Genomic DNA, 72,089 nt, shown 5'->3' with positions numbered 1-72,089 from the left:
GGGACAAAGAGCTAATCCCCAAACACACACATGAACATAAAATGTAATTAAATCAGCATGAAGACCCACATAAGGAGGAGGTTTGGGTGGTGGAAGAATCTGCGGCAGCAAACAGTAATGCTGTGAGCAAGATCAGAGTAGTGAAAGTGGAAGGCAAAAATGAACACCTGCATGAATATGACTGGAAATTACTGGTTAAACACAAACACCAGAGACTAATATACCAGTATGACTTATGCTTATCATCATTTCTTGCAAAAGTATGAGGAAGTTCAGGATTATGTCCATTTTGGGAGGAAAACTCCTTTATAGACTGATACGATCGGCCCCCAAAACATAGCCACAGCAATCTGCCACCTGAAATACAGAAAATGAGTATTTTTCCTCAAAGATCTCAGCAGTGATTCTAAATGAACAAAAATAAAGACACTAATAAGGTTATATACATCATGAAACTAATAATACAGTCAGACTATGAAATTATTAGTCACCTCAAAGTAAGAATACCTTAGTGCCTGCTATTATCAATAATCCACATGAGCAAAAAATTGATTCACTGAATTACATTAAAGTCCAAAATGGGCCCCAGCTGGCCAGCTCAAAGGTATGCAAAAAAGTCCACATAGGGGTATTCAGATAGGATCACAGTTACTTCTAGTATTAGTGTAGCCCACCTATACCCAGTGTATTAAGGTAAGGCCCCTGAGTTCCTAATTAACTCCTTAAATACTTAAATATATAGAAATCTAATTACTTACTGTTCTTACGTCATATGTGTCTCCACATACAGTATTCACCCTTTAAGCAAGAATCACATCACAGTCACTCACACTTAACACTCTATAAGTAAATGACCAAACATAAGTCAATGTAATGCACTTTCAATTTACTGAATTAGGAAATTTATGTTAACAGATAACAACTAGAAAAGCACTCGGAGAGCGCAGACCTCCGCCAAGGCAGATCAGTGTGTGTGTGTGTGTGTGTCCCATCACCACCAAAATTTAATCATTTGTTACTTGTGCCAGTATCAACATTTCCTATAGTTTTCATCCAAATCCATCCATAACTTTTTGAGTTATCTTGCACATGGACAGACAAACAGACAGGCAGAATAACCAACAGCGGCAAAAACATAACCTCCTTGACAGAGGTTACAATAATAATAATAATAATAATAATAATAATAACAATAATGGATTAGATTTATATAGCGCTTTTCTATGAATGCATACTCAAAGCGCACAATGGATCCATTATTCATTCACTCACACATTCACACTCTGGTGGTGGTAAACTACATTTATATCCACAGCTGCCCTGGGGCAGACTGATGGAAGCGTGGCTGCCAATCTGTGCCTACAGCCCCTCTGACCACCACCAAACATTCATACGCATTCATACACCAGTGTGAGTAGCAGCACTGGAGGCAAGGAGGGCGAAGTGTCTTGCTCAAGGACACAACAGAAAAAACCACACAACCGCCAATCCTTCTTTTATTGGAGGACCTGCTCTACCATCTGAGCCATGTCCGCCCCCAGGCCAACAGTGATCAAACAATTAGAATACTGCTTATGCTCACAGTACAAAAATGTCCTTTTACCTTAATATAGTGGTGGGCCCACACACCACTCACTCTCACACTCACACAAGCCAGTTTATTACTTTAAACTTTAAAGATGCAGGCCTGAATGATGCTTGTGAGTGGTGAGGCCCAAAACTGAATGACCCTTTCACTCTTACGAGCCAAAAAGAAAATAGTTTAGCGGTACCTGGTTTAGTGTGTCAAAGTGTAGATGTGTACTCCAAGTTCACGTGTTGAAGGAAGGCCGTGTCCCAAGATGGCGGACACATCCTCTGGTCCTGCTCAACTCCACACATGCAGTGTCCAGAAAAATAGTAATCCAAAGGTTAACTTCTCACAGTCTCTAAATTCTCCAAACACGACCAAAGTTCATATTCTAATCCGGAATTATGAAAAACAGTCTTTATAAAAAAGATGGGTTAGCTATTCTTGTCCACAGAAGCACATTCCCTTAGCCAGTGAATGCTAATGCACGTTGAGCTAAAAAGTTAGCCTACACTTGAGTCGAAAACAAGTACTTAGCTGCAGGACTATCTTCGGCCTGAAAACGTCTATAGCACTCCAAAGAAAAGTAGGACAAGTATCTGTCTCCGACTGCTGATTTAACAATATCAAACTTCTCTATATACTAAAAGAAACAACAGCGACACGGTCCAACTTTTCCTCTCCTGGTTTTTCTCTCGATGTTAAGCTAACACTTACCAGTATGCTTACTTCCGGTTTCACAAGCGTAAAGTTAATACAAATATTGGTCAGAAACAGTTGTATAAAGACACTGGACTTTCTTTTACCTTTCAAAATAAAACAAAATGAACTCTATAAACTCCATTGTGCTTTACAAATGTTTTTTAAACTCATGTCCAGGAACTTTTAAATGTTTTAAACATATTGCACTACAAAAATGAATGAGTATTGAAATAGTATTTTAACCTATTTAAGCAGCATTTAACATATCTATGCTTCTTAACCCTATTAACTGTGAATAACACCATGAACTTCTATTGATTTATTTGTAATATATTCACATTTTTTGTCCGGGTTACATTAGGTTAGTAGCCAATCAATCACTGAGCTGCCGACGCTAGTCAATAAATGTCAGGACACAGTTATGCTTTGGCTATGAGAAATCTCCAAAAACGTCTAAACACTGAACTGCAAAAAGTTTAATTTCACTATCGACTAATCTGCCTCTATTAATAGTTTTCTCTCTAAAACACAAGCCAATGCAACAAATTGATAAAAAATAATAATAATAAATTAAAATAATAGCAACAGTGAGAACAGCAGGATTTTTTTTTTACATCCAGCAGTCCCAAATGTAAAGATTTCAATTTCCATTAAACTGAACAAATCTCATGAACAAGTGGTGCCAGGCACAACAAACCCCACCCCTCGTACATACTGTAGCTTGTTTTGGCATCAATCCGGCTGATGTCATCATCTCATGTCATGTCTGTATATCTATATATGTGCCAAGTTTGAAGTAAATTGAAATAAAATTGATGTTTTGTCCACATTTGAAATTTCGCCCATTATAAGTAAATGGAAAAAAAAAAAAAGATTTGAAAAATTAATTTAAAAAGTTTAACTTTGACCTACTTTTCCCAAAATGTAATGACATCTATTCTGGGTCACTGGCAATCAATAAACTCAATGTGGTATAAATTCAACCAATAGCTTTGCCGCTATAGTGTTAACAAACAAACAAAGAAACGAACCGAACGGGGTAATATAAACTGAAATGTCACAAAAACACAACATGTGAAGTATGTGCATTTTTGTGAATAAATTAGGCTGTCTTGTGGTCAGAAGGTGGCGCTGCAGGTTTTGTTACACATGGTTCTAATAAACAGTGTAGAAGAAGCAGAACCTTCTGTTGTTGTTTTCCATCTAAAATGGCTGAGATGTCTTGTGTCACATATGAGACAAAAGAATTTGGTCTGTCCATCAGTCCACATTACAAAACTACAAATGTATTTATCCTCTATTGGAATATCAGCTGCACAAGGTTTTAAATGTTCACTACTTACAGAATTTCATTTTTACTTGTTAACTTTTCCCCTTCTTTGCATTTACTCTGTAAATAAAAATGTAAAAGCCACCTTATGCAACAACCTTTTTTTTTCTCTTTTTTTTTTTTTTTAACTCTTATGTAAACCTTACAAATGTGCATTAAGTGCATTCATGGAAATGTACCTACCGACTCTTTTTATGGGGGTCATATTTTGCTAAACCCACTTTTATTACTCTTTGGTTCATTTATTTGTGTATTTGGACCCTAATAGTTCATAAAGTTGGAATTTGAGCCCTCCAGGTGCTACAAAGCTATCTTTATATCAAGTGGATTTCTACAACCCATTTCCATTTCTTCTTAATTTGTTACGTTTTATAACTAGTTATGTCACAACATTTGCACATATAAGGTCAAGACTTCCGACAAACATTTCTCCAAGTACGACATAATTGTTTGTCAGCAGCAGGTTGTAGTAAAAACTGAAAATATGTCCAAACTTTGAGCAAGTTACCTGAAATGTTCAGTCATTGGTTGAATGGGACAGAGCAGCACAGCCAACAACCTGGAGGGAGTGGCTCATGTGCATTTAAAGGGCCAGCGCTCAAAACCACCTTTCTGGTGTCATTACTCAGAAATATTGTTGGAGATGGACCTGTGGAGTTTAATTATTGAAGAATTCAGACCCAAGTTTAGCATTTACAGTTTATGTAGACCACAGGGAAATGTTTTAAAATGCATAATTCCATTTAAAAAAGCTAAATATCACTCCTTTAAGAAAAATAAAAAGAAAAGGGCAGAAATGGTCAAATAAAAAGAAAAGGAGGTAAAACATAGTTGCATATCATTATTCCATCTTCCATTAATTCACTGATTCATGTATTTAGCTCTAAAAACACATTCAGTGGGAGAGCTCTTTTTTTGGTACATGTAGTGCTGATATCTTTAAGTTACACATTAAAAAGGTTGTTTTGTTAACTTTAACAGATCAATTCAAACGAGCACTTCCTGAGAACTGAGAACAAGAATCCAACAAATGGCTGATATTTTGACATATAAATTCAACAGCAAATCAGTTTTCACAGTAGTCGTTGGTTCATTTTCTGTCACTACTCCATTTAACGTACTTTTGCTATTGCACATGCCCTCCTCACACTCCAAAATCAACCCTCTGTGGGGGTTTCAGTATCCGGGTCACCTGCCCGGTCAGTCACACTATCCGTTCGATCTCTGAGGGCCCGGCTGCAAACGGACCTCTCTCATTTAGACAAGGAGGCTTCCCAGTGGGGCGTCTTTGTACTCCGCAGGCACGGCACCATGGGACAGCCTGGGCCAGGTTTGTCTCCATCTGGGCCAGGGGCTTTATCAGAACCACCTGCCTGGGGGGGTCGACCATATCTCAAACATCTCTTTTCCCTCCTAAGGAAGAAGAAAAATCATTTAGACTGTTTCCTGTTGACCTGCATGCCATCACTGAGGCCTTTCTCTGAGAGTGTGAGAACATGTGTGTGTTTTATTTCTCCTCAGTGTGTGTGATGAAGTATTCATTTCTTTAAGAACTGGAAATGGTCCCTCATGGAGTCAACGTAGCCCCTCCATTCTTGGATGCATTTCAGGTTGAAGTTTTTGGTTTAAACAGATAAAAATGTTTAGAATTAGTTTTGGGTGTAATTGTTTAGTGGATGATTTAGGTTGAGATTTGGTGGTATGAACATAAGCGTACATACAGATGCAGATAGACAATAGTCTTTATTTTCCCACAAGAAGATGTGTGAATGTAGAATGAAATGTTGCCACTATGCATCTCAGCAAACCACAAATATGTATAACCTGCATTTGGATCCCAAACCCTGTGCGTCTAGTGCAATAAAACTGCTTTTGTTAAGGAAAAGGCTGTGGTTTACTTAAAAGATCCAGTGAGTAACATTTGTAGGAATACACTGGCATGTAAGTACAGAAAGGGAATTTAATTTTCATTATCATGTTTTTATTACTGCTTCCTGAAAATAAGAATCATTCTATTTTTTACTGACATAGAATGATGCATTTATGGAACAGTTTCACAGAATCTGCCAAGTTTTTACAGATGTTGTGAACAGACTTCCTCTTCTTCTTCTTTTCACTTCATTTATGTCAGGTTACATTCAGCACAAAGCCTGGAGCAGACAAAAACAAACACTCCCTCTTACAAAAGCCACCATACATTAGCATCAAGTGGGGACAGCCAGCCAATACAATATCAGTAATATTTCACTGGATCTTTGTAGATTTTTTTCTGTATTTTATTAAGTTTTATTATCATTCTCTAACACTAACCAAACACCTGTACTAAACCAAAATTGTTGAACAGAATGTAATTTCTAAGACATGTTAGAAAAGTGCCATGAGTGCTTAAATCATTATCAACATTGATGCTGATATAAACATGCCAAGAAATGCTCATATGAAATGTATGTTTGTTTCTCCAGTACACACCTGTGGTTTACAGAAATTCACAACACAGACTTTTCAGTCAGGCAAAAGGGTTTAGATTTGTTTACACAAATCCACAAAAAAACATACAAATAACTGCACCACAATGTACTTAATTTCCCCTTTCAATGCTTTTGAGTTCATTTGTTCAGAGCTGTAATGACAGATTTACACTTTATAACAAAACTGCTGCCATAGCGAGTTATTCTACATGTTAAAGTCCTGTTTCTGGAAACTGTGTGAAAAGTGGAATGAAGGGGTGATCAGTGACTGTATGTTACATTGGTTCTGGGCTGTTGACCTTTGTAACCTCTTCCTGGATGAGGACTCTTTTTGTGTTTCACGTGTGCTAAGTCCCTCCCACTGACTGCCTGACCACACCCCTCTGCACCTGAATAGTGTCCAGTCATCAGTGAAGTCTATATAGACCAGGGGTGTCAAGCTCATTTTATTTCAGGGGCCATATTTACCCCAATTTGATCTCAAGTGGGCCAGAACCAGTACAATAATGACTTAATAACCTATAAATACTGACAAATCCAAGTTTTTGTTTTTGTTTTAGTACAAAAAACCCCCAATTAAATTATGAAAATATTTACATTTTTACAAAAAAGATGTGAATAACCTGAAAAACTGAAATTTTGAAAAATTAGTGCAATTTTAACAATATTATGCCTCGACTTATTATTTATACATGTACGTTACACACAATGTTACATAAACATTTTGTAAAACGCAGAATATTGTTAGAATTTTGGAGTTTGGAACTAAAATTTGAACAGTTTCTACAATATTACATCTCTTATTATTAACACAACTATAGATCACAGCGGATCCATAAATGCACAAAACATTTGGTAACAGGCAGAATATTGTTCAAATTGCACATTTCGGGTTGTTGATTTTTGTTTTTATTTATGTATTTATTTATATTTTATTGTGAAAGAATAGTTTTGTAAATGGAAATATTTTCATAGTGTAATGTTAGTTTTTCACTTCAATTTTTTCCACATAATTTTTCACAAAGAAAATTTGTCGTTGTCATTATTTATGGGTTATTGTGTTCTTATTTTTACTGTAGATCACATTGGTCTGTATGTGGAAACGGAACCAAAATGATTTTGACAACCTTGACTGTTCAGGTTAATTTTTGTACTTTCATCCTGTGGGCCAGAATGGAACCTTTGGCAGGCCAGATTTGGCCCACAGGCCGCATGTTTGACACCTGTGATATAGACCCTTCACAGCCACTTCATTCCCTCTCTTTGGCCACAGAGCTGCCTTTCTGCATGATGCTCTTATCCTGTTTGTTTTTGTCCAAGAGCTTAATTTCTTTTCTTTTTTGAGCAGCTATGGTTATCCCTTAGCTTATCATCAGTGTCATTTTGATCCAAATTCTTTGTCTTGACTTAATGTTCTAAGTGAAGCTTCAGTAGGGATCCTCCGACATTTATTTTTTTTAACTTTCATCTTCTCTAGGTAGGTGTGGGTGTGGTTTGATGTTTTGGCCCAGGAGACCCTGATGTCGTATTGTGCTTTATTGTATCATATCTTCCCCCAGTGGGTGAGTCAATTTAACTTGTTATATTCTTGTTTTTGAGTAAATATAATGTGACCACTTTAAGGGATTTCAGCTGCTCAGTTTAGCTTTGTAAGAATGTACTTGCATTGAGTCTTAGTTACTCCCTGTGTCCCCATAGACAGATTATACTATACTATAACAGCCCAATCAGATTAGAAATGGAACGACTTCAATCAGACTGGCCTGATCAGAATGAATTTTCAGTCAGGATAGGAGTTGTGCAAATCATTGCTAATCTGATCAGGAAAATATTTGTTCTGTAAACATCACATCTGATCGTTTCGGACCCACATGGATAAATAAGGTCACATAATGAGTATATAGGGGCGAAACAAAGGTATAAAAACAAAACTTCTCTATGGGAGATACAACTTCTTTAACCCATAAAGACCCAAACATCCATCACTGACCCAAACCATCTACTGATCTAAAATGTTTAATACCTGTTGATCCACTAATTCTATCAATCCATGTAAATAATTGGTGTAAAATACAGTTTGTCATCTTTTCATGGTCATCAGATAGGACCCATTTGAACGTTCAGAGGCTCCGTAGTGAACATGGAAACACCGTCATCTTCTACAACATTGATTCACCAGTAAAACCCATGGAGTTTGATCAGTGACAGTAGATGGAGACACTGGGTTTATGTTCACTTAATGAGAGATTTGACTGAAAAAGTCACTTTTTCTTCAGTTTTCTCTGTTTCTGATAAAATAACCTTTGAATTTACTCTGAGCTTTAATGAACATCTACATGGTCAGTCAATTAAATATAGAAAAATACCTGATTTTTTGTTGAAGAAATGCAAAATAAAGAGGATAATATTACAATAAATGGTGACAAATCACTTGAGAAAGGAGGAATACAGAGAAAAATTCATTTGTGAGCTGGCACAAAAGTAGCACTGGGTCTTTATGGGTTAAAAGAGACATTGGCAGCTTTAAGAATACCTCAAACTGCCTCTAATAAGGATAAGGAAATGTTCAAAACATGTTATGGGTCCATTTTGGTCAGCTTATTAAAAAAAGCTGGAAAAACAATTGTATCTTTTGTTCTATTTCTGGCAGAATGAGTAAAGTTACTTTGCACATGTCAAAGCTACATTCTTATCAAATTGTTTGAGCAGGTTGGACAAATATGTAACACACGTCACATCAGCGTCCATGTGAGCACTTAGGTTGGAATCTAAGATCAGAATGATTTCAATTAGACTGAAGAAATATTGTCTAATTGCAGCCAGTGTCATTTGTTATTACTTTTTGTGAGACGTGCGGTGGCTCTGTCAGTCACATGTAACGGGCTGGGAGTGGGGAGGATGATGATTTTATAGGCAGCATGTGTGATCTGGGTAAGTTTGTTTTTGTTGGAGGTGGTTAACTTTGGGAGAACGGCAAAGCAGGATGGATTATGATTGAATTATCCTATTATTATAAAGTGACAGCAGTAGGAGGGAGGCTGCATATTATGTGGACTATCTTTGCTGTGAACAGTTTGGAAGGCAGTGATGTGTTCACTTCAGTGCATTGTCTTGAATAATTAGAAGGTATGTGCAGCTGCAGGCCTGTTCAACTGAGCTGCTATGGATGGAAAAAGTACTATTAAAAAAAAAAAAGTTAAAGTAGTGATATTTTGCTTTTTTTTTTTTTTTTTTTTTTTTAAATTGAATTATGCGTTTTAAAATATATCCCTGTGGTCTACATACACTGTAAATGCTATGTTTGGGTCTGAATTCTTCATTAATTAATCTAAACAGGCCCATCTATAACCCTATTTTTGAGTAATGACACGAAAAAAGGTTGTTTTGAGCCAAGGTTATAATAGTTTTGGATTTTTCATTATAGTTTAGTTTTATTTAGTTTTGACTTTTCTTTCTCTAATTCAGTTAGTTTTAACTCATTTTTAGAGGAGGTTTACTAGTCTTGATCAGTTTAAATTTTTTGTAATTGCTTGGTTTTAGTTTAGTTTTAGTATTAATTTTAGTTTTGTTGTATCTTTTATCTTCTTCACTGTAGTATTCAAATAAATCCCAGACAGGGCTCTGCTGATTTCTCACAACTTTAGTCTCCATGTTTCCAGGTAGAGTGGGGATAAGAAGACGACTCTAAACCACAAGTGACGACAAGTGACGGACCGTGAAGTGCTGTATGGTGCCACTAGCTAAAATTGCTGGAGCGAAATAAATCGATTTCGTGTCAATCCAACATTGACAAAGACGAAAACGAAGGGAATTTTATCCATAATTTTTATACATTTTAATTAGTTTTGTAAGCACACAATACAATTTAAGTTAGCTATCGTTTTTTTCTTTTAATTGTAGTTTTTATTTATTTCAGTTGACGAAAATGTTTTTTTCAATTCTAGTTTTTGTCATTTCGTTAGTTTTCGTTAGAGATAATAACCTTGTTTTGAGCGCCGGACCTTTAAATGCAAATGACCCCACCCCCTCCAGGGTGTTGACTGTGCTGCTCTGTCCTGTTCAGCCACTTGTGTTTGTTAATACAACCAACAACTGAACATTTTAGATAATCGGCTCCAAGTTTGGACATATTTTCAGTATGGACTACAACCACTGCTGCTGACAAACAATTATGTCGTACTTGGAGAAATGTTCATCGGAAGTCTTGACCTTACATGTGCAAATGTCATGATGTAACTAGTCATAGATGTCACAAATTAAGAAGGAATTAAAACAGGTTGTAGAAATCCACTCGATTTTTGCCAAAATGAATATAAAGATAGCTTTGCAGCACCTGGAGGGTTCAAATTCAAACTTTTGGAACTATTAGGGTCCAAATACACAAAGAAATGAACCAAAGACTAATAAAAGTGGGTTTAGCAAAATATGAGCCCTTTAAAATGGAGCTTAGTCACACATTAATTCTTTGAACAGAATTATCATGTCAAAGTGAGTACCAATGCTTCTAAATCAACCAAATATCCATCCACGTAATCAGAAGTTACTAAAGTCATATATTCTGAACACGTATCCTTCTTATCTGTCTTGGATTTCCTGCTTAGAAAAACCTGAGTCTGTCCAGATCTTCCACTCTTTTGTCCATTTCAAGTCTGTTTTAAATCTAGTTTCCTTTTTTGTCAGTCTTCCTGCCACCCAATGAGAAAAAAGTCACTGGCTCTGAGATGAGAACAGATTTATTACAGCTGGCTTCAGTCTATTTCTTCTTTTAGTTTCTTTTTTTTTTTGGCTGCACCAGGAATATGTATGACTACTGTAGGCTATGGGACACTTTCTTGTTTTTATGTGAATAAAACATGTTTGGGAGATTTTAGCGGTTTGCTTGTTGTGTTTAAGTGATACTCAAATGGTATCATCACTTAAAGTGCAAAATGTAAAACCCAAATTGGCAACTGCAGATTTATTCACACTTAACATTTTTCTGACAGATGCGAACTGGCTCTGGAGAAAACTTTACAGGAAATCATCTAGACCTGTCAGATATATATTTTTCCTGATCATAAATTTGCATCAGTTTTAGCATTTCCCACAATAAAATATATCCACACCACAGATTACCTGACATTATCAGTGATTAATATTGAGACAACAAGAAAGTGAAAGTTGATATTTTTATAACCATTATATATATACAAACAAACTTTCATCTCCTAAACTTGGATAAATATAGAATAACTTAAGTCAAACTATGAAGTCATGTAGAGCTCAGAAGGTACATATACTATTTTTTAGTCATGATGATTCAACAGTACGTTTCAATCGAGATTGTCCGTGACTGTAAAAACACTGACCGTATCACCAGAGTGTGGGTGTTACTCTTTTTTTCTTTTCTTTTTTTTTTTTTTAAGTCTGACATCTGTATCATGACTTTATCATTCATAAAATAGCTTCAAGATGTTCCTTGAAGGAGAGAAACACCGTCAGGCAGCTGAAGGTATGTGTAAGGCCTTTATGAAAAAGCGTTGATTTAGGGCTTTAATACATATGTCAGGCGCATTGTAACACCTCACAAAAGTGGGTCTGCGTCTCCTGTCAGCAGTAATTTACAGTGAGGATGAGAGAAGTCGAGGAATCTCAAACATAAGAGACAAAGAAACACAAGAGGGCAATAGTTTACCAGGAATTTTTGATTGCAGTATCTGATACGGACTCACACTGTGTCTCATCAAAACCAGACCCTCAGATTTTTATTTTTGTGTGTGTGTGTGTCTTTTTTTTGCATATGGTCACTGACCCCCTCGGCCAGACTCGCATCCAGTAGGGATCCCCAGAGAGTGATTCAGAGTCCGTTAAAACGTCTGAAATGTGTTTGGTGGGAAAGATCAATGGCTGAGACGGGGGGGATTATGGGATACCCTCCAGTCACTGCGCTGTCACTCAAAAATTGACTCAAAGCAGCAGATTAGGCACCAGATCCCCATTTTTTCAGTGGATCAGTGGATCTTGTTAAAATACCCAGTCCTGCATTTCCAATTGTTCCAGTTTCATGTTTTAAAGTGCACTCTGCCATTAATCAATCAATGGGATTGTTTGAATATTTAGTTTCTAACGAAAGACGCCACGATAAAAGGCTGAAAGTGGCTGTTACTCAAGCCCAGCCATTCTTTTCCACTTAAGAGCTGATGGATAGTTTACGGTATAAAAACAGACCTGCTGCAAATTATGTCATGCTGCTGCTCTGTCGGTCCACGTGCACTGTTCCTCTTTACAAATCTCCTAATTTAACAGGACCTGAGGTGAATTTGCAGTGAAGATGGATAGAAGCAGTGGAGGGGGGGTATGGGGGAGGGGAGGTTTAAATGCTGCTGGAACAAGAGAGGGGGGTGTATATCAGACAAATAACACGAATAATTATTGGAAATAATGTCCAGATAGATGGAGAGGAGCCAAATTATGAAATCATGCTCCTCTCTCCGGTGTATCACCCTGCTCATTATTTGAAGTCATGCTTGGAAAAACAGGTGTTTCCAATACTGGGTTGCTGTCTCCACGGTCCTGCACCCCCTTCATTTTCTGATGATGGTTCAGATATGATATTTCATGGCTGGAGCCGTACACATGATAGGAAGTGATTGGGGAGAGCCGTTCAGAAGACATCCGTGTAATGGATGCTGATTGGGCCCGGCTAAATCCCTGCAGTCTGGGCCTGTGTAACAACCAGAAAGCCAGAGTAGGAATGATCATAAATGCTGCGTGTTTTGCCTTTCTTGGAGGTTTGAATGATTACAAGGGGATTTCTCTGTCTCTTTAAACAGGTGCCATATTTATGTGCGCACACACACACACACACACACACACACACACACACACTCACACACACACACACACACACACACACAGCTGAGTGCAGCTGGCACAAGAGTTTTCTCCTTCGTTCTCATAATAAACAGAACCAGCAGCAGAGAAAAAAATGAGTTTTTTGGGTCTTTTTCTTCCAGTTTGGTTTATGATCTATGCATTGCGTCAGCGTTTGAAGCCTGTGTCTGTGATGTGGAGGAGAGCAGATGTGTGTGTTTTATAAGCAGAGATCGCTCTCTCGGGTGATTAATAATCATGTCATTTGTAGTCATTGTAGCCTCGAGACTTTGGACTGACTGGCGTTTCCTCCCACAGATGCAACCTCATGTCCAAACTGTGTGTTTTTCCGATAATTATTATGTATAAAACATTACTGAATGTTAATAAGCTGTAAACTGTTGAACATCCAGCATGAAAAAATTATTTGTCAATTGCCTACAATTAACACCATCAGTTGCTTTTCTTATTGTATAAACAACAGGTGGTAATTTTTCCATGGCTGATCTCCCAAAAAAAATATTGTTGGAGTTAGAAAACAAAATATATCCTTACTCTTAACATAAAAGTCAGTCCAGTAATTAATTCTAAACCTCTGTTCCTAACATAAAAAAGAAAATCAAAACCATGTACATGAATTAAAATGTTTATTGAGCTTTTTACGTGCTTGGCACCGGTATTTACATTTTTTTAAAATGCCTCAAAAAATGTTTCCCTTTTTTCACACATTTTTGTAACAGATTGGCCTGTAAAATTGTTATACTGCTCAGCACTTAAATACATCTCTACAACACACCAAAACATACTTTAATTACTCTGTTTTGCTATTGCTTATTTAATAACTTTTCACACAACAACCTTTAAGCTTATGTTATTGATTGCATTCGCCTTCTTTATATATATGCTTAGAAACATAATCCACTCAAAAATAGTGAAGCCATTCCAGTCTGTGAGGAAAAAGGTTCGATGGTGGTGAAAGTTGTGTGGTGGTTTCCTGAACTCTCGTGTCCACAGCTGCAGGGAGTTTTCAGGGTAAAGAGTTCCTCAGTTAACCAGAGTCCTTTGCTTACTGCATTGTGTGTGTGTTTACACTGTATGGCAGATCAAAAAGCCGCCGCAGCATCCAGATACTTCACCTCCTGCATGAATGTGGAGCAGTGAGTCATTCAATGATCTTGTCCAGTTGTCCCTTTCATTCAAGCCAAAACTATGACGGCAAACCGCTGACCCATCGACATTTTCATAACAATACGGCACAAGTGCTGTATGAAGTTAAAACTTCTGGATCACAGTGAAGATTCTTTGGTTACATGACCGGATGTCCTTTTGAGTCCCCCAAAATCAAGAATGAGTCACTCGAACAGGCTGTTGCTACTATTGCACCATTACAGATTTCACAACTGATAATCTCTTCTGAACCAGAGCACGGAGGCCCTTCTTTCACCTTTTTTCACTGATCAGACCTTCTTTCTGGGGTGTTCTCTCAGGGTCAGAATGAGCATTAGTCTGCTGTCCCATTTTTCTTGTTGACAAAGAAAATTAAATAATAGGTTTGACTCCGGTACTGCATTTTAAGTGTCTTCAAAAAAACATGAGATGATATCCTTTGGTTTTGTACCATCATAATAGAACCGCCAGTTCAACAGCAACACCAAACCGGGTTCATCGATTATAGATTTGCTTCTCAGCTAAAAGACCTCAAAAACATGGTGGAGGGTAAAGTTCTTCTTTCTACACCATGTGCATGGACATCTGAGAGGAGGAACCATACTGACGCCCATCACAGGAGCCACCGCCCTGCTGGCCACTGCCGGGGTTGCCGATCATATGCATCGTGTCCATGCTTCCGTTGGACAGGTACTGACGCTCAGCAAATGCCCCGGCTGGTGAGGAGGAGCAGAGTAACCCTCCCTGAGGCTTCTCGGGACTGGCGGCGAGGCGAGGAGAGGTGGGAAAGTTGTATCCGTACAAGTTGTAGGGGTTATGCAGGGAAAAAGCGTTATAGGACCCCTGCTGCACATGGTGGTGGCTCCCACTGAACATGTGGGCAGAGGAAGAGGAGGATCCAGATGAGGAGGATGAGGCTGAGCTAGAGCTACCTCCAGCCTGCATCACATACTGAAGCTGTGAGGCTGGGAAGGAGCTGAGCTGACCGCTGTAGGCATCCATCTTGCCTCCAGTGCCGCCACCGCCGCCGCCACCGGTCAGGGAGGCGTGCGTGCTGCCCTGCATCCCAGCAGCAATCAGGGAGGAAGTCCTCTGTGGCAGGAAGGATTCAGAGGGCTGAGCAGAGGCCACAGCGCCTCCTGCAGCCTGGAGGCGTCCGTAAGAGCTGTCGGCCAAACCGCCGTAGCCCTGCAGGGCCGCCATGTTGCTACGAGCGCAGGCTGGGTACTCGGACAGGCCCAGGTTGCAGAGCTGACTCTCCCTGCAGCCCACATTAAAGGTGTTGGGGGCCAGATGGAAGGTGGGGGGAGAGCAGGATGGGGACAGGAGGTGAGCTGCACCAGAAGGGGAAGGGGTTCCTGTGCTGGAGGTGGTGGGAGAGGTGCCAGTACTTCCACCTGGACAACAAACAGATGATAGGATAGGAGGTTATCTATGTCCACTTTATACAGCATCAGTAGTGGAATACGGACTTATTTTAACATCAAAAAGTACTAATAGCACCATGTGAAAACACATTAAAAGTCTGTATTACCAATGAAATGTATGAATTCATTTGACTGTTGCATTTTCCTGCATAGACAAAGTATAAGGCTGAGCTCATTTGAACGACTTGTTGCATAGTTTTAGTCTATAGCAAAGCACTGCACCCTATAACATGTGTTTGTTGCATTGTTGTCCAGTGAGGACCTTGTAGCTCTAGAAAGTCAAGTTTGTGACAGTGTATATTCCAGTCGATCCAAAATTCTGTTTAAACAGTTTATTTAGCTCAAGAAGAAATAGAATTTATAACTCAACCCATAGATGACCAATTTAATCTTCAGTTTATCAATATTGTTTTCACTGAACAGGACAGAGATGAAGAACGGTAAAATGAAGAATTCTTAAAGCTGTCAAACAGAAGACAAAACGAAATGTAGTGGAGTATGAAGTACAAAGCTACATAAAATAGACAGTATATGTACCTCAATGTTGTACTTCAACTTGTATACTTAGTGTGTGGTTTTCTTTCTGCAGTAGAGATACTTTGTTTTAAACAGGTAACGATAGTTCAACTACGATAGCTTTTCTCGTAAAACTTGATATGATGGGAGACTGACATAAATCCCTGAATGCCTATATGTCTGACCTCTGACCTTCCTGTGGAGGAAAGTGAGAAACAAACAGGATTTCCCAGTGGGGAAGTATTAGTATTATGTTCTCCATTCCTCCCCCACAGTCTCTCTACCAGGAGAGACGGTATTTGACTGGTTTGAAAATATCTGTGTAAAAACTGGACTTGCATTCATCCTCGGCTCAGTATTGGATCGTGCTGGGTCTGTCTATCTGCAGCAGTTAATGCCAATGGGGGGGGATTTCCCAGAAGTCCACATGCACTGTGTGACTAATAAAGCAAGTAGTAAGCTTCATTATAAATCCACCTGTCACCAATTTATATCAAACTACCGAGACCCTCATGGACGTCTTCAAACGCTCTGATACTTTGCTGCATATACTTACAGGAACTATATCATAAAACAGATTGTTCATATATGGTGATATAATGTCTGGCCAGCAAAGACGCTCTATATTCCCTTTTATTTTCTCAAGTAAGGCTTTTAACTTTTTAGTTTTTGTTGAGAAATGTATTATATTTACAGATTGAGCTGAATGCTATAACCGTATCTCACAAAACACTTGTTGCCACAAACTGTATTCACTAAGTCAACGATTCAGAGTCAAATGATAGCTGTGGGATGTCAAGCACATACTTTTCTATTAATGAGAATCTGGCCATGGTTCATCTGAGCGGCTAGAGAAATTCAGTTTGAAACCAGAATGAGAAGGAGGAGGCATAACTAAATAATCCAGGACTTGCTTGGCTGGGGTTCTGATTTTGCACCATATGCCTTCGATAATATTGCATCTGAGATGGGAGAATGGGGGAGGGAGAGAAATAAAAAAAAGAGTGGGAGCAAGAGATAGAGAAAGCAAAGTAGTCAAATATGAGGGAAAAGAAAAAGAGAGAGAGAGAGAGAGAGAGAGGGGGCAAGAAAGGACGATAGTTGAGTGATGTCATGTTTTCCTGTGGTTGGAAGGTCCTGAGGTGCTTTGGTGCCGAGGGGGAATAGTTGATTATATGAAGGGAAAAGGGTGTCTGGTGCCATAAGGGCAGAGCTACACACACATAAAATCACAACACACTGCTTCACGTACGCCTCTGCGTCCTTTCAGCTTGACCTGGGGTTCACTGGCGGCACAAGGACTTTAATTAAATCCTAATCACTTTGGAGGGATTTAATGATAACAAACACATGTCGTTCTGCTCACACAAAATGCGCAGCCTCACGTCATGCGCTGACCTCCGGCGCTAACCGAGATACGGTCTAAAGCGGCGGCGAGGCCCTTGATACAAGCCATGACTGTAACCTTGTGCTTCATGCTGGAGCTCAGACAAAGGGAGGTGGCCCGGAGCGACGCTCACTGACCGAACGACTGACTGACTCGTGTCGCGGAGCCATCCAAAAGCCACAGGCCTAGTTTAACGATTTTATTTTCAAGGGCTGCGCGTGATGTGAAAAGTTCAGCAGACGCAAGCCGACCTGCCAGAGGAGTTGCGTATGGCCAAGCTCAAATGAAGGACACCCATAGCTGATGCCGTGTGTGGTGATATATGTAGGGAAAATATGCAGGGGGAGAGTTCAGGCTGGGACAAATAATGCAGCAAGGTCATGTATTTAACAGAACTCAATGAAAAAAGGCACTCTTGTGTTTACTTTGTCACTAACCTTCAATGGATACCAAATTCACACATTTAAAATTTCACTGAAAACTATGTTTCTGTTTATTGTTGCTTTATGTGAGTCTTCGTTGATGCTTCTAAAATTTCAGAAGGGATAGGTCTGTGTTTACCTGCAGGCTAACTTTAACCCATAAAGACCCACCATCGACCAAAACCATCTACTGATCTAAAATGTTTAATACCTGTTGATCCACTAAACCTATCAATCCATGTAAATAATTGGTGTAAAATTCAGTTTCTCGTCTTTTCATGGTCATCAGATAATGATTTGGACGTTCAGAGGCTCCATAGTGAACATGGAAACACTGTTATCTTCTACAACATTGATTCACCAGTTAAACCCATGGAGTTTGATCAATGACAGTGGATGGAGACACTTATTTTTATGTTTAGTTAATGATATTTTCGCTGAAAAAGTATTTTTTTTCCTGTTTTGATGTAATAACCATTGAATTTACTCTGAGTTTTTATGAGCATCTACATGATCAACGAATTAAATATAGGACAACACATGATTTACGCTGAAAAAACTTAAAATAAAGACGAGAATGTTACAATAAATCATGATAAATCACTTAAGAAAGGTGAAATATAGAGAAAAATTAATTTGGTGCTGGGTCTTTAAGGGTTAAAACATGATCATATAGTGGAATATGTAAATTAACCACAAGTAATGGGACAACTTAACGCCTCCAATAGAGAGAAAATTGGACTTTTCAGTATCTACAGGAGTAACTACTGAAATAAAGTGTAATACATATTCATAGATTGTGAATATTTCACTGCAGAACAAGTGGATGTGATTAAAAAATAAACAAACAAACAAAAAACCTAACCAACAAAAGTCCATAAGACACATTTTGGCTTACCTTGCTGTTTCTGCATGTTGGTGAAGTCCTCAAACGTGAGGGTCCTCACAGGAGGTCTCCAGAAAGCATAGGTCTCCATAATCGCCTCCAAGCCAGTCCTGACAGCAGGAAAGAACATACATATATATATATGTTATATATCATACATACATTATATTAACTAACAACCAACATCAGCCAAGTAAGAAAAAGAAGAATCAATTTTCGATTCCCTTAAAATTCATGTGAATTTCAAGGCCAACCGTTTATCATTTGTGGGGTTTGTTTTACTCTCATGTCATTTTTACCCATTTAATCCTTATTTATTCATTAACCTTCTGTTATTATTGATTTACAGTAAAGCACTGGTTTTCCAATGGGCTCCTGGCAACCTCCGCAGCCACAACAAGACTCAAGGAAGTGTCGACAGATGGTGAAGAAATAATCTGGAAAAAAACTCCCTATTGCACCGAGCTATTTTGCCTTCACAGTTGATTTTAATCATAAATTAAGTTGAGGTTTAATGAGGGAATGAGAAAACATCTTTGACTTGGTGGTGGGAGTATTCTGCTTGTTTTGTTGTTTAGTGCTGAGCTAACTGGAAGTAGACGTGATACATTCAAGTAATAGAATGGAAAATACTGATATTGTACCCTTTTTTGTTTTTGTTTTACTTTACTTGAGAGTTTATTTTTACACATTTTTACTGTTACTCCCTACACTTTAACACTAACATTTAAAAAAACACACTTGTAGCTTGTTAGTACGAGGATTATCTTTTTCTTTCGTTTTTGGATAACAGATCATCTTCCAAATATCAGGTCAGATTTCTACCTACATGTAAAAATGTCATCCCCAGATGTACAGAGCTGCACATGTGACATATGTCAGATAAAAAAATAAAAAATTAAAAAAAGACAAAACAAACACGAATGGGAGATTTGACTATGGAGAAAAGGTGTTGTCTATTTGATGAGATGTCCAAGACCATAAGAACTACTACAGGTATTAATGATGTGCGGTTTATTTAACTTTGCACAGAAACAACCAATAAAAATACATACTTTTAACAGGAACTGGATCAGTACTTGAAGTATTTTTAAAACACGTATCAGTACTTCTACTTGAGTAATGAACGTATGGATGATCTTCTCCTGCTGTATAACTCTGAAGCATAAAGTGAAGTAGTGTTTTTCCTAAAATATCCCAAATGTAAATCCTAGAATATTAACTCTGTAGGTGTGTGAGTGTTTGTTTGTGTGAAAAGGAGTTGGGAGAAGTGTACGGTGAATGAGCCAGACTGAAAGAGAAGGAGAGGGAGGGAGGGAGAGAGAAACTGTAATCCTGCTCAGAGGAAACTGGAGCCATTAAAAAGGAGCAGGTTTTTATTGTGGACATAAATCTGGGTGACGTTTCATCTTGAATCTGTACACGGTTCTCCTTCCTTCTTGATTTACTTCCCTGTGCACCAGTCGGCCCTGTCCCAAGGAAACAAGCGGCCGTCACTGCTCGCCGTGTTATTTTAGGGCCACTAACTCCCTGGCCGTGGCAGCTCGTTAGTGCGCCGCACTAATCGGCGGCCCTTGCCTTCACTGCACTCATTCATATGCTCACAGTGCTGCGGGACCAAAACCCAACAAATGAGCTGTATCCCTTCACATGGCCATAAACCCCGTCACCAGACACAACTGACGACACCGCCATAACTCGGGAAAGGTCTATATTAGGAGGCCGTTAAGCAATTCAGAAAAGGGAAACAAGTTGGTGCTTAATTTGAGAATTAGCAGCCCTGTTTGGCCTTTTTTATTAATTCTGAATTTCCCCTTAATGTGGAATTAGTTGGTCACGTCCCACAACAAACAGGCTGTGTTCACACTGTAGTCACTTTACTGTTTTTGAGCAGGTCTGTTAATTTCCCTCATATCCGATAGTAATATAACAATGTTTAAAAGACAAATATGACAAAATAACAATAACAAAAGTAGTCATGCTTATTTTTGCACCAGAGGGTTCCTGTTTCCAACACATTTAGTTTGAACACATTGCTTTAATTTCTGTCTTTCTGGCTGAATCCACTATAATTAAAAAGTGATGAAAACAGATTTATTTTAGCATGAAAATAAAGTAAATAAACATCTGTGTTAGGGTCATTTTAGGTAAAGTAACGACATTTTCCAGCAGAAGTTATTGGATAATAATAGAGCTTTTTTCTCATAAATTTACCACTTGCCACTCTCACAAGCCAAATGCATGGCTATATAATCCCAGAGAATATTACAGTAAGTGAGTTATTTCTTATAAATTTACCACCTAATTTTCCTATACATTTTTTAAACCTTTACTCTATTTTAAATATATATTCATCTACACATATTGTATATTTAATTCTGCATAAATTGTGATTATTATATGAGTATTTATTTATTTATTTTGCGCTCTGATGTGGGACAATACTCCAATTTCATTGTTCTATGATACAAAGTATGTCCAATAACATTAAATATTTATCTTATCTTATCTTATCTTATCTTATCTTATCTTATCTTATCTTATCTTATCTTATCTTATCTTATCTTATCTTATCTTATCTTATTATACATCCTGTCATACAATTTCATCATGGTTTATTGTCATGAATTTTGGATATTTAATTTATTCTTTTGATAAATGTGGAAAAAAAACGTGAACTGAATCGTAAATCCCCAGAAATCACTGGTTGGTTTTGTATAATTCATGATTTACACCAAACCGTGTAAATCGTGATTTTCCGTGGCATTCATTTAGATTCAAGTCAGGAAGGCCTGGTACTTGGTCTTTTGCTCCTTTCTGTTATTTCTTTCAGCTCCAGACTTTGGCTCTTTCCTCCATGCTTTTATCCAATGCATTTCTAATTAGCAGAGTTGTGATGTTTACTGGTGTGCAGCAAATTTCAGCAGCTGAAGTCACTGCAGGACATCAAAACAACTAATACATATGCACCCTGGCAGCCAAAACTGAGCAGACTCTAAAACCAAGCAGGGGCAGAGCAGTGAAGGGTCAGAGCAAACACTGTTACCCAGACAGAGATGTACCATTTCTCATGTCGAATGTCTTCACATATCCCTTGAATGAGCTCCTAAAACCAGAGGCCAGACCAGGCTTAATTTTCCTGAGACATGGAGTTAATCATTTTATCGCAATATAACATACTTTGTTTTCTCGTGATGATAAGCTAATTATTTAGAGAAAATGTACTTTTTTAATAACAGAATAAGAGATAATCAATGCTTTGTAATTGAAATTAATGGGTTAATTTGTTTAATCGTACTAGTTACCAGAGAGAGATTAAAAATGCAGCATCCAGAGACGGCATTTTGACAATTGATTTACCCTGAAAGTGTCAGATCAAGGAGATGCTATTATTGACCAGCACATCAAACTATGCATCAATAAAGACAGAAATTGGATCGCAAATTTTTGTGATGAATTATCTTGTTTTTATGAGAAATATGCTTTATGTTTTTTTTTTTGATAACAAGATAAATAAACCCATTATTACAGGAAAATGAGCTTTATTGTCTTAACCTTCTGTGACCAATGAAAGTAAAAACTTTGGCTGTTTTTTTTTTTTTTTTTTTACATTAGATAATTGTCTCGATTGGAAATAGCATAATGCAGCAGTTTTTAAGATACTTTTTTTTATGGAATGTCCTTTGCAGTGAACAGTGTTATGTATTTGCTTGTTTGTTTGTTTGTTTGTTTGTTTGTTTGTTTTGTTTAAGACAAAATGTGACTCCCTTGTCCCCTACGGAAGGCAAAAATGCATTACTGTGTCTCAAGAAGTTAAGTCAATTAAATAATAACAGGTAAGCTATGGAAAATTTGCTTCCTTCTTCTGCTCAACAATAAAAGGAGAACTTGGCCATCAATTGGCTTTATATTGTTTGTTTTTTTTGTGTAGAACACAATCACTGGCTACATTGTAAGGAATGCATCAGGAGGACATGTTTTTCCTCCTGCATGTGTCCGATGTACAGGTCTGTAACAGGAATCTGTGTGTGCTTTGCCCAGAGTTGTGTCTCTCAGACAGAACTGCACAACCATATGAACAGTGCACAGAGTCACAAGAGCAGAATGAGTCACTACTGTTCTGCACAATCGCTGATAGAACCCCAAAGGCCAACACCAGGAAATGTCCTGAATGTTGCAAAACTAAAGGGGCGTAGAAAACAGAGGCAGAGGGAGGCGTCTACACCATACATTAAGGAGGACTATTAGAGTAAGTGTATAAGAGGGGAAAATGTTATAAAGGGTGCTTTTAATTTATGATCTCAAGTGAATTTAGCTTAACAGCAGGTGGATAGCATCAGTTTTTTGCAGGGTTTTGGATGGATAAGTGCAGTTGGTGATACATAAACAAGCAAACTTCTGTCTGTCTGCTGCCTCAGTTAACATTAGTATTAGGGCTGTGTATTGGCAAGAATCTGGCGATACGATACAAATCACAATACTAGGATCATTATACGATATATCACGATATATCACGATACTGTTAAAAAGGCAATTTTTTGTTGGTTTCTTTATTTTAAATGATTATTTCCTTGAAGAATTGAATTACACCAGAAATATGCACAAATACTAAACACATTTTTATTTGATCACTACAGGATCTAATGTTATATCACAAAATTTTCCTGTGTTAAAACTTAAATTATGTTTTACAGACATTACAGTTTAAGATCCTGCTCAAATGTTCATATTCTATTAGTTCATAACTAACATCACAACCTTATTTTTGTGCAATCCCCACAAAGGAACTAGCATTATTGAATAAAAGAGTGTTAAATAGTAATAAATAAAATATAAACAAAAAGAAAAAAAAAAAAAAAAAAAAAATGAACCTCCACAATATCTGCATTTGAATAAATATCTAAAAATGTCGATACAGTACTTTTTAATATCGATACAGTATTGTGAAACAAAATATTGCAATATATTGCAGAACCGATATTTTCTTACACTCCTAATTAGTATGGAGGCAATTTTGCTTTAAAAATGGAACTAATCACAACCCACTCCTGTTTATCAACCAGACAAGCTGCACCTGTGGTAAAGGACCCGAAGCTCCTGAAACTGATCCATCCAACACCATTAACATATAATCTGAACCTCTGTCCAAATCAGTGGTAATCAGGAAGGAGATACTGGGTTTGTTTTATAATAATCTGGGTCCATCCATTCTTATCTTTAAAGTGACCTCTATCAAACATACATTACAGCCTATAAAAAAGTCTCTCTATGTCTTTGGTTTTTACAGCTCAAAAACTCAAAGAGGTTTTCTAAGGTGAAAAAAAATGCTGCATGCCGATTTATCCGAGGCCCCTTTTTCATTCTGAACAAAATATATCCTCAAACGGTCGAGCAGACGGCCGTACGTGAGGATAAACTCATTTTCTCTCACCCAGGACATACATCTCATTCTTCGTTATCTTTTCATCTGTAGCTTTTCGGCAATGAAATTCTAATGCCAGTTCATAAATCAAACTGCCTATTGTTTGAAAAACGAAAAAAGATGTCTCAAATATCTGTGTGCCAATAATGCAGACCAGATGAGGGGGCTGCTTTCATGTGCGGTGGGGTCTGGTGGTTCAGTACAGCCCTGCCTTAGCCCTCCTCGCCTCCACAATCACTATATATGATAATTCAGAGAGAAGGAGAGACAAATTGAGAGGAAAAGAAGAGTCTGAGAAGGAATTCTGTGGTTATCGATAGCATTATATATGATTCTACATCAACAGTGACACAATTTAAAAGGCTACACCTCATTCATTTGTAAATTTTACATCCAAAAAATGGAATTCGCACTCTAAAAGCCTCAATAATTTGTGCATATAAAGCTGATATAATGTAATGTGATGATTTGTTCTTCAGTAAATATGTGTATTTATTGCCATGGTCTCATGTTATACATCGTTTTTTCTGTTTTGTTTCCTCAAAGTTAAGTTAGTTTTAAAGGAAAAACTTCCGTGCTACTCATTTTCACATCATTTTACTGAATGTGGAGTAGGAGTAAAGAGGCTTGACTTCATTCAGACTGATGCATAAAACCCTGTTCTAAACATGAATGTGGTTGCTTTTTTTTAGGTTAAAATATGTCTACATTGCTAAGACAAAGAGGTCTGATTGGTTTACATGCAACCATTGTTCCAGCAGTATTTTAATGAATATATATGAATGTGAAGGAGGCACTAAATATATGCTTTTATTTCAACTTGACATAAATCTCATCTAAATTTAACTAAGCTTTAACCTAGAAGAAGGGTAACATAACACAATGCAGATGCACTCAGTAACCTTCAAGAAACCGGGACGAGAGTGTAGGTGCCTTTCCATCCAGCTTTTTTTTTTTTTGCATTTTTAGAATGTGCACAAAAAAAAAAAAAAAACAAGCAGTGACGCTGAAAATTGGAAACAAAATTAAATTCTGTAAAAATATTTTTATGCTTGGAGTAGAAAAGTTGTTGTATAAATAAAAGATGAAAGCAAATGGGTATAACTGAAGCAGATTTAGAAAACTGTTAAATGCTATTCTATTTATGTACATAAGGTAGCGTATATAAGGCGACTGTAATGTTTTACTGAATTAAAATAAGAAACAAAGAGACATTATATTTTTTGTCAACACAGCAACAAAATACCAGTATGTATGAAGAGTTAAGCAAAACTGTGGTAAGGGTTGAAACATCATTACCCGATCCAGACCTGTGGTCCAGTTCAGGGGCAGAAGATGTCAGACTGACTCTTAATAGTGAATAGTAATGAAGAGAAACTTTTTTCTGACTTTTGGTGAACTTAGAGTACAATTTGTGAAACAATGTTCTCTACAGACTCTATGCTATATGGACCACTCACAATGTTATCAATGTATAATATTCAATGGCAACATATGACTATCAATCATCAACGTGCACCAACAGCAGCAGCGTCACTAAACTGGAGTTTGTCTAACGTTTGTAATGTGATAGGCTGTGACACAGGTTGTGATACCAAACCTACATACATTTAGATACCTTTCATAATAGTTTTAAACATTCTGTCATCCTTTCACATTTGAGATATTGTGCATCCTCTTAGTCCCAAGAAGCATCTACAACAGCCAGGGTTCTTATGGTGATGCACAGTCAAACTACTCACTAAGGAAGAAAAGGTGACAGGAAGTCAGTATCATGCAATGTCCTTAAGAAATTAAATACGATACGAGATTTGATCATTTCATTAAGTATGTTCAAAAAGCTAAATAATGAGTCTCAAGAGGAAAATATAAGACATCCTTATGTCAATCTTTATTTTGCACAAACTGCTTTTTCTGTGCAGAATAGTGAAGGATGAATTCCTTGATCCTGTCATTTTAAACCTGACGCTCAAATAATTTTCAAGTGTTTTCAGTTTTTAGTCATGAATGACCTGCTGCTGCTTGTTTTATAGTACCATTACTGCATTACAGTTTGTGTCTGTTGCATTCTGAGTAATGCATGTTTTTATTGCTGAGTATTTATTGCAGTCCTTATGTACGTGTTGTGTATTTCATGTATTTTACTCAATATGCAAATAATCTTGGGCTATGAACAAAAAAATGAAGACAAAGGTAGCTGTAGATGCCAGATGGACACTACTGAAACAAAGATTGGAGTTTTCTGTTATTACCAGTGACTTTTAAGGTTAAATACAGTAACTGTGACTTCAAACCTACTGCTTGTCAAGATCATGATTAGTTACAACAGTAGAGGAAAATATAATATGTATAGTATAGTATAGTATAGTATAGTATAGTATAGTATAGCATAGTGTAGTATAGTACAGCATAGCATAGCAAAGTATAGTATAGCATAGCATAGCATAGTATAGTATAGTATAGTATAGTATAGTATAGTATAGTATAGCATAGTATGGTATAGATGGTATAGCATAGCATAGCATAGTATAGTATAGTATAGTATAGCATAGCATAGTAGAGTAGAGTAGAGTAGAGTAGAGTAGAGTAGAGCAGAGTAGAGTAGAGTAGAGCAGAGCATAGCATAGTATAGCATAGCATACTACAGAATAGTATACAACTAAGCACAATACAAGCTAAAGTGTGGAGTGATGTGGTTTTATTGTATTGAGCAACAACCATAAGGTAAAGTTTGACACTGATTCAACACTTAATAAATATGATAGAGGCCTTTTTTAACAGGACCAACATTCACATTAAGCAGCTGAATCCACAGGACAAAAGGTTTTACTGTTTCTCTCCACTGTATTCAGTGTCGAACTACTTCATGTTTGTATTTTACAGAGATTTAATGTGCATTTGATGAGATGAATCAGACTGCGATAAAGAAAATATGAAGTGTAGAAATGATCCTGCACACCCATGTCTGTCTTTCTGTCTCTTTCTGTGCTGCAGATCTCAACTTAACCCTCTTGGCAGCAGACAGAGCAGCTGTTTTAATATGGAGCCGCATATGGAGCTCCAGAGCGTTATTTCCATATTAAAGGCTAAACAAAAGGAATGGTGCAGAACAGACACCACATCCAGGCTGTTCAGCATGACTACACAGTCAGCGGGTAAGAGGCTTTGATAACATACCTGTTCCTGCCAGAGTCCCTGAATCCTTTGGCAAAAGGGTTGCGGTCAATCTTTAATCTGGTGATCTGCCATGCAAATGAAAACATACAAATAAAAACAATGGCAGAGCTATAAAGTAACATGGGAAGTCAATTAAACAGTGCCTTTGGTTGCTCGCAGGAACATCCTTTAAAAAAACAACACAATTAACTAATCATAATGGGTAATATGTTCCAGTAAAAGTGAAATGATTTTAGGAATGGGATCTGAGCAACACTTTGTTTTTGTTGTTTTTCCCTTGCTCTGAATGTTCTTGGTACCATACTGGGCAGTTCCAACAAAGCAAGACCAAGTGGTTAGTTTTTCAGCTTTGAAGTAGAAATGGTTCCAGCTTTAAAGTCTTAAACCTACAAAGTGCCTGAGAAGTCAAATTCTGGAAAAAGTGTAGAATATTTGAGATTGTAGATTGGTTTTGTATTGTCTCATGAATTGGATGTATTTGAGTCAGTCACATGAATATAAGGCCCTGGCTGGAGGGAGTCATGCATTTGGGACAGAGCAGGAGACACGCAGGTACCTGCTGGTTCTGGTAGGCGGTGACGGTAGTGAAGACTGTTTCTGGGAAGCTGAAGGTTTTGACTCCCTCTCCGCTTGGCACTGGCTTGTTGGGAGACAGTTCACTGCTGAAGTCCTTCCTGATGACGTGTACACGTGGCTGGTACTTATGCATGGAGTGAAGAATGATCTGAAAATGGAGAAAGACCAGATGAAGTGTAGGTCCTCCAGTGGTGGATCAAGAGCTTTTTGCATGGGGTAGCAAGAGGTTACATGGGAGGATGGATAGAAATATATGTGTAAACAACGTGGGTGTGTGTATGAAGGAATAACCATGCACCGTGGTCGTCATCATGTATGTGTTTTATGTTGTTTGGACTTTGTATGGCTGCTACCTTGGCCAGGTCTCCCTTGCAAAAGAGATTCCTAATCTCAATGGGACTTCCTGGTTAAATAAAGGTAAAAGAAAAAATAAATAAAAATAAAAAATCAGTCAGAATAAGGAAGCGATGAGTTACCATAATCTAAATTAAAATGCATTTGCAGAAATGCTTTTTCATTTTAAGAATATGGCTGCATTATTTGGTTTCATAAATAAAATAAAATTATTAATAAATTATCCAACCTGCATTTTCATTTTCTTATTCAAGACTGCTCATTCTTTAACTTAATTAAAAAGAAAAACACATTTGAGATTTAATTTTCAAAACATGCCCCAGCACATAGTTACCAAAATTCAATTTGAAATCTAAAATTCGAAAATGCAAATGCATTAGCAAAAATGCTTTTTCAGTTTTAGAATGTGGCTGGATTTTTTGACTCATAAATGAAATGAGTAATCAGTCATCCAGTCTGCATTTTCATTTTCTCATTCAAGACTGCTCTTTCTTTAACTTAAAGAATTTATTGTTAATTGTGTATCATGTATGTGTTTTATGTTGTTTGGACTTTGTATGGCTGCTACCTTGGCCAGGTCTCCCTTGCAAAGAGATTCCTAATCTCAGTGGGACTTCCTGGTTGAATACAAGTAAAAGTAAAAAAAGTAAAAATATAAAATCAGTCAGAATAAGGAAGCGATGAGTTACCATAATCTAAACCAAACTGCATTTGCAGAAATGCTTTTTCATTTTAAGAATATGGCTGCATTATTTGGTTTCATAAATAAAATTATTAATAAATTATCCAACCTGCATTTTCATTTTCTTATTCAAGACTGCTCATTCTTTAACTTAAAGAAAAAGACATTTGAGATTTAATTTTAAAAATCTGCCCCAGCAAATAGTTATCAAAATTCAGGGTCTTTCTCAAAACTGTTTACTGAGCTCCAATGCCCAGTACAGTCCACTCACTCTCCGTCTCCCACAATAATCCCGTCTCCCAGCACAGCACCCCCTAGGAGGAATTCCTCTAACTGAAGATCAATTTAACATTACAATAAACTTATATATGTAAATAATCCTACAGTAATTAAGTAAGAACACACTAATACCATGTCTGTATAACATCGTCATAAACATGTCTTGACTATTACTCTGCTTATGTTTACCCAAGAATATTTGCTTATTATTAGCATTTCCCATTTTCACTCTTACATATGTACAGCACTCTGCAGAAGTTTTAGACCACCCACAGCATGTTGTTTGTACACAGTTGTAATGATCATAATATCTATTTCTCAGTCTAGAAACAATAGAGGATAATATCATGCACAGCATTTCAAAATACATATAAATTGCATGGGTTCTGTATTTTACAGTCAGTATTTATTTTGATGTCTGTTCCCATGACATACAGTGCCAAACAATGGGAAACACTGAACATGTGTGGAATGAAACCTGCTGTAAAACACTAGAAGATTAGTTCAGTAAATCACATCTGTGCAGAAAAGTTCAAGACACGTTAATTACAAAGGAAAATCACACTAAATACTGGAGTCTTCTGTTTTTCTTTGAAATTCTCATTTTTTATTGCTGTTTTATTTAACTTGTATGTTGTTACAAAGATGGAAAAATGCATTCAAACATTACAATATATTATTATACTAACAACAAACCTACTTGTGGCCTAAATCCTTTGCACAGTTCTGTATGTAAATGAATACAAACAGCAAAAGAGCCACAGCAATACTTTATAACTATGTAATGTTCTGTATCAAACACTACCTAAGTGTTGTTAATGCAAAACAAGAATAGTGTGCAAACAAAACAAAACTGTGCACATCATAACAAAATCAAAATATTCTAATGAGAGTCCAATGTAAAAAAAGAAAAAAAATTAAATGAAGAAGAATTAAACATTTTAAGTCACTTTTGGTCAATTTATTGTTTGTTTCAGTGCTGTGAGAAGCCCCTTAGACATGGAGCTGGTATGTTTTTGGAATGACAAGTTTTGTTTTTGCAATTTATTTATTTCCAATTCCACATGTTTCTGAGGTACACTGAGGAACAATTAAAAGACTTATGTAGCTTTCAAAGAAATTTAATAGCAAATAAATCACATTTAAGAATCCATTTGTGTCATTCCCAAAACTTTTGACCTTCAGTGCCAAGGACCTATCCTTTCCACACTTGCCATGTGCCTCCCTGTAGACCCGCCCCTGAGCTGGGGGTGTCAGTGCCGTAGAACTTTGATTAAAAAACCCTTGAGTCCTGTGCATGCAGACCAATGGTAGGAACTTACTACAGAAATGAAGCAGGTATGACCAAATGTCTGAATATTTCTTCTTCAATAACTTGTTTTGGTAGTGATAAATGTGCAGAAACAACAAGGAAAAGCATAAAGCGTGCATGTCCTCGTGTTTCTTACATAGTGACGTCTGTGGTTCAGATGGAAATCCCACAGCTGCATCAGGTTTCAGTCAGGATTTTGCATGTACTTGTAAAGGATTAGGGATTAGGAAGTGACTTTGGTGAAGGAGGTAGAAAAATATAATGTCAGGTGAAATGTAAAACTCACACTCTTGCCCTTTTAATTTTCCTCTTTGCAAATCCTTCACAGTCCTTCTGAACATTAATTATCTCCACTGATTCTCTATCAAAGCTATATGCGACATTAAGCGGAAACCGAGTTCAAACTATGATGACGCTCGCAGGAGAGCAGAGGATTATTTCACAGCGGAGCAGAGGCGTCAGACGGTGTCGGCCCCAGCTTTGCCTCAGGGCCCTGGTCTGCTCTTGATTATTATGAGGGTGAGAAAACCTCCCCAGAGCCAAACACCCCCACTACCACCCCCCCGATTCTGCTACAACAGAGGGGGTCATTTCAACCGAGGCCGTGGGGGGAAAACAGCTCCAAGTATCAAAAACATTACATTTCATATTCCAGGCTCCAAATGTCACTCACACATCTGCTCACAAACATTTATGCTCAGAAACACTTAAATCGAAAGACACAATTGTTTTTTGCAATCCGTCATTAGTGTTTTGGCATACTTTAACCCATAAAGACCCACTGCTTCTTTTCTAATCGTTCCCAAATGAATTTTTGTTTCTATTTAACCTTTCCTAAGGGATTTATCACCATTTATTATTGTATTACCCTCTGTATTTTGCATTTTTCACTGTAAATCATGTATTTTCCTATATTTCATTTTCTATATTTAATTATGTTCACAAAAACTCACAGCAAACTCAAAGGTTATTATATCAAAACAGAGAAAACTGAATAAAAAGTGACTTTTTCAGTAAAATACATCATTAATTAAACATAAACCAGGTGTGTCCATTCACTGTCATTGTTCCAGCTTCATGGGTTTTACTGGTGAATCAATGTTGTAGAAGATGACTGTGTTTCCATGGTAACTACGGAGCCTCTGAATGTCAAAATGGGTCATATCTGATAACCATGAAAAGATGACAAACTGTATTTTACACCAATTATTCACATGTATTGATAGGATTAGTCAATCAATACATATTAGACATTTTAGATCAGTAGATGGTTTTGGTTGCCAGTGGATGTTTGGTTCTTTATGGGTTAATTAGATAGATTCCCTTTCAATTAAATAATTGAGGCAGCTAATCAGAATAAAAACCACCTCAGTCAGATGAAACACACCTGATCTGAAAGAATCTTCTATAAAGTGGAGGTTGGTGTAAATCTTTGATAATCCATTTAGTACGAAAATATTACTGCCTTTCTTTCTTACTGGAATAAATATGGTCTTTCTTCATATGTTTACTTCACATGGGTGACATAAGTTTCCAGGGAAACAGAATCAGCAGCAGCAAATCAAAACCGATCTGTGCTGATGCAACTTTTCTGTTGGAGATCTTAAAAGATGTGAGGATCACAACACTAAACGCCTTGATGGTCAGAAAGCTCCAAACAACAATTATTCAAGCCAATGTCTGCAAAGCCAGAAGCCAGAATGCAACTAACCATCAACCAAATGAAAAACTGCTGGAAAAGACTGAGGTCTACAAGACTAAAAGTTCAGTTTGTGGAAAAAAAAACTAAAAAAGTTCTGTTTTCTGTCATATTTTCAGGCTAAATGCTTCACAGTGAGTGGAACCACACCACCAAATACCAAAAAATCACATTCTGATGGAATAGTTTGGCATCACCAGATCAATTCTCTGAAAGCAACTGGACAAACGTACAACAACCAATGCACTGAGACCTGGGCTGTTGAGGCAGCTGGTGAATTAAACTCAACAAATCAGGTCTGAAATATGGGAACACATCTGTTGTGTCAATTAAGACTCAGTGCAGTTGTTTGTTCTCTTGTTATTAAAAATAACAGGGTTGTACCATACTGAGAAGGCTGTGAGTCAAATCAGATTTGGCTTCAATGTGAAGATTTGCTCCTTTTTACAGCTTTTTCGGAAAATCCTCTGGCATGAATTTTAGTGACCATTTTTGTCATGTTCAGTGCGACAGTATCACTACAACATATTTTTGATGTATTTACTTTTTAATAGCATCATAGTTTATAATGAACGCAAATCAGTCATAAGTAATTCTAATGCAAAGCCTATTCCTGAACAATTAATTAACAACTGACTCCAATCATCTGTATTAAAAAAGTGAGGAGTCTTCAGAACAAAATGCGTGTGTCCGTCACACTAATAATAAGTAATAATAATAAAAAAAAATCTATGTTACAGTGTCATGCTGCATTCAGGAGTGTCTCCTCAGAAAGGACAGATAGGTTCAGAAGGCTGAAATTGCTCATGCACATGATAAAACTACTGATTAAATGCTTTGCTCCATGCAAGTAAATACACATCTTGCAGTTCGTTTTATTGAACATCCATGTAAACAGTCAAGTTGAAATCTCTGACTGTCCATGTAACTGCAGCTATTAAGTCTCCTCTGCAAAAACTTAGGCTCCAACTAGAGAATTTTGTTGTATTTTCTTCAACAAAAACACACTTTACTTTCTGGTTCTGTATACACTTATGGGTAGGTTTGTTTCCTGGTATTTGTTATCAGTTGCTAAAAAAATCCCAGAATAACTAAATGGATCACAGATAAAGTAATGCATTGAAAGTACCAGATTTGTTTCAGTGAATCCAAATCAGACTAGTTTGTTGCCTTTTCTTTCGTTGTGATCTTTTTATTCTACTAGTGAGGGGATTTGCAGTTTCCAGAAGCTAAAATCTTCACCACAGCACAGGCCTCTCATTCGTCCTGTGTTTATTTCAATCAAACCACTGTTGCTGCTATATGAGGTGACGGATTATACTCACTTCCTGCACACCAGATGACTTTTCCCAAAAAACAGGTACCAGACAAATGTTAAAAATGAAAAAGATCCCTTGGAGTCAAGGCTGAATTGCAGTCAGGTTTTAGCAATGGATTTTTCCAAATATACACGCACACACAGCTGCCTCGGGCCCCGGGGGAGTCATGCCTCTAGTCCGAGGCCGGCCTGAGGTGATGTGAAGTCAGAGCGGATCACAGATCAACACACTGAACTCGGAACAAACGACTCAGAGCAGCCAAAGGACATCAGCTGACAGTTGTTCACGCTCAAATACAATTAGGCCGAATAAGTGATGTTTTCATTTTCATGGTAGGTAATGACGTTCATTTATGACCCTTTGAAGCTCATCTGGAACTTCACACCAGAAAGACACTAACACGTCCTGCATGGAACGGATGCTGTGTAGCAACAACCAGAGCAAACGCCACAAAAACTGCAAACTGTGGCTGAAATGTGATTTTCAAGCAGGAAAACCCTCTGAAATGAGGAAAAAAGTATATGATTGAACTAAATTAGTGGAGATTTAACATCTGTGTGTCAGTTTAACATCCTCTCACACTGTCACGTATGGTGTCTACAATAAAACAATAAAGTCCCTCATTGGAGTCAGTGTTTGTTTAGTCCTTTCTGGCTTTTTTATTTAAGGTGGTATTAACTCTGGTCCACATTCAGACATAGTAGTTAATGATAATGCACCTTAACGCTTTATTCCATCAACTAAAATCCATCTGTTCTCAGTCAGAAATATGGACATGATAGATTCTGTGAACAGTAACCCTCTCCCTTTGTAGATATAAACGTCTCATTCTAAGGAAATGAAAACACAGTGGTTCTCATTTTCATGTGATTGCACACTAATGAAAATATAATTATGAATATTATATTTCATTTCAGCAGTTGGATCCCCCTAAATCTTTCTAAATCTTCCACTCTGGACCTACAATCAGTGAAATCACACAACAGTTCAGCCAAAGGAGGGATGAGGGCCCTCATTAGTCCACCAGGAGAGACTGACTGACTGACTGACTGACTGACTGACTGATTGACTGACTGACTGACTGATACAATGCAAATCATTTAATAATAGATGAATAGCTCTCATTTTTAAAATGTCTGTTTTTTTAGATGAGGAAACCATGTCCAAATGTCTTTCGCTGAGTGTTGAAGTTCCTCGTAGGCCAGCATCGATACGTAACAGTGCAACGGATCATTTACAACAAAGCAACTATAAAATACAAGAAAAAAACATTTGGCCCCTTCTTCAGCATTTTATAAGCTTTTCTCATAGAATAGATGAGAGGCCAGAGAGGCAGATCTGAAGAGAACATAAAGTCATTCTGCAAATGTTGCTGGAGGCAAAAAAAAAAAAAAAGTCACAGCTTCAAGCTGTTTTGTTGACGTCTTCCATGGAGTTTTGAAGTAGTTTGTGCTGTTAAAGCCACATATCAGGACAACAAAAGATACTTAACAGCTCTGGTGAATTATATAAGAAACAGATTCTTAGAATTTCATTTTGTGATGTTTTATAATGGACCTAGATATATTAACTCCAGCGCTCTACTTTTGCTCTCCCTCAGTATTTCCTCTTCATGCTACTTCTTACTTCAGATATTAGACTTTTTAGTGCATTTATTCCAACATTATAGATATTTAACACAGACATTGTATTCATTTGAACTAAATAACCAATAAACTGCTTTGCATTGTCATAGAAAATCTGACATTATTCACAGTACTGAACATGACCTTCACCAGCCGCTATGCTAAACATGAACGCATTAATGCATCGATTATTATAATTATCGATACATTAATAACGGGCTAAAAATATCTGAAACACTGGTCCCAGTTAGATGAAATCCAAATGAGGTGTTAGTGACTGTTTGGATGTAAGATATTATTGTTCAACCTCAACAAAATTAACCATAAGCAGGTTTGTGGATATTACACTAATGAAACTGACTAAATATCTAAGAATGACTCATTACAAACAGTTAATTTCATTTTTATAGGATCAGCAGGTTCTTCTGGGACAGTCCACCAGTGACTGTATTCCAATAAAACAGATTATTCTGACATGGGCAGTTCTGCACTTTTATATTTGGAACTATAAGTATATTTTGATGCTAATATGTAAGTAAAAGCTCCTCCTCTATCACTGGGATGTGAACTCTGCGATTAATCTTATTCATTTTTACTGCATGAATAATATATTTTATTTCCATTTTATGCAGATTCATATGACTGAACGACTTTGCATGATGTCAAACTGTAATATTATAGTGAACGCATGAATAACTACTAGCTAGAATATATTTCTAAATATATGACAGATCCTTGGATGATTCTGTAATAAATATTTTAAGTGAAAATATCACAGTTTAAGTGAAAATATACTGCCTGTTCCTCTTATTTGATATTTCTGTTTAAGAGGCTATAAATAGAATGTTTGCTTTCTGACAAATGCTTTGATACAGTTGTTAACTCGTATAACTGATGCTCTACTCTGGGTTTTAACCAACACCAGGGGACAACATCAGTTAAACCTGAAAGCTGAAAATTGCAAAAGTAGAGAGACACTATTTGTCAATGTAGTTGATGATGTGAGACATAATAAATATTGTTTTTTTCCCCTCACAGACTCTGCTTCTGTTGTGTGCTGCTACGTCTGATGATTCATGACACGCTGGGTGTCTGTTTCTGATGAGGCAGACATTTCACGATACCACAAGTCGGGAGGATGAGCGAGGAGCAGTGAGGTTTCCCACACAGGAAGCTCCAAAATTAATTTCCTTTGGCCTCTAAAAATCCCCTCGAGGGAAACAAAGCCCTTAAACAGAGCAGCGGGAGAGGAAAGACAACCTCTTCTCACACAGAGAGCTCTGTATTCCAATCCTCGCCCACTAACACCCATATGTTATTACATTTGTCACCGCTGAGCTGATGTGATCATCTGCAGCGCTGTGACAGAGCACAAACCTACCAGAACCATGGAGGGACACCCAGTCGTACATCTCCATGTTGTCGTAGCTTTGGAAATATCCTCGTCATGGCGGCATCAGAGGAGTGAGTGCGTTTGTTTTGGATTGTGTCACACCCCAACAATTAAAACACTCCACATGAAGACGGCTTCAAAGGCAACAACTCTGAGTAACAACTCTGTTTTCATGCTCAGATCTGATAAGAGCAGAATAATAGTCACTATTCTGATCATTTAACTGTTTATGACACCCCCACCCCCGAAGGGGAGGCAAGGGGTATTGTTTTTGGTTCAGTTTGTTTGTTAACACTCTAGCAGCAAAACTATTGGTTGAATTCATACCAAATTGGGTTTATAGATTATGAGTGACCTGGAATAGATGTCATTACATTTTGGAAACAGTTGGTCAAAGTTCAAATTTTTATGAATTTTTACAATCTTTTTTTCCCCCCATTTACTTATAATTAGGGATGTAACGATATGAAAATTTCATGTCACGGTTATTGTGACCAAAATTATCACGGTTATCATTATTATTGCGGTATTGTTGAAATATACTCAAAATGTTCAAAAAGTACTTATATACGCACTAAAACAATGTAACCAAGTTGTATTTTGAAAAAAAATAATAAAATAACATGCACAATGTACTTTCTGTGGCAGAAACATTCAAATATTAACATGTAAACATCGAACATACAAATGTGCATTAAAGATGGCACCTTATGGCCAGAGATATCTGCATTAGGGGTGGGAATTGGTAGGATTTTATAAATATCAATGCCATTGTCGATTCTGTTTACCAATTCAATTCCTCATCAATTCTCCTATCAATTCCTGAGTGTTTTCTGAGTAGAAAAAAAAGGAGTTGGTCATAGTGGAGCTTGTTCGACAATATACATATAGTTTGCTAAGTGCAGTAATTGAACATGGTTATCATGATAAATACAATTTAAACGGTAATACTAACCATCAGAAATTTTACCATGGTTTATCGTTATACCGGAAATCATTACATCCCTACTTATGGGCAAAATTTCACATGTCTGAAGCAGCAAAACTATTGGTTGAATTCATACCAAATTAGGTTTATAGATTGCCAGCGACCCAGAATAGATGTGTTTACATTTCGGGAAAAGTAGGTCAAAGTTCAAATCTTAAATGAATTTTTAAAATATTTTTTCTTCTCCCATTTACTTTTAATCGGTGAAATTTCAAATGTCTATAAAAACATTAATTTTGTTACAATTTACTTCAAACTTATCACATATTTAGAGGCAGTTGATATGCTGACATCAGCACATGCATAGACATGATGACATCAGCTGGATCAATGCCAAAATAAACTACAATACATGCAGGGGGGGGTTGTTGTGCCTGACACCACTTATTCAATCTGGGTTGATATGAAAAATTAAGCTTGCAACATTTAATCCTCTCACAGTATGCCAAAGCTGAGGCTGATGAACACTAGATTTTACTGCATTTTATTTTTAAAGATATTACTGATCTTTTACCACCTTGAATCACTGGTTTCTTTATATAATTAATTGAACAAAAATCACAAATGCTTAACTATGTTGAAGGAACTGCTTGTTTTTTTGCTGATCCTTGAAATTTTTATTCATTGTGCACCTGCAGCCTGGAACAGAAGTAGAAGTACCTTAAGATTACATCATTTGTGCGTCATTTGACCATATTTTACTTTAGACTGGTCTTGCATTAGATGTTTCAATAGTCTTAATTGGTTTTATTATTGTTTTCATTATTCACTGAATTCACTGTTTTCTGTTTTTCATGTGAGGCCAGTACTTCAGTATATTCTGAGGTTAAATAAAACTCAAATGAGTGAATGACTGAAATACTGCACATTTGTCTTTAATCTGGTTTTTACTGACTGTTGATAATAGTAAAATTACTTATTGTTTAACTTGGTAATAGTAGCTTTCTGACCATGTAAATAGCATCTCAGTAACTTTGCAGTGCATTTTTTCTTCTAATTGCTATTAAATACACTAGTGCTACAAATATATGGTACATATTTTTTTATTTTCTGTACTTGTTTAAAGTTACATGACACTTTTTTTAAAACTTAAAGTTAAACATTAAGCAGTAAAGACTCTTCTATTGTCTCTGTTTCTTCTTCACTAACAAGAAAAAGCTCATAAAGTCCAACAACATTCTATACATTTAAAAAGGGCACTAGGGGCCAATCAAAACTTAACACTATTTTCTTTCTCCTAATATTGTCCATTTCTCATGAAACCCATTTCTAACCATATCGTAATATAAAGCGCAAAAGCTGCACACAAGTTTTCTTGCTGCCCACTTGCTGATTATACATAAGGAAGGTAGTAAATCAAACAAATTGTGGTGTAACTTGCTGCATTACAGTTAAATATATCACCTATGAAACCCACATTACACATTTAAAGCAGCCAAGAACCAATAAGAGATTTAGTTTAGCTCACCACCTCTGTTACTGACTGGATACAAGCAATGTAGTAAATCAGACAGACTGTGGTCGGACTCACATTTTTGCCCAGCGGTGTGGCCACCGAAGCACACTACAAATCAAATCCAATCATTAAGTGCCTTCAACGTAAGCATTTCATTACAAAATACTTTACAGTCGTGGAGGAAATGAATATTTTACATTAAAATGAGAGCAACGATTCAAATCCCAGACCTTTAATGCCTCTCTACACTAATCCACAAACCTAATAATATTCAGTCAGGGTGGACAGTGTTCAGGAGGAAGGTCTGAGTGTGGGCAGGCGAGACGTGGCAGAACATTTATGTATTCGTTTCATGAATCTGTGAGTCAAGATGTCCACAAACAGCAGCATCAAAAACTCTTTAATCAAAAAAAAAAAAAAAAAAAGTTTCATAAAATCCTGGCATGCTTTTCTAAGAGATATTAATCTTGAAGCGTAAAAATGAATCACAGCTTCAACATTGGGGCCCAAGTCACTATCAACACTATTACAGGACAGGATGCATTAGTGGACATTCCTGAAAACACTACAGTGTGATTAGTCTGTGGGTTCAGAGATTTGAGCCATAAATAAGCATCAGTGACTAAACAAGAGCTGCTTTAAACCTCAAAATCACAATTAAGACATACAACACATTAAATCAGAGTATTGGGTGACGTCGTTTTTATTGTCTATGCTGATTTAATACATGCGGAAAGATTTATTTTGTCTTACGCTGCATTTAGTCATGCAAAAAATATGCGTATCTAGAGTAGATGGCAGAGGAATGTCACTGAGTTATGTGATGGAGAAGGCAAATATGATGCTTTTTGCTGTGTCACACTTATCTGAGAGCTTTAGTTACTTCTCATTTTACAGTTTTTCATTCCCTTTCTATCTAGTGAATTCCAGGTATCTCCAAATGTGTTGATTTTACAGATTTGTATTAAAATGAAGGATGAAATACTCTTCTAGGGGATAAGCTTGAGCAAAATAAATTCTTTAAAAACCCTCTTAGATTTGCTGTAAAATGCTTCGTCACAAAGCTGAAAACAGACCTGTTTATCTGAACTCATAATAGGTGAGTTTTAAGAGATAGGTGGTTCTAACAGGACAATGACGCTATGAATATATGATGATCTAATAGAATATAATGTATTACTGTAGATCAGCCATAAAGTACTTCAAACATCACATACAGTTACATTTTACTGCACAATGACTACTTTTAACCACATTTTTCGGTAATAATTACATACTTTTCAATCTAGATCTTGTATTTGTAATGGAGTATTTTCACTGTATGATATTATTGTATGTAATGTATGATATCATATAGGTAATTTTATTTAACTGATCAGCTTTTCTACCACTGAAATTAGATATTAACAATAGCCCTTTTTCCATTGACCCTCAAATTGCACAAATGTAACACAAATGGAAAAACGAAAATTTCACCAAAAGTCTCATTATTCGATTAAAAGTTTTCATGCTGGCAAGAGGTGGTTTTTCAAGCGTAGCTCAAATGGTATATCATGTAAAACTGCAATGGAAAGACCTTTTTTCGCGACTAGAGTCAGGTGAATTAAATAACCGGATGTTGACGGATGTTACGACAAGCCAAGAAGAAGAAGTAACATGTCGTGGTATGTGTGGACACACCAGGAAACCCAATCATTTTTAATTTAGTACAAGATAGAGGGGTAATATATAATAATAATGAATATATCTGTAAATCAACACCATTTTTACATTTGTTGCCATATTTATGGAATGACTTCTCATGTCATCTCGCAATAATAAATAAAAAAATCATCCCATTTGTGATTTAATGGAAAAATTACGCACTTCTGTTTATTCAACATTTAGTAAATATTGGTAAAGGTTTGCGCAGATGTCCAACGGAAAAGCAACTAATGATATGAAACATATGAGACGAACCTTACTCATCTTGTGTTGCTAGTAAGTGTATATTTTGGATAGTAACATAGTAAGTGTTACACAATCTTTTAAAATATGTTATTTAATATGTTACAAGGAATTTTTTTTTTTTTTAAATGGGAAGTACAGTGTTAATGTATTTAATGTATTTTGACAAAGTGTGGATGTGTTTTATAGCCAGATGCTCTTGATTCAAAGTCCAAGTCAGAATTAGACACCTGAATGTTTCTTAAACCATCTCCATGACACCTCGAACACACACACATATACTAACTTACATGTCCCTGGTCATCCAGCTCATTGTTGGTGAGTTTGAGTTTGTCGAAGCTGACCACTTGTCTCATCCACGTGTCCCCTGAGGCCAGAGAGTCTGGGTGGATGTAGACCCGCGGAGGCACCGGGGAGTCGGCGTTTCCCGCCACCATCCACTTGGAGCTGTGGTACACGTACCTGGACGGACACAGACAAGCTGCTTTAAGAACCAGAACACCATATGGACATGAAATACAGATGAAACAGTGTTTTTGGCATGCACAGTGGGTTTTGTGCATCTCAAACCAACTTTCTGAATGAGGTAGTTTTAGTGGGTTTTTGGTCATGTTGTTGGCTTCAGCATTGATTTATTTGATAAAAGCCTTAATGAATGAATGAATGAATGTCAAAACCTGTCTACCAGTTGCTCAAATGGACATTGTACCTTGTCATTTTCTGCCTGTGCATTCATCACTTTGACTGACCATACATTGTTTCCACAGAAACTCTCCAGGGCGAATATTCCCTCATCACCTCACTGTTTTGAAATGAGGCACTGAGGTTACTCGAGGGTTGAACGGGTTATTATAAAGGCTGTTTGGATTTCGAGCGCCTCTGCTTTTTCACTCCGTTGGAAAACAAACTCCAAACACTCAGCCACGTTGCCACAACACCAGCTTTTAAAACTCATCTGCTGTTTCTTCATTGTGCTTGAAATTTCTAACAAGAGCGACATAAAATATTCCATATGCAGTCGTACACTCGGCCGCATATTTTCAATTAAGCAGAGCCATAATATTTGATGATGCTGTGTGTGATTCGGGGTATAATGGGGGCGTCCCACCCATTAAACAGCAGGGAGGGAGGGACAGAAAAAAGAAAAAGAAAAGAAAAAAAAGGAAAAAGAAAGAAAGAAAGAAAGAAAGAAAGAAAGAAAGAAAGAAAGATAAAAATAGAGAAACTAAGTGAGATGTAAGTACAGAGAGAACAAAACAGAATAAAGAAATAAAGAAGGGCAGAGGGAGAGAAATATCCACAGAGCGGGTGATCGAGGTAGAGAGCAAGTGGGGGAGAGCGAGTGCGAGGCACAGCTGTTTGCCTTTAGTTCTGGCCCTGCGCTCAGTTGAAAGTGTTTTATCTGCTGTGTCTCTGCCAAAATCATCACTCACTCCTGAAACATGGACAAAACTCTCATTTGGTCCTTTTGTTATTGCCTCGAAGGGCTGCACCGCCCTGTCACACACACACACACACACACACACACACACACATGCACACACACACACGCACACATACATAAAGCCTATTTATAAGCAAAAATACATACTCTGCTCCACTCTGCACCGCAAAAACACAGCACAACCCATACGCTTGCAAATGCATATAAAAACATGTAGAGGGCTTTTCGGGGACACGGGCAGCCATATTGGAAGAAAAGTATCCTATAAAAAAGTATTACTGGACCATTCGCTTTTACTGATAAGGCCATGGAATAGATGTGATTAAGAAGATGTAGCAAATTCAGAGATGGTCATGTGGTCGGTACTTTGGGTCACTTGTGTGCGTTTTAGCCGTGGTAACAGGCCAACACAATCACTGTTGTTCCATTTAGTCTAAAACAATACAATAATATCCAAAATTCCATTCTAACATGCTTATTATGTAGGCTCACACAGGATGAACAGTGTCCAAAACTATCAAACCAATAATGTGGGGACTGCTTACTATTTTCAGGTAAATATTACAGTGTACAAGCTGTGGACACTTCATAGACATTGAAATCCCATAATATAATGCATTTGTGGTGACAACAGACTATGACAGCAGCCAAACAGAGCCCAGGAGTCAGGGTTCATTTGTATCAGACAGATGGTGGTACAGTCAGTAGGTATACACACATATAGACACTGTCAGTAATATTATACAGTTGTCATTAGAGGTGAGATGGGCCGGTTACCAAGGTTACATGTCCCGAACTGGTAAAGGACGCTGTTTCTCATATAAAAAAGAGGGGAAAAAATATATGTGGGGTGTAAGTTTGTATATGTATGTGTGTGTAGACATGTATACATGCATTTGTTTTTGTAAATATATGTGTTGGTGTATATTTATATGTGTGAGTGTATATACAGATATTTTATTTTTATTCACCATTGTGAACATGGGTAAGTGTGTATTTTTATGAGTGGGTGTATATAAGGGAGGGGAAATATGTATATGGTTATTAAGTATAGATGGGTATGGGTTTGTTTTGTGCTTTGTAATGCCTTGTAAAATCTCCTTCAATTAATAAAGGTTATTTAAAAAAAAAAGGAAAGGACACGACTGTCTATTTACACAAACGTACAGTCACAGAAAAAATTATTAGACCATCAAAAGTCATCCAAACAATGGCTATGTAATCAAGTGCTAACTCCTGTGTGTATAATGTGACTAAAACAGACAGAAGAGAAAACATGGAAAGCCTAAAAGCACTGTTTTTGTCAGTACAATGCCATAGATATTAATGTAAGAACTGAAGTGATTTTGGTTATTATCAAGAAAAGTATGGAAAATGGCTAGGTGTCAGCTCTGAAATTTAACTATTATGAGCTATTTTTGTTGTTATCATTATATTTGTCCAAACAAATGTATCTTTAGTTGTACCAGGCATTAAAATGAACAAGAAATTGAAGAAAACAAGGGGTGGTCTAATTTTTTTTTTCAGCAACTGTATGCTGAATGTTAGAATGCATTTTGTATATGTAAAACACAAGGATTTTGGACAAACGTGTGAGTTTGTGGCTATAAATTAAAGATGCTTTAACATAATTGTATTGATTAAAACCGAATTCCCTTGCTGATTTCTTCATTCACTACTTTTATTTTTTGTGTGCTTCATATCAGAAATAAGAGACAAAAACTGCTCAAACAGAAAGTGTTGTAAACCCAAAAGAAGTTATAAACGTAGAAATAATGAAAACCCAAGTGGTTTAATTAGAGGTTTCTGCAGCTTACTTAAAGGTGAAGTAAATGACCCTGATCCAGTACAATTTTTTTTTGCCATATTCAGATAATAATCCCCCACTGTTTGTGTTCATGGATGTGGAATTTATTTGTTTGGATTTTGAGTTCAGATATCAACCATTTTTTTTCAAGAATGACGGACTACACCAGTGGTTCCCAACCTTTTTTGGCCCGTGACCCCATTTTAACATCACAAATTTCTGGTGACCCCAGACATTCAAAATGGAGACTTTTTTTTTTGCTAAAATTAAGTTGTTTTTGATCATGTAATAGTTTGCTATATTATGTTGCAAATAAACATTAATTTCAGACAACAATTGGTCAATATAATGTATATTATTGTGGACTAAGGCAGAAAAGCCAAGTGTAGATTACTGCACAAAGAGAGAATTTTATTTTCCTTGGTCAGGATATATACAGGGTGGGGAAGCAAAATTTACAATATTTTGAGGCAGGGATTGAAAGACAGTGTATGACCAATTAGTTTATTGAAAGTCATGAGAATTTATTTGCCACAAGAAAATTGACATAATAGAAAATGTTTTTATTCTATGTGTCCTCCTTCTTTCTCAATAACTGCCTTCACACACTTCCTGAAACTTGCGCAAGTATTCCTCAAATATTCGGGTGACAACTTCTCCCATTCTTCTTTAATAGTATCTTCCAGACTTTCTCGTAATAGTTTTGCTCATAGTCATTCTCTTCTTTACATTATAAACAGTCTTTATGGACACTCCAACTATTTTTGAAATCTCCTTTGGTGTGACGAGTGCATTCAGCAAATCACACACTCTTTGACGTTTGCTTTCCTGATTACTCATATGGGCAAAAGTTTCTGAAAAGGTATGGATAATAGTGTTAGGTATGATTATGACATCAATATATGTTTGGTTTCAAAACAATTGACCTAGTGCCTGCTGAGAAAAAACAACTAAATGTTCATTGTAAATTTTGCTTCCCCACCCTGTACAGTCAGTCCAGCTTGGATTTACAAGGCTGACAATTAATACTGAACAAACAAGAACTCAAACTATGAATTATGAAAGAGCTGCAGCTTCTGAAACTGACCACAATGAACATTTGAAAGATAAACAGAACCACAGTGCTTCAGTTTGTCATGTCTTTTATGGATTGTGACTGTATCTTTCAACTCACCATATATTTTTTATTTCTAAGTGTTTTTTTTTTTTTTTTTAAATTTTCTTTATTTTTATCAAATACTGGAAGTTTGAGGCAACCCCATTTGAATTCCAGGTGACCCCACATGGGGTCCCGACCCCAAGGGTGAAAAACACTGGACTACACCTTTGCAGAGACATCATAACTGAGGAATTTAAGTGATGTTTCCCAAATGTCATGCAGCTTTTTACATCAATATAACAGTCTAGACGTGGAAAAGGAGCCTGTACTTAACTGTAAAGAGGAGTCCATTCTAGAGTGGAAATGTCATCATATCCTGTTACTATGCTGTGCAAAATGTTAAACTGGCATTTATTCATATAAATTCCTGTTCAATAAACTCAAATGATTGTAAATTATCTTCAAAAGAGGACATTTTTAACTACCTGTTCCATGTTTTACTATTTCTAACACCAAAGACACACCTCTCCACACAGCTCTGACTTTTGACCTTCACACACACACACACAGTCACACATGCATATATACCCACAAAGGGTGCCAGGCGTTTCTGTAATTTCCTGTTTGGAGTGCTGTTTAGGGTTACGCTCAGCGTAGCAGGGAAAGTGTTAAGGAACGAGGAAACTTTAGCTCCAAACAGGACTGGAAATCTGATTAGTCTCCCCGCTTTCATCTTCCATAAATCTGCCATCTGGCACCGGCACGATCAATAAAGACTGGACTTTATGTGACACTCTTACTGGACAGATGGGGGGAGGGGGCCTTTCCTTTCTCAGCCAACACCAAACTATACAGCTGACAAAGCCCAACTGCAATTCTCTCACACACAAAAAACCGACACCCACTGGGATAAACACACACACACATAGAAACACACACACCAGCAGAAAGCAAAAACAGGTTGCCATTGTGTATTTCCATGTGTGTGTTTGTGTGTGTGCCCCCAGATCATCACACATACATTCTAACAGACAGACACGCACATAAACACACACACTGGCCAAACCAAGGCCATATATTGGGTTACTGTACTGACAGAATAAATATTACTATTGAATTACCGCTCAGGGTTGACTAGTGTGTGTGTGTGTGTGTGTGTGTGTGTGTGTTCGGACTTTGTGAGAGGAAAAAAATGTCTCTGTGGGAACGACTTTTGGTAGATTTCTTAACCTACCAGCTAGTTCCACACTGTGTTCCGTTGCATACAAACTGTATAATTTTCCTTATTTTTACATATCATCTGCATGTTGATTTGAACTTGCAATGTTCCCCATATGCATGCATGATACTGACTGTTCAGTTATTAAAAGAAAAAAGAAATCTTTAAAGCTGAACAACTATTGAAGTCTGCATTAACTGCTCATGTCAGAAGGTGGTGCTATAGTCTACATTGCAAGTGGCTCTAATAAACAGCAGAAGAAGTGAAGCGCTTGGTTGCATTTTCTGTCTAAAATGCCTGTGAAGTTTTTTTTTTTTTTTTTTTTTTGGATGTGGCAGAGGAATAATTTGGCCTTCTCATCACTCCATGTTAACCTGTTGCTATGACACACATCTTTCAGCATTTTTTGGGAATATCCAAGAAGATGTTGAAGAATGGAGTTAAATCTTCGCTACTTCAGAGTTAAGTACAAAAAAGTGCTATAATCTGCTATTTCCATAAACATTTTCAACTTCAAAACATGCATAAAACACAGTAACTTTACATAAATACACCTCATGACTTGATATAAATTATGTATGAACAAGTGTTATAAATTGTGTGTGAATAGTCAGATTTATTTTCTTATTTCACATGGACATAACAGTAGCACCGGAGCTGCAACATACAACATGAATTAGTACCACATGTACTGCATTAAGGACTTGTAGGGAAACAGTAATTTACAACAACAAGGTAAGTTGTTGATCTGGAGTTGTGTATGTGAGGTACATGGTTATGTTTGTGTCTGGTGTGGATACAGAAGAAAAAAAAAAAAAAACCTCCACTGCAGTGAATAAACAAAGAAAATTCTCCATTCTTCACTTCTCCACATATTTATGTATATTTTAAGTTAATTGGTAGATGATCCACATGAGTATAGTCAATAACTCTATGCTTTGTTCTTTTAAATTGTGTTTTATTGTTTTCTTTTGTCCTGCACGGTTTTAATTTCTGCATTTATAAAGACCAAATGTCCCAGCAAAATTGCATACATTGTGCACCTCCTCAGTTTGACCAAAGCCAGCTGCAGACTAGTGTTGGTTTAGATAGCATTAAAGTTAGAATGATTGGGCAACTCGATGGTTACAGGGCAGGTCACATGGGTGCAAATGACCTGAATATTGTGATTACCTGTCAGCTGCATATAATTCCTCCAGCCTCTTTCAGGCATCGTGCATATTTACTTATTATTGGAAAGAGAAGACAGATCAGTCAATTGTACACTTTTAAAGATGCACCTATTTGCACTGGCTTTTAATACAAGTGTGTGACTTTTATTTGTTTTATCTTCCGGTTGTGTTTTTAGATGCTATTTATCCTGTTACTGTCCACGGTAAAAAAAAAAAAAAAAAAAAAAATCCTGTTATTTTTACGGAAAAAAACTGGCAGCTGTGGTTACCAGAACAATACTGTAAAAAACACATTCAACTGTAAACATATTTAGAGTAACATGTAGATTTAACATTTTAAACATGTAGATTTAACACTGGATTTAAATGGACTGCACTTATGTAGCACATTTTCTACACTTTCATGGTGTCCAAAGCATTTTCCAAAGCCACCAGGTCCAACTGGGAACAATTTAGGGTTCAGTGTCTTCCATGGACACTTTGACATATGGACAGTTGGAGCCAGGATTCGAACCACCAACCCTTTGGTTATTGGATGAGCCGTACTACCAACTCTACCAACCCATTAATTTACAAAATTTTAACTGTTACATTGTTAAATGTTTACTTTTTTATAACTTTTTATAAAAAAAAAAAAAAAAAAAAAGCAAATACACTGTTATTTCAACATTATGGTCTTGCAATTTATATAGGTATACATAGAAATACATAATTTCTAAATACAAATCTAGTTTTGTTTACATACTCTTCCTGTAAGAACTACAGCTATATTTGATTGAATAGTTAACACAAAAATCTTTTCAAATAAACAACTTTGCATTGTATTGTCACTTACAGGTTTTTTATGTTGCAGTTTTATAACTTTTTGGTGTTAATTCCACAGTCATTTTTTATAGTGTGCATCTGTTTTTTTTTTTTTTTTTAATTTTTTTTTATCAGTTTTAGTATATCTTGTATTTATTCTTATTTTACTAGTTTTAGTACATTTTGTATTTGAATCTGCAGATTTGTACAGCACTTTGGGCACTTCTACATGTACTATATTAATAAACTTCACCTTGACTTTGATCAAAAATGTGAAGGAAAGTCTTTAGGAAAAAAGCAAAAAAACAATGAGATAAGTGGACATTTGTTTAAGGCTCAGTTTTAAGGTTACTGCTCTTTTCTTTCTATACTTATGAGAAACAAATGTCCTTATAAACACAAAATAAGAAATCTTCAAAATGACTTGGAATTAAATTTAAGTACTTGGGTTCTAACATCTTGTGTTTAGATTTAGGATCAGGACTTTCAGGGTTTGGTTTGAGGGAACAACTGAATTAAATGACAGTCCTTGTGTGTGCAGCTCAATAAATGCTTGTAGATGTATGTGTGTGTTTTGTTCTTTTGCTGTGTTTCTTATTGTGTGTGTGCGTGTTAAAACAGTAACATGCTCTGACTCACTTAAAAGAATGAAGTGTGTTTGAGGAGCCAGACAGCCCCACGTACAACAGCCTGAGCCCGGCACAAACCGAGCGACTGTCCACATAAAAGCACTGTAATATATGGAGATTTAATGAGCGCGGTACCAATGAGACGTTCCTAAAGAGGGGCAGGGAGCCCAAGTAAAGCAAGTCTATTCCAATAAAGACCGTATTTCCAGACCCCAAACTCCCCAGGACTGTGAGACACACCAGTGACAGCTCCCAGCTCAGTTTGCAAAGCCCTGTGGTGAATTCCCCAGCCAGGAAGAAAATCCTATTTAATTTTACAAGATCTTTTGGCCTCTAAAAATCCTCCATGATGTCTTGGTTCGGCGGGGGGAGAGCGAGCAGAGGCGGCAGGGCAGAACGTCTGCTACGCTCTGGTGGAAAACTTTACATTAATAAACAAGCGCGTGAAATGAAGGATGCATGGAGTTCAGATATCTACAGCACCCATCAGTTTTAACGCATTTATGACCTGATTAACATGTTTTTGATCTACAAGGTCTGCAGTCACATATCCATCCTTACATACAGTGGCAACATAAGAAAACAAAACCTGACTTACATCTTGACTTAACCCTGTATATACTTGGAATATTACCTGAAGATCTGTTAGACAGAGATTGTAGCTTTTTATTGAAAGTCTTACTCGTAATAGCAAAGAAAATGATCACAATTAACTGGCTGAAGCCACACCCCCCCAACATAACGCAATGGATAGACAAAGTAAAAAAGGTTGTTATTATGGAAAGAACTACTGCAAGATTACAACTGAAACTAGAAAAAATTGAGAAGATGGAAACTAATAATTCAAGTGATACAAGAGCTCTAAATACCTCTTTTTGTTTTTAATATTGCTCTTTTTTTTTTTTTTTTTTTTTACTTACACATGTTGCTTTTTGGTAGCTCAATTATTTTATTCTATTTCTTTTCCTCAGTAGCACCTGTTTTGGTTTTACAAATACACTTATCTGTGCTGGTTGAATATTAGAAGTCAGATTTCAAGAATGTTGTTGGTATCTGTGTAAATTATATATGACCATGACTTGTTTTTGACCTGTATGTAAAAAGTGTAGTGTAAGTAGTTATGAGTGAAAGTAATGTGTTATGGATTGAGTGATTTGTAAACTGAGGCTGGTGTGATTTTTGTACATCTTCATGTGTTTTATATTGGTGGAATAAATAAAAAGTTAAATAAATAAATAAATAAATAAATAAACCTACAAAAAAGCATGTTTTATGCCATGGAGCTTCAGCTATACTGAGCAGTTGCTAAAAAAACACAGACTTCTGAACTGATGTGGATAATGTTGATACGCTTCTGGTCAGAGTCTCAAAGTGGAGTCATTTCATGGATGTGATTCCTGTAGGGATTTATCAAAAACACTGGGTTGGGCACATTAAACAATAACATTATTTATTCTTTTATCTAACTGATTTTTTTTTTTTTTTTTTTATCATTCATTCATAAGTTTTATCTTTCCCAGGCTGGCATGTCTTCACAGCTGATAAGTATCACTTTATCCCCAGTATATGAAAGCGGTGAAATCAATGGGAAACTGGAAAAGCACTGAGACCCCTATAATTCAATTAAACTAACTTTTTCACAGTATTAGAAAAAGTGAAAAAATTCCAAGATCTGCCCTTTTTCAACGCGTTACCCACGTCCTATTACACAGAGAAATCCACAGCAGACACACACACAAGTAAAAGCATAACGTCATGCAACAATGACGTGTACAGTCTAAGTTCAAGATGAATATTCAGTATGTGTGATGGTTATTTTTCTACTTCTGTAACATTAGCTTTTATATATGTTGTTTTTTTTTTTTATTAGGATAGTGAGGTGAGAAGCAGTGGAGTAAAAGACAAGTGTACCTCTAGTGTAGTGCAGTTTATTTTACATTGAACAAACAAAGCTGAAAATAATACCAACGTACTTAATAGATCTTGTATATTAATTTACAGATGAAAATAGTCGCCTAAGAAACGTTACTGCATTATTTTAGTTTCATCTACCAAAGACTACAGCGTGCACATGTTAAGAATGAACTGAATCTTTGTTGAAAATTATGTTAAATAGATTTCAGAGGTTATGAAGTGTACTCTGTTGTGTTTTGGTCTGTGTGGCAATTGTTCTGTAAATCTATAAAACCTGATTTTACTGAAGATGCTTAATCACATTTGTGTCTATGTCCGGAAACATCACCTAAATGGTTTTTTTTTTACCCATAAAGACCTAGAGCTACTTTTGCAAAAGTTCCCAAATAAATTTTTCTTTATATTTAACCTTTCTTAAGTGATTTATCACCATTTATTATTTATTTATTTATTTCATTTTACCTTTATTTCACCAGGAAGTCCCACTGAGATTAAGAATCTCTTTTGCAAGGGAGACCTGGCCAAGGTAGCAGCCATACAAAGTCCAAACAACATAAAACACATACATTATACACAATGAACAATGAAACACAATTAACAACTATTCAACCATAACGGCATGAAGAAAAACAGTGACATTCCTCCTTTACTGCATTTTCCATGACACTTTTAAAATCATTAACAGAAATGAGTGTATGTAGTTTTTTTTTTTTTAGTTTTTTCAGTGAAAATCTGGTCTTTTCCTACATATTTAATTCATTGATCATGTAGATGTTCATCAAAGCTCAGATTAAAGTTGAGGGATATTATATCAAAAACAGAGAAACCTGAAGAAAAAGTGACTTTTTCAGTGAAGACGTCAATAACTGGATGTAAAAGCAAGCATCTCCATCCGCTGTCATTGATCAAACTCTATGGATTTTACTGGTGAATCAATGTTGTAGATGACGGTGTTACCATGGTAACTACAGAGCCTCTGAATGTCCAAATGGGTCATATCTGATGACTATGAAAAGATGGCAAACTGTATTTTACACCAGTTATTTCAAAGTATTAATAGTTTTAGTGGTTAAGAAGTGATTGAACATTTTAGATCAGTATGATTTTTGTTGTCAGTGGCTGTTTGGGTCTTTATGGGTTCAGAGTCATTTGGTTAATATGCATTTGATATTTTAGCCATCTTTCCGGACAAAGACACTGTTTACCTGCAGCTATTCAAAAACCAGTCTCTTATTTCGACCATCAGACTCAGTGACAGCCTGTATCTGCATCAGCATCAATAAAATCATAATTTCTTGCTCCTACTTAACTATTTCTTTCAAACCTAAGGAGATAATATTAAACCGTAAAGGTAGCCCAGTCGTTTCACAGCTAGCCACTATAACAGCAGGTATACGGAGCAGCTTTTTTTCCTTCCTTACCCTGGTTTTTTTCCCATTTCCGCCATTAGACTTGAATGTTGAGAGTTATCCTATTTGCAGGCGGCATCTGGCTCTGCAGCTCAGCCAGTCAGATGATGAATACATTTCAATCTCGTCTTTTGGCTCTAACTTCAGGGTCTCGTACTACAGGCCAGGATATCAGTCTTATTGCATATCCAGAGAGATCCATCATACATAACTTTTCTCCCAGCACATGCAAACTTTAATCAATTTCACCTCACTTTGCAAAAACAAATAACTGAAAGAACGACTTTTAACGTATTGCCCTCAAGATGGGAACATCTTTAGTTGCAGTTGTAAGGAATTTGGAAACAGGAAACAAAACAAAAAAGAAAAGCTGTGGAATATCTCTGGTCGGTCCAAATCTTGTTAGATACACCTCCTAAATGTGAACTGGCATGAAAAGGAGAGCAATCCAAATGGGTCAAAATGCAACCTGACATTTGAGAATCATCCAGGAAAATACAGATTGGTGTCCATATAGCAGCAGCAGCGGTGCAGGTTTGCTTTTCAGGCTGCATTTGCACATACAGATATGACCGTGCATATTATTCACAGCTGTGCATTTATTAAAAAACGGTCTCCAAAGATTTCTAAAGGCTTTTATTTTGAGACTGACGCAAACACAAGTCTTTCTTTTGTGCTGGAAAGAAAAAAAAAAAAAAAGAACACTACAATTACTCAGCGTTTCCCTCAGTGTTTCATACTTGTCATGGTTAAAAGGCATTTGAAGCATTTAGACCATCATGGGACATTAAACTCCCCACTGAAACCCAGAAGAATGAAATCATTTCGGTTTTACAGCAGCTTGCTCGTGACGGGGGGGGGGGGGGGGGGGCATAGTTCTGGAGTTGAAAGTGAAGGACAGATGATCCTAAATGAAAATGTATCAGCCAATTAAAGTGACGCTCAGATTATTTTAAAGCATCTAATTAGAACAGGCTAACACCACAGCAGCTGCTTCAAGTATTCTAGTGCGTATAGAGGCGGTACCTGTATCTCTTATTATCCACAGGAACGATGTCCATGGCGATGTAATACTGCTGATGAGGGTCCAGACCTGCTATCTTTACCCGCATGGCAGGAAACATCCTCCTGAATAAGGAAAAAGCAACAAATTACATGACTTTTTGACCTTTAATGCTTATGTTAAGTATTAAATGTGAAGAAACATCTTTAAATATTATATACAAATGAGAATACAAGCATCCCAGGACACTTATTATATGTATTCAATGACAGGATGAAACTATATTTGTTATAAGTAACTTTGCAGATTCACACTGTATTAATGACTAAAACATGACGTATTAAATAAATTCAGTTACAAGATTAAAATGAGCTCCATCACATTAAAGATGAACACATTAAAAACCTAAATTAAATTATAGCAGATTATACTGAAACCCTTCTGCACATTTGTGGTATTTAAGTATATTTTAATGCCAACAGTTTTTTTTAAATGCAGGCATATTAATTGCATTATTTCATTACACTGACACCATGATTGTGCTGCTTTAACTAAAATAACTGAGTATTTCCTCCATGATGCTCGAAAACATAATGCATTCATACGATTAATGTAGTGAGAGTCAGTATTTTGAATTTTGCTCTATTTATTATTATTGTGACTTCAAATTTTTTAAATTTTTTTTAATTGTATGTTCTTATTCTGGTTTTTATCCTGGATTGTTTTCATCTTTTCTGGTTTTTATTGTGTTTTATTGCATCTTGTTTTTATTTATTTGATCTTACCTATTTTATTTACTTATCCATGCTGCTATACCGATGAATGGTGGAACACTGAGCACTTTTTGTCCTGTCTTTTTGTCCTGTCTGTAAGCGTGATCAAGTGCCTGTCTTGCATGTTTAATGTATGTGTTGTTGTAATGCCAAGGCAATCACCTAGACTGCAAAACAAATCTACCTACGGGTATAAATAAAGTAACCTTGAACCTTGAACCTTGAAGTCATAAATAAAGAAAATTTGATTCAACAAATAAGGGGCAAGTGTTTGAGTTTTTGTCAGAATAATTTTTGGACAAAAATGTCCAGAAATAAAGAAAATACATGTGATAAAAAATCAGCCAGCAAAGAGACACAATATTTTTTTTTTTTTTTTAATGGTTTAAGACACATACGTTTTGCTTGTCTAGACGTATAACGGTAAAATATATGCAATCACCTTTAGTAACGATCAAATCCAGAGAAACTATGAGGCATAATTAACATATGAACACTTGTGTCTGATATGTGACCCCCATTTACATGTTACTCTCCAAATAACCATTAATATTGTACAACTGAGTATTTTACATAGTGGACACAAGATATCTCCTACTATAACGGTCCATATTTAGTGCATGAGCAGCGTTAGTTTTAAGATTCCACGTGTCACTTTCAAATGTACCAGATTATTATTGGCTCTAAAATATTCAATTTTATTAATCCTGTTGGAAGCTTCACGCACTGGACTGAGATTTTAGAAAAAAAGCTTTGACTGGGACCAAAGATGGTCCATGTGGAAGTGGAGGAAACATTATTCGACACAGTTTCAGTCAAAGAATAATAAATAATTTGTTTTTCTGAGCGGAGGAGCCAAACTGATGTCATATATTTATCCTCCTGAGACCCAGCAATGCACTTTTGTCCTCTGTAGGGGACAAAAGTTTCACCGTTTACTTAAAAAATGTTGTCGATTGCAAAGGATATTCCATTAATAAATAAATAAATAAAAAGAATTTTCAAAAATGTATCTGAAAAAACTGTTGCATTATGCAGTTTCCAATCAAGATAACTGTTTAATATAAAAAAGCTCAAACTTTCACTTCCCTGGGTCTCAGGAGGTTATAATAACTCATCTGATGGGTAAATATCAAATCTGTCGTTTAAGAAATAAACCTGACAAGCAATCGTTTCATAAAATATCCAAAACACTCACACACAGAAAGTGTAGTTTTTTCCTCTTTACTATCAGTTGTGCTAACTCCTCTTCACTTATTTACACAAACAGTTCACTGATATTTGTGCAGCTCTGAATAAATCCAGTCAGTCAGAAGGTTGACATGTACGTGCTGCGTTCAGGAGCCCTGTGGGAACTCCGAAATATACAGATTTTCAGAGAAATGTTGAAAACAGACTCTGTATTGGCGGTTAGGGGACGTTTTGAGCTATATCAGTAGTAGTAGTAATTTATTTGTCCATTTAACAGAACACGATATATACATACATACAGTTTGGATTTCTATATTAAACATGGGTGAAAAGGCGTAGGCTGAAGCAACAGTTTATTTATGACTATTCTATTTACAAGAAGGAAAGTTGCAGAAACAAAACAAGATAACAAGATGGTGAAGTTTTAAACAGTAATATAAATAAACAAATAATCCAATCTAAGCAAAATCTTAGACTTATACTGATAATTGGCTTACTTTATCCTAATATTTCATATTTATTGAATGCCTTAGTTTTAACCCTTTCATACATACTGGTCACTACAGTGGGCAGTTCTTCTCCAGCTCTCTTGTATATTCATGAATTTTGTTGTTTTAGTTCCATATCAGTTTACACAGTGGACACTTATGCATCATCCCATACACTGACACTCATACTATTACTGTAACTTTGCTGTTCTTGATAAACCTGATCTACAGTAACATGTTTGAGTGTAAACCAACAATTAATTGCTATCAGACTGTAATTAACAGTTTTCTTGAACAACAAGTGTTTGGTTTTTTTGCATATTATCTCCATGAAATGCGTAACAACTAGTATTAGAGTATGTTAAAATGTGAGATAAAGGCATTAGAGGCATTAAAAATGCTTTTATTTCATATTTTTCACACAGTATATCACTTTCTGATGATGGGTTTTAAATACATGCTTCTTTGTTTCAAAAATTAAACGCATGGTGTCTGAGTGGACATTTTTGTAACTTTGTTTAAAAAAAAAATTCAATTGCATAGTTTTTTTCATGCCTAAAAGAGGAAACAAAAAAATCACTCAAGAAAAAAATATTGACTTAGGTTCTCATAATTCATCTATGAAAGGGTTAAACACCCTTTTAAATATACTGACTGATGTGCGTGTTTTTAATTCTTTATTGAGGTTATTCCATAATTTTACTCCAGTTACAGATATACATCTGCCTTTTGTGTTGTATTCATCTTAGTTCCACCAGGTCTGCATCTTTTAACAGTGAATCTAAGAGAAGCTGCAGCAACAGATAAAAATTAAGGTTTGTTTAATAAAATCACTGTCAGTCATGTTTATATTATTATCCTCCTGAGACTCAGCAAGTAAAATTTTCTTTTTCTTTTTTTTTTTTTTTTACATTACATTATTGCCTTGATTGGAAACCATATGATGCCACCGTTTTTCAGATTATTTTTATTTTTATTTAAATAAATGTCCTCTGCAATAAAAGCTATGAAACTCTTGTCCACTACAGAGGACAAAAATGCATTGCTGGGTCTCAGGAGGTTATGTTAAAACTATTCTTCAGATCAGATTTTATTTTTCTCTTTAGTTTGTTTTCCCTTCATTTATTTACTCTACTGTACAGGGTGACCTCTGACCTTTGCACTCTACTTTTGTTCTCAGTATTACTTCTGCACAACTCAATATGTGTGTGTGTGTTTTTTTCACCCATTCTAAAGTCAAAAACCCTTGATGGAGTCCTCATGAAAATGAAAGTCCACAAAAATGTGTGTGTGTGTGTGTGGGGGGGGGGGGGGGGAGAGAAAACGGCACCTATATTAAATAACGGTCTGTATATGGAGAGGGGGACATTTCAAGTTAATTCGTCGTTTTGCACTTCAAACGCAGCATTTTTCCCTTTTCATTTAGAGGTCGTAAATCCGAGCATGGCTAATGAGAAAAGAGGGCTGCTCTCCTCTGAATTTATGGGCTTATTATGAGCAGGGCCGTGAAATACACTCGGCGACGGCCATGTCCGCCTTCACTCCGCCGCAGCAAAACCCGATTGTTGCCCTATTTATGAGCTGATTACCAATTTAAACCCAATTCATAAAAACAGACCCGATGCAGTCTGGAACTAGTCGAGGAGGCCGATGGGACGGATTATCCAGGGAAACAACTGCAATGCAGACTGCGCCAAAAACAGATTCTATTTAAATGTTTAGAAAAAAAAAAAAAAAAAAAAAAACCAACAGGATCTATATCAGCTGTTTTACATTTCACTAAATAAAAAAATTATACATATATCAATTAATTATATTTAAAAAGCAGCATATATAGCCTATTATACATAAAAACAGAACAAATATAATTATTATGCAGCATTTTACGTAAACATCCCTATTCTTTAACCAATTTTACAAACAAACAAACAAACAAATAAATAAATATTTAGTTCAGATTGTGTTGTTATAGTTTGGCCTTCTAAAAAATAAAACGCAAAACCAATTTAACGTGTTTTATGTGTCCAAATTTTAGACGTTTAAAAGGATTATTAACCCTTTCATGCATGAATTATGAGAACCTTAATCGAGATTTTTTTTTTTTTTTTTTTTTTTTTAACTGAGTGTTTTTAATTCCTGTTTAGTCATACAAAAAACAATGCGACTGAATGTTTTTTTTTTTATGAACTTATTTTTCATGGAGTTACAAAAATGTCCACTCAGCAGGACACCAAGCATTTAATTTTTGAAGAAAAAACAACAACAACCCATCATCAGAAAATGAGATACTGTGTAAAAACTATGAAATAAAAACATTTTTCATGCCGCTAATCTGATGTTTTCTCACATTTTAACATACTCTAATACTAGTTATTACGAACTTCATGCAGATAAGATGCAGAAAGAATGTAATAGTATGAATGTCAGTGTATGGGATGGTGCATGAGCGTCCTCTGTGTTGGCAGATATGGAACTAAAACAACAAAACCCATGAATATACAAGAGAACAGCTGGAGAATAACTGTCCGCTGTAGTGACCACTATGCATGAAAGGGTTAAAGTCTATTTTCTGTCTTATATATTATTTTGGGGATTAAATAGATAACATTAGGTTCGTGGTGTAAATATAATACTTGTACAATCAGTAAATACACAACAAACCGAAATTATATGTTTTATTTGTCTAAATGTATACACATGGGCCTATACATACATATTATTTATATTTATGTAATAATCAATAGAATAGCCCATTTCTGATTTTTTTTTTTTTAAATATAAAAGCTTCATATTTGGTAAAAACCTCTAATAAAACTAAATTATTTCTCCATACGGAAGGGTTGTAATTTGTCCTAGAATCGCTGCTTCCTTCACTTCAGTGTCTCACAGATATTTTTTTTCTTATCATGGATTGAATTGTAAGTTCCTCTGTGCTCTTTAGTGTTTGTACAGTTTAAGAACAGTGACCCATCGTTGTAGACTTAATTTAATAAATTAAAGTGTGAGTTTTAGCCACAGCAGGAGGCCTGATAGGACTCCTGATGTGAGCCGTGGATTTCCAGTCCGGGTGGAAACGTGCGGCGCTCCGGGCGTGGGGATCAGGGAGAGGAGGAAGAGGACGCGAGGAAGGGGTCTTCCTGAGGACGGGTCTAGGTCAACTCGTGCGCTTGCTGTGGATTTGGACTGTTGGCCCGAGAAAATCCGGAACATGTTACAGAGAGATTAATTAAAACCAGCTCCCCTCGTTCTCCGACACCAGGACTGACCTGCCGCGTCACGAAGAGGCCCGAGCGCATGCGGTGGAGGGCCTGCATGTGCAACACATTAACACGCTCCACGCACTGCTCAGAGGCGTGCGTGTGTGCGTGGGACTGTAGGCTATACGAGGGTGTGTGCGTGTTTCTTTAAAAGTCGTATGTGTGTGTTTGTGGGTCGTAGATTGTGCAGATTTTCGGCCTAAACTTTATATAAATCTGTGTGTGTTCTTTCCACGCTGTGAGTTGTCACACTTACGCCTCATATGAAACCGATAAGGAACCCACTTGGCTGCGTGTCCCGGTCAAATAGAGAAAAACCTTTCTGAGCCATAAAGTTCGCCTTTATGCTCAGTTGGCGCACAGTCAGTGTGCGTCTTTAATGCGCCACAGAGTTACGCACAGAAAAAACAAAACCTGTCTTCCGTGCGCCGTACGTGCGTAACCGTGTGCGTAACCGGCCTACCTTCCCGCCTTGGTGATGATCATTTCTGTGCCGATGTCATGGAAGCGCTTCCACAGGTCGGCGCACTGCAGCTCCACCTGGATCTCGTCCATGGAGGCCGGGGGCGACGGGTCACAGGGGCCCGGGGCCAGATCGGCAGGTGAACCGAAGGAGCACGACGTCCTCTCCGCCAGACCCTCTCCGTCCGAGCCGGGACTCGCCTCCGAGTCTGAGGGGAAAATGAAGAAGATGATGATGAGAAGGAGTAGGAGGAGGAGGCTGCTCTGAAACTGTGGAATTAATATGGTTTAGGCTTGAACACAGGAAACTTGGCACAACGAACAAACACAGACGAATCCAAATCACCTGCCGTCTGCAGCTTGGAGCGAAGCGGCCAGAGTTTGGCTCGCTTGGCTCAGCTCGTATTGGAGTTCTGGGTGGAAGTCAAAAGTAGAATAAATGCTGCGTAAAGCCTTTGAAATGCGATGTAGAGAATATTAAACTCTAAATTAGGCCACACAGTGAAGAAGTCCGATGGGAAGCGTTCAGCAAATGAAGTTTCCCTTCAAGTACTCCTAGTTTCACAGTGATCACCCAAAGGCACCAGGATGGTCCCAGAGTCCCAGCAGATAATGAGAAGGTGCAGACCTACAGGAGAGGTCCCACCGAACAGGATGACCTCAGCCTCCTTTACATGTGCAGTACTCAGGCTGTTTTCAGCTGAAACCATCCAAAACACTCCTGCAGGAATCTGCAGTTCTTCACTGACTCTGAGGCACTGATTTTTTTCACGGCTGTACTTTTCAGTTTCTGTTGAATAAAAAATGCAACAAGAGGTGGTCTTTTTTATTCTGCCCATAGCATGTGTTTTTGCTCTTATCTTCACCAAGTTAAATTACTGAAACAGGAACAAAGAATTCTGTATGTTGAGCTGAAATGGACGCAATAAACCCTACATTCAACCTTTAATAATAATAATAATAATAATAATAATAATAATAATAATAATAATAATAGTTTTAGACATCCTATCCTATCACTGACCTTAATGGTGGTGTGATGTTATTTTAAAGTCAAATTAAAAAAAAAAAAAAAAATTGGGGTTAAATATCCAAATGTATCATCGTTTTTTCCAGCTCTAATGTCCAACCTTTAATGCTCCAGACATCAAAACTTCACTTTACACAGATTAAGCTTTCGTAAGATCACCATATGCAAGCTCTTATTTCACATTTCTCAGAAATAGTTTATAGCTGAATATCCAACTACACCCGCTCCAACACCACCAGCACCTTCAGAAAAGAAAAAAAAAAAAAAAAAATCTAATAATGTATTATTTATTGAAGGCCCTGACACAAGGAGGTTGACTTGGCAGATCAGGGGCACACAAATATGGTTATGCAAATGCAGAGCTGCTGAGAGACTGGACCCAGTCCCAGCAAAACCACTGCAGCGAAGGCCGAGCCAAGCCCACTGGAAACAAGAGCAGAGAGATGGAGATAGGAGCACACACACACACACACACACATACATGCACACACACACACACACACACACACACACACCACACACACACACACACACACACACACACACACACACACACACACTTTCCATCTTCTTGGGAGATCCCTACAGTGTCGCAAAAGACACTACTCATCCTATTTTCCTTTTTTTTTTTTTTTTTACACATCAAGCAACTCAATCATCATCTCTACTATTTTAATATCAATAATAACACTGTTGTTATTAAATGAAAATGACAAAAAAGAAGCCACTGCGCTGCATAGATTATCTCTAAATCATCACTGTGCTTTGTAGAAACCAAATTCCAACTAACGCTATAATTATTATTATTATTATTATTATTATTATTATTATTATTATTATTATTATTATTAATCATCATCATCATCATTGTATTTTTGTAAATGTTTGGCTTTAGTAAAATATTTCCATTAAGCATACTCCACCTGCATTTCTAATATCACAGATGCTCTAAACTGTCCCTCTGATCTTCAGTGATATTTAATTTTTCTTATTTAAGTTCTGAATTTATTCTTCATTTCAAGCTTTTTGGGGACAAATTAATAAACTGTGAATTCATTAGAGTTGAAACACCTTATACAGAGCTCTGTATTTGGCAACAAAAGTGATACTTTGACTTTAGCGCTGATTTTAACAGCAGGTTTCCATATCAATAAAAACAGAGCTGTATCATATCTTACTTTACTAATCTTTAGTCTTACTTTTTTACTCAGTAACACTATTATCCAAACTAAACAGCTTTGGAACATAAAAGGTAAATCTATTCACCACAACCTGAATTGTCTATTAACATTATATCCAGAATTAAAATCTATAAAAGCCTTTTGTGAGTGCTTATTGAACACTTTCTATCAAATTGTATCAAATATTACATTTATTAATATTTGACAGTATCTACGTTATTTGGTAGCTACTACATGTATGGTGCACAGCCCTAGTTTTTTATGCTGACAATAATAACATGAATGTCCACAAAAATAACAACAAACATTAAGTCTCATGAGCCTCCTCATAACTACTGCAGGCATCTGCATGTGACTGTAAAACAGAGGTGTCCAGAGGAAAACAGACACATTCCTTCAAGGGAAGGTGATTAAAGGAGATAATTTGTCTGGAAGAGCTCGGAGATGCAGAGGTAAACAAGTAGGAACCCGTCGACTCCATCTGGCCTCTCTGTCAACAGGCTGAAGGACTGATCCTCCACCGCATACACACACAAACACACACAAACACACAAACACACATGGTCCAGACCAACCACCACATGCAGACACACCATCAAAACACACCAACAGGTAGCAGCTACACGCCTGCGGTTTTGGAATTAATGTGTGTTCATGTGCGGCGTCATGCATGAGTTCTGAAAATGTTCAGCTTTCAGATTCTGGGAACGAAACTGTAAAAAAACAAAACACACACACACACACGACTACACTTCTGATCTCCCACTATCAACCTCACACAGGGACTGGTTTTGTTGTGAGCTGAAGCTGAAGCTTCAGTTGGGTTTTATTTGTAACTGAATGAATAAAAACTGACATTAACTGATGAACAAAAATTTGCTCATGCAGCAGAACGTTGTGCTGACATCTGTTGTGGTCTGCTTCAGACACACACACACACACACACACACACACACACACACACACACACACACACACACACACACACACTGAGGGCCTGTATCTTGTGGTTAAGGGCTTCCAATGAGTTCATGCCAGGCCTCATTACGCTGAGGCCAACATCCATCACTACCACTAATTGGTCTGAATTGAATGGAGTCATTTCTGTGCATCCCACTGTCCTCTGTACATCCACATCAGTCAGACAGAGAAGAAGAACTGAGCTTTGGAAATCCTCCTGAAACTCAACAGTCCTTCTATTGACCTTCTAACATTTGATTCTTATGAATATTATAACATAATGTGTGGATTGTTTTCCAACATCAGATGCTATTAATTTACATATGTCATCTGTTATTCACAAAATTAGGTTTTTGTGTTTCTGATTAAAATACAGTTTGTCCATTTATTACATTTGCAAACAAAACAATTCAAGTAAACCTTAATGGCTTAAAAGTCACATAAATGTTGACTTTCCACTGCTTTGTCAGAGTAATCTAATAATTATTTCCAAAGCTGCAAATATATGATGAAAACAGTTACAGACGAATAGAGAACTTCTGGCATTTTAATCAGAAAAATATGGATTACAGTGTGATTAGATATTAGATATTATTATTACATGATCAAATTAATACCTTTTCTTTTGAATTTTTGTCTGATAAATATTTTGTGCAACAATGAACTATACTGTTTATATCTACCAGCAGATAAACAAATTTATACTATATGTTACTCTAAAAAACACACACACACACACACACACACACACATGCTTGAGGTTTCACAGTTGTATGTCCAGTTTTTCTGTTTTTAGCTTTTAGTTGAAATACATTTTCAAAACGGAAGGAATTTGTGAAATGGTGCTAAAAATGTTATCAAAAATTTAATTTTCATATAATTAAAGTGTGTAGTTCTTGGTGTGAAATTTCTGTGAGTGAACATGATCCATGAAGTGTTGAATGAAGCAGATACAACGTTTACTTAATGTGGAAACAATTTGTTTCATAATACTTGAGGGGAAATTAAAAGGAAAAACGGGAGCTTTATAATCAAATATCAAATTAAAACTAATAATAATAATAATAATAATAATAATAATAATAATAATAATGTTCAGTGTTTTCGTGAATATTCTTACTTTTTATTTCTTTTTCCTTCTTGTTGTGTGTCCTGTGATAAGAGGAGGACTTGATGTCTTTAATGAAGTTACAGTAGATTTGTGAGGAGGCCGGTAGCAGCCATGAAATCACGGAGTAACTCAATCCACAGTGTGAGATCCACCTGTTTCCTCTGCACTGATGGAGACTCAGGCACGAAGACGTAGTAAAAGCTTCAATCTGCTCATATACACGTCTTTATTTGTCAGATTGCGTATTTAACTGAGAAATAAGACGCGGCGCTGGGTTCATATGATACAGTAACGATGATGTAACTTCATAAACACAAGTCTGTCATGAAAAGTTAAGTGTTTATATTGTGTTAGTTTTGTGCGTAATTTGCGCGCAAAGGTGAAAACGTCACCCTGTAAATCACATAACTTAGTATTGGATTAATGGTACCGAGTGCACCAGATCACATGTGTTTTTGGTGTCACAGCTTTGTTTGCGCTGACAAAAGCAGACATTTTAAGCACATTTACGCTAAATGGACTACTCTTCCACACAGACTGTTAAATAGGAACTCAGAGCCCCAGGATTTCTCAGTCCTGCCCTTGTCTTTGAGGCTAATAAACGTGTTATACGACCAGCCGGCTTCCAGCCTGGCCTGGAGTTGAGTAAAAATAAAATCACTCCGTTAAGGATTCCTCTAAACCACATAATCTGACCACAGAGACTCGCTGTTCTCGGTCACCGCAGCCTGACGCGCCAAAGCAGAGGCTTTAGGGCCCGACTAGGACCCGATGAACCTGCCAAGGAACCCGACTGCTAATGAATGGCACCGGGGGGGGTCAGGGAACCGGGAACTGCGTTATTCATTCAGCTACAAATCTACACCGAGACAAAAAAAAAAACAAAAAAAAAAAACAAAAAAAAAAAAAAAAACGGATGGGAAGTATAGGCTGAGAACATAAGAGCAGAGCAGGTTTTCAGTCTCACTGGAAACACACTGGAGGTTTGAATGATATCAAGGCTTTATGATTTGTTGATTGTGTTTGACTTTAAAGACGCACAAACAGGCCGTTTGTCAGTATCTGCACATGATTATTAACATTTAGCTTTACTACTCATACTGTCCTTCGTGTTGTTAATATTACAGTATACATCTGGGATAGAATCCAGTCTCATGCTCATAGTTTCAGTGTGCTGTGTGGTAGAGTTCAGTTTTCTCCGTTGGAGCTGGCAGGAGCTGTGCGTAAAGGCGCAGCGGCGGCAGCTCTCACCGTCGGCCTGGTCCTGACTGAGCAGCGGTAGGAAGGCTGCATTCTGCCCGTCTGTTTCTGCATTTCAACACTCTAGAACAGATGCCATAGCTAAATCCTCTTTGCTCGGTTTATGATTTTTCAAGCTAAAATTAAAAAAATAAGAAGAACAAGCGCCCTGCATCTGTAAACCCTTTGTTCAACAATTAAGATTAATTAATTATACAATTACGCACGAAGGTGACAAAGCCCAAACACCCCTCAGACACAGCTTGGACTCAAATACTATGAATTTATTAAATTAAATCAAGCCTCAAAAGATTAATATTTCAGAATGCGCTCTGTTTTCAAATGAAGTCCACATGAGTCTGAGGAAAAGCGCAGAGGTTAAAAGTCACCTCTGGTCCGGGGCTGAACTGACTTTTCTCCGGAGCTGCAGGTTTATTTCCCGGAGATAAACGGACACATAAATCCAAGCTTTAAAAGAAGACGGAGCCACCAACCTAAATGCTCCATCACACATGTAGTTTATAGTTTATAATATATGAAGACTAACAGTTGAGTTTGTGTTGACACGTAAAGGCGGCGATTCCCACTGAGCAGAAAAACACACAAACGACTCAATTAATTCACTACGTAAAGATTAGTTATGGTAGGGACATTTGAAGACAATTTAACAATATGTTTTGTTTTGTTTTTATAGAGTTTTCTTAAGATTTTAAAACTTTTATTCGCAACAGGCTAACAAATCCTCGCTCATTGCCCTGCCTTATCTGTTTTATCGGTTTATTTTTAAATATAAATCCTGTTTTAGTTTTAAACTTACAGAGTAGAGAATGCTTAGTTTTTCAAACTGATACTTCTTTTAAAGGACGTTTGTTTTTTGCTTATTTTTATATCATTATTTAAATAATTTGACCACACATTTGTTAAAAAAAAAAAAATTAACAGGAATTTGATTTTTAATTTGCTTTTATACATATTCAATATAAACATTAGAAACTGTTGCACAAAGTCGATGCATTCTGTGATGTGTTTTTGTTTTCAGTTTTTTTTTGTTTTTTTTTTGTTTTTATTGTGTGTGTGTGTGTGTTTTTTTTTTTTTTTTTTTTTTTTTTGCAAAACTACACAAGGGTTGGGATGCGATTTTTATTTTAAAAATGTTCCCCATTTTCTGCTGTTTGCTTGTCTTTAAACGCGTTGGGCTGTGTAATTGATTTGCCAGGGCGCCTTGGTGCATCAGTGGAGGCCTCCCTTTAGGCCTGAAGCCCAACTCATGCTGAAAGCAAACAACGTCCAAACAGCAACACACAGTGATATGTGTGCCTATTAAAGTGGGATGCTTATGTCAAGTATTTAAGCAGTCTGCATTTTAATCCACCAGCCCGGAGTCAAAACTTGGACAAGTTAATCATCTCATGGAACACACGTCAGTGGGGAGTCCATAAATCAGTTCTTACATGTTTTTATGGTTTGATTGAGTTTCAACGCAAATCTGCTGCACTGATTAATTTTCTTCAGTTCTAATGTGTCATATTTCAAAGCGTGGACCTGCGTAACTGACGTCCACTACAGGCCTGAAGGCATGACTGAACCAAGTACATTTCTCTAAGTCTGTGGAACTGCTTTCTGTTTACACTATCACACGGACACTATGGGGCTTATGCATGCACTGCCGTGGGTTGGGTCACGGACTGTGGAGCCATGTTTTGACTCGGGACTCGTGGTTTTAGACTGCTGCAGTTCTAGCTCTAGCGCAGATCCGGAGTGTAGATCGGTGTGGTGCATGAATGCGCACTGACCCGGGTCCATATCCAGACAGTGCGCCGGGTCCTCTCCGTCCGTGCCGAGGCTCTCCATGGACAACTCCAGCTCCTTCTCCTCCCAGCCCCGGAGCTTCCTCTTCTTGTTGGAACCGATCAGGGCTTCCACGGAAAACGCGTGGGCTCTAGAGCTCAGAGCAGCGGCAGATCGCCTCCTCTCACTCATTTCTCTCAAATCCACCCGAGGGGGAGGACGCGGCGAAAAACCCACTCCGTCCGTCCAACGCAGTTGAGCAAAAACAATCAAAAACGCACACGTCAGTGTTCACAGCGGAGCGCAAACTCACCAAGTGTCCAAAGTAATCCCAAGTCTGACTAGAAACGCCGCGTCAAAACTCTGAAGGCAGACCGTGCCATCCTGGCTGCGCATAGACCCACTCCGGCAGGACTGAGAGTTTGGATGCGGTCTGCACCTCCGCGCGTCTCTCCGTCCTTCTACTCCGTGTCTTTCTTTTTCTCTTTCTGTCCCTCTAACTTCTCTCTGATTGATACTCACTTCTGGAGGAGTTTTTTTCCAGGCGCAGAGGGCGGCCCTTTCGCTCCTTGTCAATCCCGTGCGTCCAATGAGAAGTAAAGACAGACGTTCAGACAAGGCCTTTCATCCAATGGCAGCGAAGGGAGACGCGCGTCCTGCCAGAGGGACCTTCAGTCTGCTGCAGCAGCTTTAGGGTGACCTGAGTCCAGACAGCAGCATATGGAAAAATACATCCACCTTATTATGGGATGTACCTGGACATTAGACCTGCTCTGAGCGCAGACGCCAAAACAGCCCAAAATGTAGAAAGAGTGTGTTCATGTTCAGCTGTGCAGCTTCACCTCACTTCTTCTCCTTCATCTTCTCTGTGGGTCCATCACTCTGTTCTGGGATTGTCGTTGAAGGCCGGTATGAGGCATGGCGAACATCCCAAAGTCATTTTAATGGGTCTCTTTTCACCATCTGAGCCCGAGCCGCTGATTCCATCATTACCAGGGATTTTCAGAAAAGTCCCATTACAGCTTCATCTGTGTGCGCGGACAGCTGCAGCAGCAGGACAGGTGGGCTGCTCTGGGGTCGGCCACGAAAAGAAACGACAAGATTAGCGAGTGAAATGTTGGACTTTTTTCAGCCCACCTGCAGGCTGGGAACAGGGGAAACAAACGCGTCTTTCCTGGGTGAAAAGAAAATGAGGCTAGTTTATGGGTTGAAGGGAGATTAAAGAAGCGGGCAAATTACAGCGTCCGCACACAGGCTTTTATTTTATTATTATTTTTCTGTACGGGTCTGTATTATTATTATTATGAGATTTGTCATTAATTTCAGTTAAACGAATTTTAATCCCTGCAACTGATTGAACCGATTATAAAGAGTTTTTTCCCCCGATGAGATTATAAACAAATAAACTAAACAAGAAAACAAATTATTTACAAGGATTTAACCCTTTCATGCATAGTAGTCGCTCCAGTGGACAGCTATTCTCCAGCTGTTCTCTTGTATATTCATGGCTTTTGTTGTTTTAGTTCCATATCAGCCAACACAGTGGACACTTATGCACCATCTCATACACTGACATTCATACTATTACTGTAACTTTACTGTTGTTGATAAACCTGATCTGCACTAACGTGTTTGTGTAAATAAATTGCTAGTTGTTATTAGACTGTAATTATCAGTTTTCATTTACATTTTTTTTTTCATATTTTCTCCATGAAGTGACTAATAAATAATATTCGAGTATGTTAAAATGTGAGAAAACATCAGATTAGCTGCATTAAAAATGTTTTTATTTCATAGTTTTTATACAGTATATCACTTTCACGCATACATGTTTCTCTGCTTCAATAATTAAAGGCATGAGGTCCAGCTGAGTGGATATTTTTGTAACGCCATAAAAAATAGGTTCATTTTTTAAAAAATTCAAAATTCACATTGTTTTTTTCATGCCTAAAGAGGAATAAAAACACTCAGGAAAGAAAATCTTGACAAAGGTTCTCATAATTCATGCATGAAAGAGTTAAAACAGTATTATAATAATAATAATAATAATAATAATAATAATAATAATAATAATAATAATAATAATAATAATAATAATAATAACCTTTATAGAGTCTGAGTTTCCTGGTAAAATGACAGAAAAAAAAGAGGCTGATCAGATTCTGTTGCGGGGGAAAATATTTCACACGTTTCCCGTCCGTGGCTAAAAACACGGATAGCAGGAGTGAGCTGAGGATGAGATCTGGTTGGATCCTTCTCTGGGAGCTGAAGGCTGCTGTCTGCACCGAGCAGACCGACGTTCAACCTGCGGCTTCTGAAAATAAAGGGCACTGCTGCGGGTTTATCATCATGGAATATATGCGCAAAGACCTTAAATAAACTAAACCAAATAGAAACGTAAGATCTTCACTGTGAAATAATAAACAGGAGGTTGAAATTAATATATATGTGTAAAAAAAAAATGCACTGATTTTTTTTTTTTTTTTTTTTTTAAACCAAGCACTGAATGAAATATTTAGGTTTGCGTAAATGTGACGCTGTTCGCCTCTGTGCGTAAATGTCAGACTCTAACACACATTTTCAGCGCCACCCTCGCAGATTAATGCTGACATTTTTGCGCAGGCAGGTCCACATCATCTCTGACTCTTTATCTGATCCGTGTCATTGCGCTGACCTGGGCTTAAAGCGGCCTGTTTGAGGATTTCAAGAATGAGCTGCACTTATTTTATCAATGATGCTTTTTTTATATTAACTTGAGGAAAGCATTGAATTATTCGGTTTTTTATTGGAGGGTTCCGTCCAAATAGTTGCGCGTAAAGTTGTGCCAAAACCTCCGTGCGTGTGTGAAGGGTGTGTGTGTGTGTGTGTATATATAAAAGAGGAGGGTTTAAATCCCTGTGGGAGGAAACTCGTTAAACACAAGCAGTAAAAACTTAAACCAACTGTTTGCTGTTTAGATCCCAATTATAGCCACGATGGCATCTCATTCTACACGTGAACAATGAAGGACACATGCAACCGTTTTGGCCTCTTTTTAAACCCAGATAAACATCTCTGGAGGTGAACTTTGTTATACTGTTAAATTCCTTCAAACATTTACACCCAAAGTGTTTTTGCGCAAAAACGCTCCCGCTGTCTTTGCATCAAATTCAGAGTTTCTTGGATTTTTTATTTTTTATTTATTTATTTTTTTTACCATGATCCTCAGTCATAAACCTGTAATCCTTTGGAGAAACACTGGTTTTCCACACACACAGACACGTGGAAGGTGGGTGGAAACAGCCAGACGCACCGTTAATATTCAATTAGTTAAAAGAACCCCCCACCCCCCCCCACCCCTTCTTGACCCCTCCTGACCTACTGAGACGAAGCATCTGAATGAACAGCAGCTTTCGGCTTGTTTTACCGTCTTGGGCCTCAAGGGAAGGACTCCCTCCGATCACCCTGAAGACACTAAATATAGTGCGGAACAACTGCAGGAGGCGCAGAAAAGCTGCAGGTGTGAGGATTCAGAGGGGTCAGAGGAGGAGGTTTAGGATCACCTGATGATTCATTTATGCGGAAAACACCAAGCTGAGGCCTATACGGTGATATGACGCGTTAAAGATGAGACATTTTGCAAGAGGTCAGAGTTCACCTTATGGCTCACATGTGATCATCCAAACACACATAGTGATGCTTTGTTCTGGTTAGTGACTGCAGACACTGGATGGTTTATCAATCATATTCTTTTCTCAGTTTTCTCAGTTTTCAAAAGACATATGCTGTAATTTAATATTCTGTTTTCCTAAATATATATTTCATAGACAGTTATGGAAGAACACTTCCAAGCTACCTCATGTTTTGGGCAGTATTGTAAAAGGTGGTTTTATAGGGTTTTAGGAGTGTTGTGCACCTTGTCAAATTTTATGTGAAGCCCCCTGATAAAGAAAAATCATATTTTTTTTATTGCAGTACTTTTTAGAGTGATTACACTGGGTTACCAAAAAATGTTTTTTGCAAGTTGTCTAGGTTTTTTCAACTGAATTAGGACCATTTTGCAGCGCTAAATCCAAAACTGACATCTGTTTTTCTCAATCAGGTCAGGGTTTTTTTTGCTAATTTGATTTTGAAAAATTTGATCTTCTCACAAAATTGATTACATTTTTGTGACTTTATCAGTTGATTTTTTTAATATAGTTCTCACCCAAAATAGGTTTTAAGAGAAAAAAATCATTTGATCACTTGATTCCTGTTAGGTACAATGATGTATTCAGATGTAGCAGAATACATCAGGCTTATTTTTGCAAGATCTTCTAGTCGAAGCCATTTCATTCACCTGTAATATTAAAAAAAACATTAATCATAAATTGGCAAAAGTAAAATCTTCAGAACTCGTTTATTGCAAGAAATATGAAAGAATTTTGTATCATATGATGTGAAAATGCCCATAAATGTAAGCAAAAATGTTAAAAAGCCAATATGTAGCATAGTTCAGAAAGTTGACCTGATTGAGCAAAATTAATGTGATTTTTGGATTCAGCACACCAAAATTATCCTAAATCAGCTCAAAAAACTTAAACAATAAATTTGTTGTTGACCAGTGTCATTGTACATGTGTGGTGGATGGTTAGACTTAACACTAACAGATTGTACATTTTTAACTCTAATAGTGTTTATCCCAGTGGACAACGTACACCTTATGAGTAGTACAGTAAACACTAGTTAAATTTACATTCAACACTACAGAATGTTACTTGAATACTGGTGCAGTGTTGAATAGTTAACTCTGTTGGTGTCACTAGTTAATGAACTTTGAATACTAATCTTGTGTTCTTTTCATCTATTGCGGTGTTAATATTTTACACTTTAAGAGTTTGTCTGAACACTGTCATAGTGTTAATCATTTTAACACTTTCAAAAGTGTTTATTTAACACTTAACCAATGGTTTCTATATAAACCCTGGCTCGGTGTTAATTTAAACCCTGAGGGTGTTAAATTTGCATTTTCAAATTTGCAGTTTAAGCTCTGCTCCTTCTGCATTTAAAACATTACTGTAGTAAAAACGCCTAAGTTATTATAAGAAAAATACACTAAAATATAAAAACTAAAAGTAAAATGGTGCGTATTAGAGTTTTACTATTATATATGACGAAGAGATAAGATGTAGGGA

The 72,089-nt window shown here is 37.0% G+C and overlaps 1 protein-coding gene across 1 annotated transcript; it reads right to left on the bottom strand.

Moving 5' to 3' along the window:
* Positions 1-14,403: 14,403 nt before the first annotated feature.
* tbx15 (T-box transcription factor 15) lies at positions 14,404-67,457 on the bottom strand. Its single transcript, XM_030124013.1, has 8 exons — positions 66,942-67,457; positions 59,629-59,836; positions 53,480-53,581; positions 41,247-41,418; positions 27,883-28,050; positions 27,327-27,391; positions 18,740-18,837; positions 14,404-15,486 (listed from the first exon to the last, which is right to left on the bottom strand). The coding sequence occupies exons 1-8, from the start codon at positions 67,126-67,128 to the stop codon at positions 14,654-14,656; spliced, it is 1,833 nt and encodes a 610-aa protein (XP_029979873.1). The 5' UTR covers positions 67,129-67,457; the 3' UTR covers positions 14,404-14,653.
* Between the last annotated feature and the right edge of the window lie 4,632 nt (positions 67,458-72,089).

This window comes from Sphaeramia orbicularis, chromosome 21 (genome assembly GCF_902148855.1).
Source record: "Sphaeramia orbicularis chromosome 21, fSphaOr1.1, whole genome shotgun sequence".
Classification (NCBI taxonomy): domain Eukaryota; kingdom Metazoa; phylum Chordata; class Actinopteri; order Kurtiformes; family Apogonidae; genus Sphaeramia; species Sphaeramia orbicularis.
Note: the sequence above shows the minus strand (reverse complement) of the source record. Positions and strands in the feature narration are given on the sequence as shown.

Excerpts from the sequence above, each read along its gene's own strand:
- tbx15 (XM_030124013.1), bottom strand. The coding sequence starts at position 67,128 with ATGAGTGAGAGGAGGCGATCTGCCGCTGCTCTGAGCTCTAGAGCCCAC. Across the intron at positions 59,837-66,941 it reads CTGTCTGGATATGGACCCGG|ACTCGGAGGCGAGTCCCGGC; the intron begins GTCAGTGCGCAT and ends TTTTCCCCTCAG. Across the intron at positions 15,487-18,739 it reads CAACATGCAGAAACAGCAAG|GTGGAAGTACTGGCACCTCT; the intron begins GTAAGCCAAAAT and ends TTTGTTGTCCAG.